Here is a 72,089-nt window from a genome sequence, read left to right on the forward strand (position 1 = left end):
GGCAGATTAAAACTGTGTGCTGGACTGAGACTCGAACTCAGGACTCGATTTGAGTCTCGGTATGGCACACAGTTTTAATCTGCCAGGAAGTTTCATGTCAGTGCACACTCTGCTGCAGAGTGAAAATTTCATTCTGGTCATAATTGTTAATACATTTATTCCACTGTGAAACAGGATGCTCAATGCCTTCTTGCAAAAATGTTTGTGGTTACCTATAGAATCATGAATATATGCTTGTGTGCACCTCTTTGTCCAAAGTAAATTGATGGCCATGAATGTCATTCTTTATGGCTCCAAAAATATGGTAATCACAGTGGGAGAGATCTGGAGTGTATGGAAGATGTCTAAAGGCTTCCCAATGAAACTTTTGCAGCATAGTTGAAACAACCTTGGCAACATGTGGGTGGGCATTATCCTGCAACAGAACCTACATCTATATCTACATCTATACTCAGCAAACCACCGTGAGGTGCGTGGCAGAGGGTATGTCCTATTGTACCAGTTATTAGGGTTTCTTCCTGTTCCATTTACGTATGGATCATGGAAACAATTATTGTTTGAATGCTTCTGTGCATGCAGTAATTATTCTAATCTTATCCTCACGATCCCTATGTGAGCGATATATTGGGGGTTGTAATATATTCGTAGTGTCATCATTTAAAGCCAGTTCCTGAAACTTTGTCAACATAATTTCTCAGGATAGTTTATACCTATCTTCAAGAGTCTTTCAGTTCATTTCCTCCAGCATTTCTGTGACACTTTGCCATGGATCAGACAAGCTGTGACCATTCATGCTGCCCTTCTCTGTATGCGTTCAATATCCCCTGTTAATCCTATTTGGTATGAATTCCACACACTTGAGCAATATTCTAGAACCAGTCACATAAGTGAATTGTAAGTAATCTCCTTTGTAGACTGATTGCACTTCCCCAGTATTTTACCAACTAATGTGAGTCTACCACCTGCTCTACCCATAACTGTGTCTACATGATCATTCCGTTTCATACCCCGACAAAGTGTTGCACCCAGGTATTTGTGTGAGTGGGCCAATTCCAGCTGTGACTCATTGGTATTATAGTCATAGGAAGCTATGTATTTTTTGTGTGTGAAGTGCACAATTTTACATTTCTGAACATTTAAAGCAATCTGACAGTCTTTGACTTCGAAAACTCATCAAGATCTGACTGAATATTTATACAACTTCTCTCAGAGAGTAATTTATTATAGATAACTGCATCATCTGCAAAAACTCTGATATTACTATTTATATCATCTGCAAGGTAATTAATATACAACATGAACAGCAGGGGTTTCAACACACTTCCCTGAGGCACATCTGAAGTTACTTCTACATCTGACTATGACTCTCCATCCCGGGTAATATGCTGCATCTGCCCTACAAAAAAAATCCTCAATCAAAACACAAATTTAGCTTGATATCCCACATGATCATACTTTTGTCAGTAAGCATAGATATTGTACTGAATCAACTGCTTTTTGGAAATCAAGAAATACTGCATCTACCTGATTGCCTTGATCCAAAGGCTCCAAGTACGTCACGTGACAAAAGTGCAAGTTGGATTTCACATGATCAGTGTTTTCAGAATCAATGCTGGCTGGCAAGGAGGTAGTCAATCTCTTCAAGGTATCCCAATATGTTTGAGCTTAGAATATGTTCTAAGGTTCTACAATAAACTGACATCAAGCATAATGGACTGTAATTTTGTAGATCAGTTCTTCTAAACTTCTTGTAAAGAGGTGTGACCTGTGCTTTGTTTCAACCACTGGGCATGGATTTTTGCTTGAGGGATCTATGATAGATTATATCTAGAAGAGGGGTTAACTTAGCCACAGATTCTATATAGAATCTGATAGGGATTCATCAGGCCCTGGAGCTATGTTCAATTTCAATAATTTAACTGTTTCTCAACACCACTCACATTAATGCTTATTTCACTCATCTTTTCAGTGGTATGAGGATTGAATTCAATTTTCTTTCATAAAGGAGCATTTGAAAATAGAGTTAGGAATTCCAGCTTTTGCGTTGCTACCCTCAATTTCTGTTCCTGTCTCATTCACTAGAGACTGGCCACTAACTTTGGTGCCACTAGCAGTGTTTACATATGACCAAAATTTCTTTGGGTTTTGTGAAATATCATTTGACACTATTCTGCTGGGGAAGTCATTGAAGGCATAACGCATTGCTCTCTTGACAGCCAAATGTGTATCATTCAGCATCTTTCTATCTATAGCCCTATACACTGTTTTATACCTATTGTGCAGTAATCTCTGTTTCTTTAGAAGTTTCTTTATACTGACTGCTTACCATGGAGGAAAATGATGCGCTCCATCAATATCCCTGGGCATTTCAACTTGATGGCACCCTGTAATTTTTGCATATTGCTTACATACCACTGTGCTTTAATTCTGGTGCTGTTTTCCAGAAAGTCAAGGAGCAACAGGTCCTTGCAGTCAGAGGAAAAGGATAAGGCTGTTGTTTTGGTTATGCTGCAGTAGTTATACTTGGAAGCCCTTACCCATCCTCCATACAGCCCTGATCTCTGCCCCTGTTATTTCCATGATTTTGAAGACCTGAAGAAAACATGTGTGATTATTGATTTGTTTAATCAAAGATGTGCATGACAGGGTACATTTATGCTTCAATAGACAACCGCAAATATTTTTTCAGGAAGCACTAACCATCTTGTATCACAGTGGGACAAATATACTAACAGCTATGGCAATTAATTTTGAAATAATACACAATTTACTTACTTTTTTCCATCTTTCTCAGTTTCACTTGACTGGCTCTTGAAAAATGTATGTTCATGTATGGAAGGCTTCCAAATTAAACTATGTTTCCATTTTATTGGGTTGGGTTGGGTTGTGTGGGGAAGAGACCAAACAGCGAGGTCATCAGTCTCATTGGATTAGAGAAGGATGGGGAAGGAAGTTGGCCATGCCCTTTCAAAGGTACCGCCCCGGAATTTGCCTGAAGCAATTTAGGGAAATCATGGAAGGCCTAAATCAGAATGGCCAGACGCAGGATTGAAGTGTTATCCTCCTGAATGCAAGTCCAGTGTGCTAATCACTGCACCACCTCACTAGGTTTCCATTTTATTGCACATTCATCTCTGTGGAAATGTATCTGTACATTTTTTAGCTAAAGAAATGACTGTAAAATTATATATTAATGATTATTACAAAATACATAATTTTCCCTGAATGAATCTGCAGTGACAAGTTATATCTGTATATTCACATGGGATTCAAAAACATACTTTTGCCTTCTGTGTGGAATACTCATATGAAATGAGTCATCTCAGAATGCCCAATAACCTGACTCAAAGGTTCAATCTGAGAGCACCTTTTACTACTCTTCCAGACTTTGCAGAAACTCTCCTGTATAAGTTGAAGACCTAATATTTCTGGAAGAAAGGCTGTGGAGGAGAATGGCTTAACTAAGACTAATCAGTTTGTTTCCATAATTTATCTCTTACATTTGTTACAGAATAAAATGCAACAAAATTTCCTGAAAGATTATAACTGTTTCCCAGCTGAGAACTTGTACCAAGAATTTTTGTCTTTTTTGGACAATGTTTCAGCCAGCTGAACCAGCACACAATTCAAATTTTCAGTCTACCAAAAGATGCCTCTTGCACAGACAGTAATAAAGGCAGCTTATTTTGGTTTTTTGTTTGTTTCGGTATCTTATGTAATTATTTTCCAGGGAATTCTTGTCGTCCTCAACCAAAAACTCTAACTCTTTGATAGTAACATAGATGCCCAGATTCATGATGTCATGTATAAGAATGACATTCACTATGAATAAAAATCTATGTTTGGTCCACAGCAATTCCAAGGGTGCTCATTCCATAATGTTCAACTGATGTACAAGGAAATATGTTTAATAATAATCTAGACAAATTCTGGATAAGCTCATTGCTGTAAGGACCTATGGTATAAATTAACAATAAATAAAAGATACAATGAAGAAGTTCTCATACCTGGCTAAACTGGCTGAAATAGCATTCCTCATTAAAAGTTTATGGGGGGTCTTAGCCACAGTCAAATGCTTTTTACTGTGAATATAATACATTACAGTCAACTGAACATTGTTGTGGCACTTTTTGTTCAGGTCATCCTATCAAATATGCAGAAAAACTCTTAGGGAAATAAGAGAGCAGGGGTTGTATATCAGGCAAAGAAGCATGCTTGTATGTCACTATTAGTAAACGTAAAATCAAACAATGAAAAATATCCATGACAATGACAATATTATTAAAAGGGTAGATTTCCACTCACAATATCGTAGAGATGTTCATTCTCAGACAAGCGCAACACAAAGACTGTTAAACAATTAAACTTTCAGTCAAAAGATCTTCTTCTTAAGTATACAACACACACACACACACACACACACACACACACACACACACACACACACACACACACACACACACACACATGATCACTGTCTCTGGCTGATAATACAAGTAAGTATAATATCTAATGTGTGACTCCAGTTGTATGGATGCTATAAAAAATTCTCTCTGAGAAGTTTTGTAACTTGCTTTAAATTCATTATTTGTATGTTGTATTGTTAGGTTGCAGATAATAGATATTAGTAAAAATAGTGTTTGATATTAATAAGTTTTTATCTCAGATTTAAAAAATGAATAAAATAATAACAGGAAATGGAGTGCAAAAAAATTTATTTCAATGTAAATGTAATACTGCATGAAACAATAAGTTACAGAATGGTTCATAAATAGCATTTTACTGGTACCTATTTAAGTAGAGAGTATGTTTTAAGAAAATTCACGTGATTATGGAATAACATCAGTACTCTTCAAGGCCTTCTTCAACTTCAACTGAATCCAATCCTACTTCCTCGTAGTCCTTCTCCAGGGCAGCTAAATCCTCTCGTGCTTCAGCAAATTCACCTTCCTCCATACCTTCTCCTACATACCAATGTACAAAAGCTCTCTTAGCATACATCAAATCAAATTTGTGATCTAGACGTGCCCATGCTTCAGCTATTGCTGTTGTGTTTGACAGCATGCAGACAGCACGCTGGACTTTAGCAAGATCTCCACCTGGGACTACAGTTGGTGGCTGATAATTGATTCCAACTTTAAATCCTGTTGGACACCAGTCAACAAACTGAATGGACCGTTTTGTTTTTATAGTTGCAATAGCAGCATTAACATCTTTGGGAACAACATCACCTCTATAGAGCATACAGCAAGCCATGTATTTTCCATTACGTGGATCACATTTAACCATCTGATTTGCGGGCTCAAAACATGAATTTGTTATTTCTGCAACAGACAATTGTTCATGATAAGCTTTCTCTGCTGATACTACTGGAGCATATGTCACCAAAGGGAAGTGGATTCGAGGATATGGAACTAAATTTGTCTGGAATTCAGTCAGATCCACATTCAAGGCACCATCAAACCTCAGAGAGGCTGTAATTGATGATACAATTTGACCAATAAGCCGATTCAGATTTGTGTATGTTGGTCGCTCTATGTCCAAATTCCGTCGGCAAATATCAAAAATGGCTTCATTGTCACACATAAATGCACAATCAGAATGTTCTAAAGTTGTGTGTGTTGTAAGAATAGAGTTATACGGCTCCACAACAGCTGTTGAAACCTGAAACAAAAAGCATTTTTCACTATAATGCTGCACTACTTAATTATAAACTCAAATATAAAAGGTTTATAATCTGCATTTATTTCATTTTTGTGCCAATGATTCCCTGCATTTCTAGTGAATTCTGGCTTTTAACCACATGTCAGTTTCAGATAGACAACACATGAAAGTTAAGATGTTAAAACACAAAGACTAGATTTTAAACGGTGCATAAGTAGGTGGCAATTGTGGCAGTCCTCTCCAGCCATCCATAAGGGGAAATGATGAATGTGAAGACAAACAGGAAAAAAATCTGAACATACTGTCCACAATGAGGAAATTCCCATAACATGCTTGATCCCGAATACATGTGGGGGGGGGGGGGGGGGGGGCAAAGAAAAGTAGGTATAAGTGTTCTTTTCAACAGTAATATGGCCTAATACAAAACTCCTCAACAGAAAAATATAACAGTATGAAGACTTAGTTTATGACAGAATAAACTGTCTAGCTATGTGTGTAAATTTATAACTTCTCTGCAAATGGTCTCTCACTGAATTAAAAAAAAAAAAAAAAAAAAAAAAAGATCATACAACTCAGTACTGCATAAGGCACAACCATGTCATTAGAAGTAATTCATGAGGGTAAACCAATAAATGAAAAAGAATATTCTAAATTATTTTGTGTTTATGTTTATAATAACCTGAACTGGAAGTCACATGTTATGGTATAGGTCTTAAATGTCTTAGCTCTGCAACTTTTTCATTACATACAACATCAGATTCTGTAGATGAAAATTTAAAAAAGTTAACTTACTTTTTCTGTTTTCATTCAGTAATGTCTTATGGCATCATATTTTACTATAACTCAGAAGTGAGGAAAAATCTTTGTGTTGCATAAAAGCATATTGTAAGGATAATGTGTGGTGTCCAGTCTGGAACCTCTTGTAAACAGTTGAGCACTCTGACAATAGCCTTACAGTAAATTGTGAAGTTTGTTAAACAATTGTAACATTGATACATATAATACTAGAGGAGAAAGGACATACACTATCCATAACACAGCATTGGTGTGGCACAGAAAGAAGTGAAATGAAACTATGGAAAATCCAGGATGGAATAATCATAATATTATGAAAGGAATAGACTGCTAGACACCATGTAATGGAAATGTGTCACAGACAGGCACACTAAAAGTACAGCTAAACAAGGAAGCTTTCAGCCAAAAGGCCTTCTTCAGAGTTAGACAACACACACACACACACACACGCAGGGTGGTCCATTGATAGTGACTGGTGATAAATTACCCGTGTTAAAATGGACCATTTACCAATTGCAGAAAAGGTCAATATCATGTTAATGTATGGCTACTGTGAACAAAATGCCCAAAGGGCGTGTGCTATGTATGCTGTTCGGTATCCTGGACAACATCATCCAAGTGTTCTGACCGTTCGCCGGATAGTTACGTTATTTAAGAAAACAGGAAGTGTTCAGCGACATGTGAAATGTCAACCATGACCTGCAACAAATGATGATGCCCTAGTAGGTGTTTTAGCTGCTGTTGCAGCTAATCCGCACATCAATAGGAGACAAACTGTGCAAGAATCAAGACTCTAAAAACGTCGGTGTTGAGAATGCTACATCAACATCGATTGCACCCATACCATATTTCTATGTTCCAGGAATTGCATGGCGATGACTTTGAACATCATGTACAGTTCTGTCACTGGGCACAAAAGAAATTATGAATGATGACAGATTTTTTGCACGCGTTCTATTTAGCAACAAAGCATCATTCACCAACAGCGGTAACGTAAACCGGCATAATATGGACTATTGAGCAATGGAAAATCCACGATGTCTGTGACAAGTGGAACATCAGCGACCTTTGCGGGTTAATGTATGGTGCGGATTTATGGGAGGAAGGATAATTGGCCCCCATTTTATCTATGGCAATCTAAATGGTGCAATGTATGCTGATTTCCTACGTAATGTTCTACTGATGTTACTACAAGATGTTTCACTGCATGACAGAATGGCAATGTACTTCCAACATGATGGATGTCCGGCACACAGCTTGCGTGTGGTTGAAGAGGTATTGAATAGCATATTTCATGACGGGTGGATTGGTCGTCAAAGCACCATACCATAGCCTGCACGTTCACCATATCTGACATCCCCAGATTTCTTTCTGTGGGGAAAGTTGAAGGATATTTGCTATCGTGATCCACCAACAACACCTGACAACATGCGTCAGCACATCGTCAATGCATGTGCGAACATTACGAAAGGCGAACTTCTCGCTGTTGGGAGGAATGTCGCTACACATATTGCCAAATGCACTGAGGTTGACGGACATCATTTTGAGCATTTATTGCATTAATGTGGTATTTACAGGTAATCATGCTGTAACAGCATGCGTTCTCAGAAATGATAAGTTCACAAAGGTACATGTATCACATTGAAACAACTGAAATAAAATGTTCAAATGTACCTACATTCTGTATTTTAATTTAAAAAACCTACCTGTAGCCAACTGTTCATCTAAAATTGTGAGCCATATGTTTGTGACTATTACAGCGCCATCTATCACAAAGCGAAGAAAGTGGTCCAACTAAAACATTCATATTTTTTTATGTACTACACGAATATATAATAAAAAAGGGGATTCCTATTTAAAAAAACACAGTTGATATCCGTTTGACCTATGGCAGCGCCATCTGGTGGGCCAACCATAGCGCCATCTGGTTCCCCCCTTCAAGCTAGACAAGTTCTTTGTAGTTTTTTCATTTGACACTTATTTCGTGAGTTATTTGGGCCCAGTCACAATCAACTGACCACCCTGTATATATAGACACACATACACACACACACACACACACACACAATTCACATGTGACTACTGTCTCTGGCTGCCAAAGCCAGGCCTGCATGGGGTAGCCATGCGGTCTAAGGTGCCTTGCCACGGTTCGCATGGCTCCCCATGTCAGAGGTTTGAGTCCTCTCTTGTGTATGGGTGTGTGTGTTTTATTTAGCGTAAGTTAGTTTAAGTTACATTAAGTAGTGTGTAAGCCTAGGGACTCATGACCTCAGCGGTTTGGTCCCTTAGGAACTTACCACCAATTTCCAAATTTTGTGTGTTTCTGTGTGTGTAAGACAATGACAATGAAAATGAACATACTTAATCATAGGCCACTGTATGCACACAAAAGAAAGGAATCATGTAAATGGCATGCTGCCATATTTTTTGTTGAGAAGATGTACTGTTATTAAAACTGACTCTTTTTGTATCACAGTAACAGGTAACAATTATGAAGCCTGGAACACACAAGTAACTGGCTGTCAATGACCAGTGACCTGTGACACAAATGGAAACATGTGTATTTCATTGGGATATTGTGGATCCACAATTTATTTGCTAAATAATAATTTGTTGAAAAATATGGTATTTCTGTACCTCAGGCATTGTATTCACTTACAATCATTGTAAGCTTACATCTGTTGAAACAGGTTCATGTGATTAACATTATACAGCACACTTTTACTAAATGGGGACCAATTACAGGAAATGATCCCTGATAACAAGTCATATGTACCATACAGAAGGAAATGTGTTCCAAGGAAAGTACACCCACTTGAAGGTGGATGTAAAAGCTCTTTGATCACACCCTGGTATCAGCAACAGGCAGGTGGCCCATCAGCATGAGGTAAGCCAGATGACCAAGTGGAATGTTCTGTAAGACAACTGCAGTTGTCATTATCACTTATAAAACATGCTGAGCTTGAGTTTCATCACTGGCTCATCCCACAAGCCACCCTTGTGCTGAGATTTCTGTCATCCATTCTAACCATATACAAAGCTGCCTTCATGGGGGCAGTATCATTAACTTTCACAACATGTGCCTGTAGCCTGCAGAGAATCCCCTAGCTATGGTGGCAGAGAACTATAGCACCAGTTTAGCCTTAGTGAGTGATAAGGGTTTATTGGCGACTGACTTGAGGGACCAGTTGCTCTTCTACAATGCCTGTCACATGAGATAGTCCGCCCCAGTAGCTGAGTGGTCAGCGTGACGGTTTGCCGTCCTCTGGGCCCGGGTTCGATTCCCGGCTGGGTCGGAGATTTTCTCCGCTCAGGGACTGGGTGTTGTGTTGTGTTCATCATCATTTCATCCCCATCCGGCGTGCAGGTCGCCCATTGTGGCGCCGACTGTAATAAGACCTGCGATATGGCGGCCGGACCTGCCCCGCGAGGGGCCTCCCGGCCAATGACGCCAAACGCTCATTTCCATTTCCACATGAGATATCTCTGCACTTCCTGTAGGTGACCCTGTCCCCCTGGCTGGAAGATATGCCTTTGGTGGTATGAAGGGTAGTGTGACTATGACATTGTGATGCTCCAGCTCACTGTCCTCTTGAGTGTGTAGCTAAAATGCTAGTACAGATAGACTGTTCCCATTTGTCTGGTGTGGTCTCAAGTGTGCTTTTAATCACTATAACCTACACTGCTGAAAATCTTTTATCTTTTCCTTCAAGTGGGTGTAACTCCCTTGGCTCATGTTTGTATGTCCATATGACTTTTTTGCTCCTTTTCTCTCAGGGATAATTTTTTGTCCCCATTTTAAAAAATTGACATGTATATGTTATCTGTCATTATTGATAATTAGTAACTGAAGAACACAGAAAAAATTATAGCAGCAGCTTAGTACCATTATTATAGTCTTTCATTTGTTTCATGTCTCTGAAGCTTTTCTGCTGACATTTGCATGAAATGATGTGTGAATTAGAAACTAAATAGACAAGTTTGTGTTCGTGTGTATATCCTGTTGGTATCTGAATAATTGCAGATATTAACACCAAGATGTACAGTAGTCTATTGGATGTTATGTGTTCAGTATTATGGTTGTCATGTGATAGTGAAAGTCACATTATCTTACAGCAGTAGCTTTTGTGTTCATAATAATACTGACTCAGTCTCAAAGACACTTTATGAATCAAAGAGTCTTCTATTAGAAAGGAAAAGAAAATGAACTACTTTTCTCTCCCCTCTTGAAACTGCTCCCTCACAATATATACCTGTTCCCCCTACCATCTCACAACCTGTCCCTCTTCCACCAGCCTCCACACACACTGTCACTCTTCCACCTCACAGCCTATCCCCCTTCCACATGCCTCCTCACACTTTCTTCTGTTTCCACCTGAAAGTTACCCCTCTACATCTCCCTTGTGTCTTGTACACCTTCCCCAATTCCCTGTTCTCTCTGTCCATCTACTTCTCCCACTCTCTGTGCTTCTCTCCTCTACCTCCCCCTCTCTGTCTCTCCATACACTCACTTTTCCTCCCTCCCTCTGTCCATCTCCTGCTCGCACTTCTATCTGTCCATCTCATCCTGCCCCCTGTTCACTATCCACCTCCTCTTCCCCCCTCTCTCTGCTTGACCATGCCCATTTCCACGCACACACTCTGAAACACATTCTGATACTATTTGCACAATACACCAGTTGTGTAGGGTAGCCTAGATGTCAGGCATAACCAAATCTCTTAACTCTCAGCCCATACCTATGGGAGCTAGACGGTTTTTACTCCATAGAACTTCTTTCCAGACAATAAGTAATATGTTTGCCAAACTTGGTTGAAATGGATCCAATAGTTTAGGAGGAGATGTGGTATGTACACACACATATAAAATTGTGAATGTCATACCTGAGGGGCAGGGTAAATAGCAAACTCCAGTTTACTCTTCTTCCCATAATCAACAGACAGTCTTTCCATTAAAAGTGATGTAAAACCAGATCCTGTGCCTCCACCAAATGAATGAAAAATGAGAAATCCCTGAAGACCTGTGCACTGATCAGCAAGTTTCCTTACACGGTCTAAAACAATATCAACAAATTCCTTTCCAATTGTATAATGCCCCCTTGCATAGTTGTTTGCTGCATCTTCCTTTCCAGTAATAAGCTGTTCTGGATGAAATAGTTGTCGATATGGACCTGCACGAACCTCATCTGCAAACAAGTTATTTTCATTTTAGAATTTATGCATTTTCCAGCAGTCACATACTTCATATTCATGATTCCTGTCAGAAACTTAGCATACAATAGTGTGACAAAACTTAATTTCAACAATTATAAACATAAATACATTCAGTAAGCTAATGAATTCTATAAAACAAGAGAAACTCTTCACCTTACTAAGCTATTTATGATTATTAGTCAATTACTGAAAACTACAGAAGTTCCACTTTTCATCTGGAAGATTACTGGGTTACAATGTTGTAGATCAAAATTGTTATTGAGTTAATACAGCAATAATCTCAATCCTATCATGAGTAAGCTCTGAAAAAACTATGACATGGAACAGTAATGTATGTTATACTTTCCACAATTATCTTCAAGTGTATGTAAATCCAGTGTTGGTGAACACAAAGATAATTTGTGAACAGGTGGTATATTTATTTCCCAAATGATTAAATTATGATTTGTAGGTAAAATAAGAAACGCAAATAGGCTAGAGATACAAAATGTTTACTTAGAATTTTTTGAAAATTGTACATGTGCATGAAGAAATAACTAACTTTATTACACTTATTTTTACATTTTAAATAATTTTCTGAGGACTGATCTATACACATGAACTTCATTGAAGTTTGCAAAAACTGCAGATATAGATTCCTAAATCTTTCTTCCTTAAATAATAACACAATTTATCACTCGACAGTTTCATTCATAAAAATTAGAATCATAATAAGTTTTCTGTGGGATTTGCTGACATTGAATTCATCTCAGATATATAGGTTTCATTCTTCAATTTTTTTTTTCTATTTACAGAAATAACATTTCCTTTAACAACATAGTCCTCTAAAGTACAAACAGAAAACCTCCTGTTTGTAAATTGTAAAGTAGCATTGTGCTACCTTTTGATATCATGCTGGTTTGGTGGCTTGTGTGATTGTAATTCATGTATATGTGTCTAGCTTACAAAGTTAAGAACTGCAGTTTCATTCGTCACTTATATCCATAAAACAAAAGTATCTGAGTTTTAAGCCATGAATGATGATGTCTGCATCACATGGAGGAGCTTTAGATGTTATTAATGTTATGTCATGTTTTGAGTCAGAACACAATTACTGCATATCTTCTGCTTTGAATAAACAGCTTTCCAAAGATTTCTGATCAACTCGTATGACATAGTCTTTAGAATTACATGTGTATGTGGCATCCAGCATGCAGATATTTGGTATGTATTGAAAGCTGAACCCCTTTTAAATTTACAGTTAGGTTACTGGCATTCTGTACTTCCAATGGCTGAAGTGTCACAATATTAAAGACTGACACATTCTTACTGCTGGTGTATATTAAATTGAAGTGCTTCTGTTCCAGTTTTATCAGTTTGGTTGGTGCTTCTTAACAGTGATTGTATACAATTACTTCAATTACAAAATTTAAAAAAAGGAAAACATTACACATGACAATTTTTCATGCTGAAAAGCTATGCACTATCCTGGTTGTGGAATATTGATGAGGAAGTGGTGCCACAACATGTGAATCAACTGCCATCTCTCAGTTATTTGTTTGGATTAGATTAGATTCAGATTAGTTTCAGTTTTCATTCCATAGACCCAAAAATTAGATGATTGTCATGGGTGTGGAATATGTCAGAATGTATTAGATAAAAAACGTAGAACATTTGAATATAATACTCACATCCCTGATCATTTGCCAGGAGATTGAATTGAATTGGATTGAATGAAATTTTATTGTCGTTTAGCTATTACAGCAACTGACAAAGTCACGTTACATAAATACAAGTTATACAGCATATATACATGAGTTGAAGATCAATATGTCACTATTGGTTAAAATCAAATAATATGAAAAGCATTGCATCATAAATTAATCAGTTAAAGAATTTATGCTGAACTCCCTAAACCAGTACCACTATGATATTTTATAGTCATAAAATTCCTGAAGTGAGTAACAAGGATTTGCAGCTAACCAAGTGAATAATTTGTCTTTAAATAAATCAAATGGAGCTACTACCCATCTAGTGGCAGTTTGTTAAACATCTTCATACCCACTACTTCGTAGCTGTTCAGTGACTTGGATAATCTGTAATAAGGTATGTCAAGATGGCTACTATTTCTGGTGCCATGAGAGCGTACATCTCTTGTATGCTGGTATTCTGATAAGTTTCTCTTTATATGCGGTAGGGCAGTGTAAATATACATGTTTATGACAGTTAATATTTTTGAATTGATAAATAGTGGTTTGCAGTGGGCCAGTTTATCACTGTTTGTTGTAATTCATATTACTGTCTTCTGAAGTACCAAAATGTCCTGAAAGTGTGAGCTATTGCCCCATATTAAAAGCCTATAAGATATAACGCTTTGAAAAAAAGAAAAGAAGGCCGGTCTTACATAGGCCGCAGGTACATGGTTTTTTAAATTCTTTAACAAATACACCACTCTAGACAGCCTTGCACTAATGTATTTAATATGTGGCTCCCAAGTCAATTTACTATATATAGCAATACCTAAGAACTTAACACTATCCATGAAGTCTGCTATGTGAAGACATTACAGTAAACTGGAACTGGTAATATTTACAGAATTAATATACTGTCAGAATGAAACATGGTTATGCACTTTTAATAATCTTATCATATACAAAATACCTGATCTTCACTATTGTGACTAAGTGCTGTCAGAACTGAAATCTAACAGACATTTTTGGTTAAGCTGGTCTAACAGTCCCTGTTAAGACATTCATCTATAGAGTAAAAGGAGTTGCCTACCAAAAAGTCTTTCAAACTCTGTTTAAAATGTGCTTTATCTGAGACCAAGATTTTTCATTGGTGAATAAGCTTTGAGTGCTCCACATCACATTCATACTAAAAATTAATGTATCATTTATAATAAGCTACTTAGCTACTTAGCCAAGTTATTTATAGTGCAATCAGTCTACAAAGGAGACTTGTTACAAAACATGTACACCATCCTAGAATACTGCTCAAGTGTGTAAACAGGATTAAGAGGTTATATTTAACATACACAGAGAAGGGCAGCATAAATGGTCACAAATTTGTTTGACCCATGGTAGAGGGTCATGGAGATGCTGAAGAAGCTGACCTAGCAGATACATGAAGATAGATGCAAACTATACTGAGAAACCTACTTACAAAATTTCAAGAACCAGTTTTAAAAGATGAATCTAGGGACTCACTCCAGTGTCCTACAAATAACTCCAATAGGGATCATTGAGGACAAGATTAAATTAATGGGGCTATGAAACAGTCTTCTTCCTGCACTCCATAAATGAATGGAATGGGAAGCAGCACAGCGGTGTGCACAGTATGGATCTAGATGTCCCCTACTCATAGTACTTTAAATACAGATGTTAGTCATTCTCCCTTGTTTATTTTTTATTTACTCTCCAGTATGTCTATATATCTACACACTCTGTCTCTCTCTCTCTCTCTTTCTCCATTCTGGGAAGATAACTCTGTCAGCAGACTGGAACTTCAAAAATGTGGACAGAGGATGCAAAGCTATCACCCACCACCAATTCTAAAATGTTTTCCTTTTTTTTACCTCCAAGCTGTTACATGGGAATATTGTAGCATTTAGAGAGCATAATTCCTATTGGCAAAGACATTGTGACATCACTGGGCTAACTGTCGTACTCCTCATCTGTTCTAGAAGACTGAAACCAAGAGTTCAGTTCAGTTGGATAAGACTTTTTTTCTTTTGGTAGTAAGGAGACTTTCATGTAGCTCAGGCCTGTGATTTGAAAAGACAAGGGGAAAAGACAGAAATATAGTGGTGGTACAAGTTTATATAATTCCCACTAGGAGACATATGCATCTCTCTTCTCTCTACTACGGACACTCTTGGTACTCTGACACCAGATGGGTCTGGCCACATTGTTTGCAGACTTCACAAATCAGTCACTTTATTGAACCTATATGACTGCAGGAAAACTTTTGCCTTGGCATGTGGTTCTATGCCATTTTGGAATGACCTTCTGCCTTACCATTCAACTAAGTAGACAGATTCATGTTTAGCCTCTGGCTTTGTCTGATTAAAATTTGTCAATAGATATGAAATTTGATGGATGTCTGGTTCAGATTTCTGAAAGTGTAGAGTGCTTAGCATTTTCTGATCCAAATGGGAGAGCTTCACTCTAGGTGCAGGTGCAATATGAGCATCATTTATTTTATTGAACTGGGCCCTTCTGACTTTATTCATATCAAGAGACTATTCAATAACTTTGCAGATTTGGTTGTTTGAAAGTTTAAAGATAGGCTGTACATTGGAATGGATGCCTACCATCATCCTCATTAACATAAATTTGAACAGGGATTTTTCAGTATTTATTTCAGAGTAGGGCAAGATTTTGGACACCAACCAGCAGAAGTGTTTGTACAAATAGATCTGTCATTTAGCACTTAAACTGTGCCAACACACCACCTTTCACAACAATGACAATCTAGCACTTATGCTCATATGGTAAAGTACAGCTCAGCTCAGGCAGTTTAGGGACTCTTGATGCTTCCTTCTTGCTCAGCTCTGGTCATGATTCAGCTGATCTTTAGACTTGCATGGCAACTTTGATTTTATAATGCACATTCATTTTTGATCAGGAAGGGCATATTCTTTTGTGAATGAGCAGTAGGAAAACTGTTACGTCATTCCATTACTTTCCTCTTGCTTTAATAACATTTGTCAGCTAATTGAGTTCATTTTTTTAAAACTGTTGTTTATATTCACCACTCAATCAGCAATGTTACTGAAACGTGTTCAGTGTGCTCTTTTTTTGTTTGTTCAGAAAACAAATGAAATTCATTAAACATACCACCTTTCTTTCAAGTTACTAGTACCAGGCATCACTTTTAATTTGTATATGATTCTTAAGGGTGAGAGGGACCTGACTGAATTTCACACAAGTATTTTCGTCAGATGAGTAATTTTTCATTAAGTTTGTAGAAAGATAGATTACCCATATGTCAAGATTCCCAATCTTGGGCTGCATGTCACAGGGCTAATTTACTTCTCACGTTATCCAACATCTGTTGTGTAATTTTGTTAGGGAAGTAGTGTGGTGTTTTGCATACATGCACACACTTTGGGAAAAAAAGACATGAATAAACAAGCACTCAAAGGATGTATTGCATACTGTATACATAACTTCAAGTTTTTTTTTTTTTTTTTGTTGATAATACTGGACACCATGGTCATTAAAATTACTTATAGAAGATTTCACATCTGATTCATGAAAGACCATTAAAGTTATAAACTAATTGGCAATTGAATACAGTCTTCTATCCTTGTTGAAAATATTACTGTAGGAAATAAGCCAAAATGAGACATCAGCTATTTGGAGTTCATGTAATCATTGCTTTCTGACATAAAATCAATATTTAGATTTCAATGTGCAAGGGTACTGTACCAGTAAGACAATTACTTGTGCAAATTCTTATTAATATTCTCTCCAGCTGTCCGATGAAGAATAAAACAGTCTCCACTGGCAGCTTATACACAGGACTGCAATTTTTTGTGTTGCTTAACCCACTAATATGCCACAGTATCCAAACAGAACAGTACTTATTCACATCTTAATCCTGGGATTGGACAGTGCGTTTTGTGTATACTCTTTACATATTTCCACATTGCTACAGCAATTTTATACCAGAAGATTATGTAGTACAGAGAGCTGTACAGATCTAAAAGCTGACTATTTTTCAAATTTACATCCTGAATGCAGGAGAAGAAAAATTACATGCACAAAAAGGTACGTATTGATGGTGTTGTATTATTTCTCTCATTGATTCAGTCATCAGTCACAATTGTGTTGTTAATGAACTAGAAATGTTCAAAATTACTGTCATTACAAATACATGTCTGCAACTGTAATACATAGTCATGTGATTTCTTTCATAAGTTAAATTATTCTATATCTTAAAATTTTTTGTAGGTATTTACAACTTTTAGGTGTGTTGTGACTAACTTGTAAGTTAGACATCTGAAAAAGATCATTACAGAATTTATGATAATGAGGCCAATTATGAAAGTTATCTTATACTGATATATTACATTACAGTAATTTAGAACTTTTTATAGATGTATATGTATGTCTACAGTATTTACCTATTACAGTTGGTTCTAGATCAACAAAGACAGCTCTTGGTACATGCTTCCCAGCTCCTGTCTCACTGAAGAATGTGTTGAAGCTGTCATCACCTCCCTGCACTTTATCTGATGGCATGTGCCCATCAGGACTGATGCCATGTTCAAGGCAATAAAGTTCCCAACAAGAGTTACCAATTTGAACACCAGCTTGACCAACATGTATTGAGATGCATTCACGCTGAAAATAAGAACATAATATGAATTTTATTTACAACTACACATTACACAACATTCAACTCTGTGTTTCAGAATTGACACAAAAGAGAAACTAATGTGTTTCAACAACTATCCCAACTTACACAGTCCATATTAGACAACCAAATACTGTAAAGATATTGATAAAAGAGAAAGAACAAATTATTGTTCAGTAAATTGCAAACGTTCATAATGTAAATCCATAGCTCATAAGAACAATATATACTTATCAACTGAAACTGATGAAAATGTAACATACATAACAGAAAAGAATGAACCAACATAATCTTGCAGTGTTGTATGATACAACAAAAAAACAGTGCCACACTTGAGTTCACTGGGTAAAAAGTGCTGCACTGCATAAATTTAAAATGTTAAAATTTATACTTTAAATTTGTAGAAAGGAAGATAAAGCTGCATTGCTTAATTAGTTAAGAAAATGTTTATTCCCAGAGGTATTAACTTAATATAGAACTGTAGCTTTGAGTTTTTCTTATACTATAACAATAGCTTTAAATAACTTTAAATGTTTATTACTATAACTTTAAATTCATGGTCAATTGAGAGTGAATTGTATCACCAAATAGTCACAGTATTTATTGATGTACAGTACGTGTCACATGTAAAGTCTACCATGTATTGGAACCTTAATGAAGTACAACTTTTTGACACAATCATTTGCTATTTTTAAAATATTTATTACAACAGTCTCAGATGCAATTAGTCACACTTGATAACTAGATTCCTCATATTTGATGACTATCTTCAGGTCTGATTAAGCATGTGCTGTGAGAAGTGACTGATAATTAAATGTAATCGGATTTAGCCATCAATCATGACTAATGGCAACTAAGAACCTTGTAATAAATATTTAAAAAACATTGATATAGGTGTGGCTTCTCCCTTGAAAATATGTGAGCCATTATTACAATCATTTACAGTTCTGAAACTATAACACATCATTAATAATTGACATTTTAGCAGTGAGACACTTTATCATTAATTTTTTTTATTTTGTTGCTACCTATGTAAAATTTCAGTGAGTATAATGCATTTTGATATCTATACTTTTGGTACATAGATCTGAAGATACGAGAAAGATGCACATGCAGACTAACTCATTAATAACATTGTTTTATTCTGGTAATAGAAAACTTTGTACAGAATGTCCACTGTCAAATCAATGACATTCAAAAATAGTGTCTAATACTTATATGTATGTAGCTTGATAATGCCCTGGTGGAAGTAATTAGTGAAGCGTTAATGATGAATGTTAATTTCAATTTTATTAAGGGGAAGTTAACTCAGAAGAATGCCTTTCAAGAAATTTATAATGGCTATGGACTTTATACAAAAATTTATTATAAGGAGAGCCGTTTACATCAGAATGCTTAGTTGTGATATTATGTGATCAAGATAGATGATATATCACTTGAGACAACTGTTCATAACACTTGACTACTCTGGATTTCATAACTACTTCACAACTATTAAGGTTCACCACTACATTTTATAAACACCATATAACTGATATGCATCCCAAACAACACTACCAACCAGGAGAAAATAGTGTTTTGCTCTTCCCTCTGATGCATGATCTGCACTATGTGATCAAAAGTATCCCGACACCCTCAAAACCATACGTTTTTTGTATTAGGTGCACTGGGCTGCCATGTACCACCAAGTACTCCATATCAGCAACCTCAGTAGTCATTAGACATCATGGAGAGCAGAATGGCGCACTCTGCAGAACTCACCGACTTCAAACGTTGTCAGGTGATTGGATGTCACTCTGTCATATGGCTGTACACGAAATTTCTACACTCCTAAACAGTCCTGACCTGAATTCTATAGAACACCTTTGGGATGTTTGGAATGCTGACTTCGTGCCAGGCCTCACCAACTGACATCGATACCTCTCCTCAGTGGAGTACTCCGTGGAGAGTGGGCTGCTATTCCCCAAGAAACTTTCCAGCACCTGATTGAACATATGCCTGCGAGAGTGGAAGCTGTCATCAAGGCTAAAGGTGGGCCAACACCATACTGAATTCCAGCATTACCAATGGAGGGCACTAGGAAGTTGTAAGTCATTTTCAGCCAGGTGTCCAGGTACTTTTGATGACATAGTGTATATCTATATGGTACTGATAATAAAACTATAAAACTGGCATGTATGTTTGTCTGTTTGAACACGCTAATCTCCAGAACTACTATACCAAGTTCCATAGGGCTTTCACAGTAACTTGAACATAGCTTGTGGCAATGTATAGGCTTTATTTCGTCAAAATCGTATCACACACACAAAAAAAAAAATCGTGACTTAAAGTTTTATCTAAAACTGTGTTTGTTTGAACACGCGTGACAGAGGGTACCCTTAATGACGACTAGTGGTTTCCTTTCCTGTTCCACTCACAGAGAGAGCGAGGGAAAAACATGTGTCTATATGCCTGTGTATGTGCCCTAATTTCTCATACCTTATCTTTATGGTCCCCACACAAAATGAGTGTTTTCGGCAGTAGGATAGTTCTGCACTCAGCTTCAAACGTCAGTTCTCTAAACATTCTCAGTAGATTAGATTAGTACTTGTTCCATAGATCATGAATACGACACTTCGTAATGATGTGGAACGGGTCAGGTTAATAAAAGGTGTCTATACAAGATATTACATTAGACAAAATATAACATTACACTCAATTTTTTTTTTCTTTTTCCTTTTTTTTTTTTTTTTTTTTTTTTTTTTTTTTTTTTTTTTTTTTTTTTTTTGAGGTTGGGAAATTACCCGCTTACTATATCCAAAAATTCATCTAATGAGTAGAAGGAGTTGTCATTAAGAAATTCTTTTAATTTCCTTTTAAATGCTATATGGCAATCTGTCAGACTTTTGATGCTATTAGGTAAGTGTCCAAAGATTTTTGTGGCAGCATAATTTACCTCCTTCTGAGCCAAAGTTAGATTTAACCTTGAGTAGTGAAGATCATCCTTTCTCCTAGTGTTGTAGCCATGTACACTGCTATTACTTTTGAATTCGTTTGGATTGTTAATAACAAGTTTCATAAGTGAATATATATATTGTGAGGCTACAGTGAAGTTTCTAGCTCTCTTCAAATAAGTGTCTGCAGGATGATCTTGGATGAGCTGCAGCAATTATTCTGATTACACGCTTTTGTGCAATGAACACTCTTTTACTCAATGATGAGTTACCCCAGAATATGATGCCAAACAAAAGCAGAGAATGAAAATAGCCGTGGTAAGGTAATTTACTCAGATGTATATCGCCAAAATTTGCAATGACCCTAATAGCATAAGTAGTTGAACTCAATTGTTTCAGCAGATCCTCAGTGTGTTTTTTTCCAGTTCAACCCCTCATCAATGCATACACCTAGAAATTTTGAATATTCTACCTTAGCTACCGATTTCTGATCGAAGTCTATATTTATTAATGGGGTCATTCCATTTACTGTGTGGAACTGTATATACTGTGTTTTGTCAAAGTTTAATGAGAGCCCATTTGCAGAGAACCACTTAATGATTTTCTGAAAAACATCGTTTACAATTTCACCAGTTAATTCTTGTCTGTCGGGTGTGATAGCTATAGTTTTATCATCGGCAAAAAGTACCAGCTTTGCATCTTTGTGAATATAGAATGGCAAGTCATTAATATATATTAAGAACAGCAGAGGACCCAAGACCGAACCTTGCGGCACCCCATTCTTGATTATTCCCCTTTCAGAGAAATCACCAGTTTTTTGCATATTATGTGAACTGTTTATTTCAACTTTCTGCACTCTTCCAGTTAGGTATGATTTAAACCATTTGAGCACTGTCCCATTCATACCACAATACTTGAGCTTATCTAGAAGTATTCCATGATTTACACAATCAAAAGCCTTTGATAGGTCACAAAAAATCCCAACGGGTAACTTACGGTTACTCAGAGCATTTAATATTTCATTAGTGAAAGTATTATAGCATTTTCCGTTGAAAAACCCTTCTGGAAACCAAACTGACTTTTTGTTAAAACTTTATTTTTACAAAGGTGTGAAGCTACTCTACAATACATTACTTTTTTCAAGAATTTTGGATAAGGCAGTCAGAAGAGAGATTGGGCGGTAGTTGTTGACACCAGACGTATCCCCTTTTTTATGCAGTGGTATAACAATGGCATACTTCAGTCTATCTGGGAAAATACCCTGCTTCAGAGAGCTATAACATATGTGGCTAAGAATCCCACTTATTTCTTGGGAACAAGCTTTTATTATCCTGCTGGAAATGCCATCAATCCCATGTGAGCTTTTATTCTTGAGAGAGTTTATTATCTTCCTAATTTCAGGTGGAGAGGTAGGTGGAATTTCAATTGTATCAAATGGTGTGGGTAAGGCCTCTTCCATTAACTGCCTTGCTTCTTTTAATGAACATTTAGATCCTATTTTCTCTACAACATTTAAAAAATGATTATTCAAAAAGTTTTCAACTTCCGGCTTGTTGTTTATCAAGTTTCCATTCGCTTTGATGGTGATGCCGTCATCCTGTACTCTTGGTTCTCCTATCTCCCTTGTAATAATATTCCAAATTGTTTTGATTTTGTTATCAGAGGTATTAATCTCAGACATGATGCACATGCTTCTGGACTTTTTAATAACTTTTCTTAATGTAGCACAGTAGTTTTATAATATTTGGCTGTTTCTGGGTTTTTACTCTTTCTTGTTGTTAGATACAGTTCCCTTTAGTGGTTACAAGATATTTTTATTCCTTTAGTAAGCCAAGATTTTTTGAATAGTTCCTTATAATTAGATTTAACTACTTTCTTGGGGAAACAGTTTCCAAATTCTCTTACAAGTGTATCATGAAATAAGTTATATTTTAAATTATCATCAGGTTCGTTGTACACCTCATCCCAGTCTAACTGCTGAAGATTTTCTCTGAAGTTTCTAATTGTTGAGTCATTAACTGAATGCACAACTTTGAAGGGTAGTTTTGAATTACTGTATGTCAGATACTGTAACTAGCTGAGCATCATGATCAGAAAGCCGATCCTCAACAGGACAAGAATTTATGTTTTTAAACCTATCTTGGTCTATAAAAGTGTTATCTATCAATGTGCTGCTGTCCTTTACTACCCAAGTAGGAAAATTAATGACAGATGTCAAACTGAAAGAACCGAACAAAACTTCCAGGTCATTCTTCCTATTACTCTCTTTCAATGAAGCAACATTAAAGTGACCACAAATAATAATTTTCTTTCCCCTATCTGACAGATAGCACAACAAGGTATCCAAGTTTTCCAGGAATAAATGAAAGTTTCCTGAAGGGGACCTATACACTGTTACAATTATAAAAGAGCCTTCCTTCAGTTTAAGTTGACAGGCACATGCTTCTATATGTTGCTCTAGACAAAACTTTTTTGTATCTAAGCTTTCTACACAGTGATAACTTTTGACATATGTGGCAACTCCTCCTCCAACCTTATTCTCTCTACTCATATGTGCAGCTAGTTTATAACCACTGATATTTACCTTTTCCACATCAGACACAATGTGATGCTCAGACAGGCATAGTATATCTATTACATTATTAGATTCAATGTCATCTAAACAAACCAGGAGCTCATCTACCTTATTCTTCAATCCCAGAATATTTTGGTGAAAAATGGTAACATTATTTTTTACTTTACTTTTCTGAGAATCTACTTTTTTCTTTAATCCACCAATATTTTGGTTAAATATGCTAACATTATTATTTACTTTCCGGTTGTGAAAATTTTGTGAGTTTTGGACCTCTTTAGCACCTGCCTGCCTGAACTTCTCATTGGACACTGATATTAGCCTAAAAAAGAGGTGCATCCATGAGTACTAGTGTCACCCCGTATAGATTTCACTAACAACCCTGCCAGCTTACCCTTCCCTTTCCTATTGAGATGTAGGCCATGCCTTGTGAAAACCCCCCTTTCAGTAGCCTCGACAGGAACCAATCCAATGTCCGACAGAGTGGCCGCCCTACGCAACTGATCCAACTCTATATTTATCCTGACAGAGTGGTTCAACTGGGGCTGATCATGCCGCATGAAAGCAGGCACCAGCCCAACATTGGTATGGGTCGTTGCCGAGGCTATTTTCACCTGGTCACACTCAATGCTGTTGCCCTGATCCCTATCAATACTGTTTCCCACTCCACCCACTACCATCACATGATCATGCTTTGTGAATCCCTTGTACAAGGAACCTATATCCTCTACCACCTGGCTAAGACTTGCACTTGGCTTGAAAAAGTTTGTGACCTGGTACCTGTCACCTAATTTTTCCTGCAAAATCTGGCCCACACCTCTTCCATGGCTGCTACCTAGCAACAGAACTTTCCTCTTACTTTCTACATTTTTTGAAACAGTTGGTTTCCTAGTGAAATTCTGTTGCATCTTAACTACATCTACGTCTACTGGAGCCTCTTTCTTACTTAACTGTGGTAGCAAGGCAAATCTATTGGTTGTGCCAATTGGGAAACTTGGAGACATTGTCCTCTTTCTGTGGCCCCTGTTCCCGGGTACCACTTCCCACTGCTGTTTGCCCTCCTCCCCCCTTAACCTCTTCAGTTCCTCCCTCGCTCTGTCCAAACCAGCCTGAAGGGCTCTAATTTTCTCCTCCTGTTCAGCTATAATCCTATCTCTTGAGCAAACCCTGCAAGAGAATGTTCGAAATGAATATCTTCTTGCCTGCAGGGATTCCCACTTAAGCTCCTGGAGCATAAAAGTAACACTTGCTTGCTGATCGAACCTACCAGTAGCAAATCTAGAAACTCGCCTCTGAATTGCTTCGACGTCGTCTTTCAATCTGACCTAGTGTGGATTCCAAACACTCGGGAAGTACTCAAGAATGGGTCGCACTAGCGCCCTATATACCGTCTCCTTTACAGGTGAACCACATTTTCCTAAGGTTCTCCCAATAAATTGAAGTCAACCATTTACCTTCCCTACCACAATCCTCACATGCTTGTTCCATTTGATATCACTTCGCAACGTTATGCCCAGATATTTAAACAACAGGATAGTGTCAAGGACACTACTAATGCTATTTCTGAACATTAAGGGTTTGTTTTTCCTGCTCATCCGCATTAACTTACATTTTGATACATTAAGAGCCAGCTGCCATTCATCATACCAACTAGAAATTTTGTCTAGGTCATCTTGTATCAACGTACAGTAACTTATCTTCAACTTCTTCCTGTATACTATAGCATCATGAGTGAACAACCACAGATTTCTGCCCACCCTGTGTGCCAGATCATGTATGTGTATAGAAAATAGCAATGATCCTATCACACTTCCCTGGGGCACTCCTGACGTTACCCCTTGTCTCTGATGAACACTCGCCATTGAGGACAACATACTGGGTTCTATTGGTTCTATTACTTAAGAAATCTTCGAGCCAGTCATATGTCTGGGAGCTCATTCCGTATGGACGTACCTTCGTTAACAGTCTACAGTGGAGTACTGTGTCGAATGCTTTCTGGAAATCTAGAAATACGAAATCTGCCTGTTGCCCTGCATCCATAGTTCGCAGTATACAGGGTGTTACTAAAAGGTACGGCCAAACTTTCAGGAAACATTCCTCACACACAAATAAAGAAAAGATGTTATGTGGACATGTGTCCGGAAACGCTTAATTTCCATGTTAGAGCTCATTTTAGTTTCGTCAGTATGTACTGTACTTCCTCGATTCACCGCCATGATTTCATACGGGATACTCTACCTGTGCTGCTAGAACATGTACCTTTACAAGTACGACACAACATGTAGTTCATGCACGATGGAGCTGCTGCACATTTCAGTCGAAGTGTTCGTACGTTTCTCAACAACAGATTCGGTGACCGATGGATTGGTAGAGGCGGACCAATTCCATGGCCTCCACGCTCTCCTGACCTCAACCCTCTTGACTTTCATTTATGGGGGCATTTGAAAGCTCTTGTCTACGCAACCCCGGTACCAAATGTAGAGACTCTTCGTGCTCGTATTGTGGACGGCTGTGATACAATACACCATTCTCCAGGGCTGCATCAGCGCATCAGGGATTCCATGCGACAGAGGGTGGATGCATGTATCCTCGCTAACGGAGGACATTTTGAACATTTCCTGTAACAAAGTGTTTGAAGTCACGCTGATACGTTCTGTTGCTGTGTGTTTCCATTCCATGATTAATGTGATTTGAAGAGAAGTAATAAAATGAGCTCTAACATGGAAAGTAAGCGTTTCCGGACACATGTCAACATAACATAATTTCTTTCTTTGTGTATGAGGAATGTTTCCTGAAAGTTTTGGCGTACCTTTTTGTAACACCCTGTATTATGTGAGAAAAGAGAAAGCTGGATTTCGCAGAAGCGATGCGTTCTAAACCCATGCTGATTCGTGGACATGATCTTTTCGATGTCTAGTAAATTTATTATATTCGAACTCAGAATATGCTCTAGAATTCTGCAGCAAACCGATGTTAAGGATTTGGTCTGTCATTATGCGGGTCCGTTCTTTTACCTACTTATATACCAGAGTCACCTGCGTTTTCTTCCAGTCACTTCGCACTTTGCGCTGGTCGAGAGATTCGCAATAGATGAAAACTGAGTCAGGGGACAATGACGTAGGCTACTTTGTAAAACTGAATTGGGATTCCATCCAGACCTCGCGACTTATTTGTTTTCAGCTCTTTCAGTTGTTTCTCTACGCCAGGGATGCTTATTACTATGTCATCCGTAAGTACTCCGAAAGTACTTGACTCATTTTCATGGAGTTTTTATAGCTAACTTGGGCACAGATTGGGGCAACATACAGGCTTCAGTTCATTCTAATTAGAACACAGAAAAAATATTCATAATTTAACTTGTTATCTAAAATCATCTGTACAGCCTGGTAGTACAGATATTTAATCATCACAGCATAGTACATCAAAGAACCCATCGATGGTGCTGTTAGTTTTTTTAACTTAAAGCCCTGAATAAAGAAAGTACCTTCAATTTGGCGGTGGCCGCCGTTTTGGACGCAAGAACTTACAGTAGCGCTATGGACAGAATTGTTAAACGCTCATTTATGAAGAATTTAACGGGACTATATGTGCATAAAGTAAACAATTAACTACAGTTTTTAATTATTTCCTTGTTTTTACTGATAGTACAAACTGATTAAAATGACTTTCATTAAGTCCATCACTTAAATCATAGCATTTTATTTTCCTCATAATACGATAAAATTCTTTGCAGTTACTTTTGTGATAAGTAATGTAACCTTTAGATATAACAGCAATATATATTATTGCCATTCAGTTTGCTTCAGGGAGATATTCTGAAATTGATGACCATATTGAAACACAAGTTCATACTTCTGATTACATGTTAATGTCTTTGATGTTTCTGTTTCCTTTGCAGATTATAACTCTTTTTACATTAACATAACAATCAACTTATCTTAATAAGTGAAAAATACAAGCCGTAAATTATCTGACTGGTGACTATCTCTTACAATAGCTGTACGCATTTCTCATGTTTACACTTTCACAGCCAGTTTTTACTGTGGCACATATCTCTGCTAGCGGTAATGTGTTAATCTATGAACTCTTTTACATTCATACTGTTGACTTACTAAAAGTCGCATGTAGCCCACATCTTGCAGTGTATATTTCTGTTTAACTTTTTGCTGTTCTCCCAACTAGATAATGCAAAGACTGTCCTTGCTCGCCCAATCTCATCTTTGTCTCTTATGCCTAAACGCATAATTGCATCGCTGTTGCTTTCTGACTCATCACAGATAGGCCTGTCCTTCTGTTCTAGCTAGTCGATGAGGAATTCAGCATTTACTGATGATAATTGCCATGGTTACTGGGATGAAAATATTGCGAATCTGCAATAAGGCACATTATTGTCTTACAACTGGGAAAATATGGCACTGAATTAATCGCTTGGACCATGAAGAAAAGGTTTTACAAGGCATCGTGTGAAATCCTACATAATAAAACATAATGGAAACCGTTTTCGTTCAGAAGATAATTCTTATTGGTACTTGCTGTGGTTGTTGCCATTACTAATACCGTTTCCCTGATACCTCTTTCCCAAATTTTCAAACAGCGTAGACCTAATAACACTCAGGAAGAACTGCCAGCATAATCGAGTTTGCCTTCGACAGCTGTATGCTTTGTAGTTTCTCTGTTTCTCGAGGTCATTAATTTAAACCATCAAAAAACTGCTATAAAATATGCAGCTGACACAACAGAACCTTAACGTATCCTTTGTCCTACTGTATATTTAACAGCTGCCGAAAAACTATGATCTGAAACTGATAAGCAGGGTCAACTTTCATTTTATCATAATGCTCTGCTCCTATTATATTTTCTCGTAGGTTTCAGGCAATGTTTAATTTTATATTTTTTCTGTTTGGAAGAAATCGTACAGTTTTACAACAGAGACAACTGGAAATGGCAAACTATTGTCTTCAACGACTTGTTTGGGAAGAGAAATGTGACCAGAAATTTTTAAACAGTTTCGTGCCGTGAAATACAATTTCTTAATTGCAATTCATCTCAAATTGATTAGGTGTTAAATGGAGCTAAGAAATGAAAGCGCCGGCCGCTGTGGCCGAGCGGTTCTAGGCGCTTCAGTTCGGAACCGCGCGACCGCTACGATCGCAGTTTCGAACCCTGTCTCGGGCATGGATGTGTGTGATGTCCTTAGGTTAGTTAGGTTTAAGAAGGTCTAAGTTCTAAGGGACTGATGACCTCAGATGTTAAGTCCCATAGTGCTCAGAGCCATTTGAACCATTTTTTGAAATGAAAACAGATACCGGTTTTAAAATATAATATCATATGAAATTTTAATCTTGCACGCTATTAAATGTGCTTTAAATGCACATGCAATATTACTATGATATAAAGAAACATAATAAAGTTCATATTTAAGTAAGCATCAATGAAAGGAATGTTTATTTATTTCACATAGTTTACCAGTCTTGTATGGAAATGTATCTTTCTTCGCAGTTTGATGTTGTCATATTTTCCATCTTTCTGCATTCCTTTTGGCTTGCGGAATTTGGAAAAACTTACTACCACGTTCTGCCCATCAATAGTTCACTGCATAACACTGCGGTAGTCTTCGCCACAGAAAAGTAGACCCGTTTTGTTAAGCTCTTAATGTAAATAAAATGAGGCTATATGTTTCATACGCCCCTATACACTAAGATAACCGCTAATTAGATCAATTCGCCCATTTACTCTACTGTGGAGCTTGGGTCCAAAATGGCTGTCTTGCCTACCAAGTGATGTTAAACTGACCAACGACATCGTTCAACTGTAGGAAATCCAGACATAGAAGGTTGTACCTACTACCTTTATTCAGGGCTTATTTTAACTCAGTGACAGATGTATTTTCAGAAGTTTATGGCAGTGACAGAATTCAGCGCCACACTCATACGTTTACAAATACAAACTAACAGCGAATTTACTTGGCTAATATGTATGGATTTACTGATTTCAAGTTTTGTCTTAAAAACTTAGCGGCATTATTTTGCTTCTTCCGATAAATTTTATTTATATTTTTTCGTAGGAAAGACTAATTTATCAGGTTTGCTTTGTGAACTGGGTGCCTACTCATTACATTTTTGTTTCATTTTACTTAAGAATAAAAATGATTAGAGAACAGTCGAGTCTTTCTGAATACACTCGAACAGCTGAAAGACTGATGACTATGCTGCTTCAAGAATTCAATGAAGATCGTGAGGTGAGAATTGCTGTGGCTCGAGAACATCAGGCTTTATTTTTTAATTCACTCTGTGGGAACTCCTTCCGAAAGTGAGGCGTGATGTAACTCTGATCGAGAATGTCATTCATTGTCTCGTTCCTCATAACCCTTCACTCACAGAGGCATAAAGTTACTTCTGACCAAAGTAACATCACAGAAGCAGAAATTTTGACGAGAAGTGGCGCAGGCAAGAGAGATTTTATACCCCCTTATTCCTAACAATTAACCACTTCACTTTAAATGTGTGCACCGGTGAGTTTATCTTATGCCATGACCATGAACAAAGCACAAGGTCAGATGCTGCGTGTTGTGGCCGTGGACCTTACTGTGACTTGCTTTTTGTACTGCCAGCTCTATGTGGCTCTCTCCCATGTTAGTGAATCAAATAAGCTCTGTGTTCAGGTCCCTAAACATATTACTTCAAACATTGTATGCAAAGACGCTTTACAAGTCAAAAATAAATTACATGCATATAAAGTCTGAGGCACAGCTATAAATAAATACTCTGGCAACATCAGGTTTCTCAGTTAGTAGAGAATAATTCTCTGTGATTCTGTCAACAATGCTTAGTGACCACATGGCCAAAAATCTTTTCATAGTTGGCATTAAGATTTATGCTCATTGTAAGAGGTAAAACACGAAAATAGTTTAACAATGATCTCATTGTATTATTAACTTTGCTATTATAATTTTGGTATTAACTGATTCTTATGTTGCTGGAACCTTTCATTCAGCATCTATTAAACAATCATATTGTGGTATTTCTTAGTCTCCTGACTTTTAACTGGTTGCTCTAGCACATTCATAATACACCTAATTTTTTATGTTTAATTGTTCCAGTATACGATACTTGCGTAGTGAATGCTGAGCTGCTTTTCTTTCAGTGCTATTCATCCAACAGTACGAGTAGCAAATATTTATTTACATCCTTTCACTCCCGCAAGGAAAGAATAACTAGACATGATGAGAAGACGTCGATTGTGCTCCGATAACCGTCATATACCTCCATGGGAATAGTGGATGTACTGATAATGGTTTCAGTGTCATCCGCCAACAGATATGAGAGCAATCTGTGTCTACCCTTTAACAGGGAATGCTACCAGTCAGAAGGCTCAGTGTGATGCAAACGTGTGAAGCAAACAGGCACCCATGCCACAGAGATGCACGAACTCGTGCTTCCTACAGCCAACTGAGCGGCTTTGAAAGGTGTCAAATTGTGGGTTTCCGAATGGCAGGGCGATCCTTTAGAAGAACTGACTCACAAGTTGGACGTGTTGCGTCAGTTGTGCAACAGTGCTGGTGTTAGTGGTCACGTGAACATTCCTCATTCGTAGATGAGGTTCTGGATGTCCACGCAGCACAGACACCCGCCAGGATCGTAGTATTGTAAGGACAGCAGTGACAGATCGAACAGCTACTACAGCGGAGATGAGAGGGCTTGTGAGCCCAAACGTGTCAACACGAAAAGTTGCGAAACAGTTGTTAACAACGGGACTACGGGTGTGCATACCTCTGGCCCGTCTTCCGCTCATGCTACAGCATCATCGTGCACGGCTCGACTGGTGCCATTAGAGGATCACTTGGAAGATGAAATAGCACACTACGGTCTTCAGCGACGAAAGCAGGTTATGCCTCCGCACAAGTGATGGTCGTTTGCATGTACAACATAGAACTGGTGAGCACTGTCTCGTAGAGTGTATTCGTCCAAGACACACTGTCCTCACCCCAGAATTCGTGGCCTGGTGTGTGTTTAGCTAAAACTCTTGTTCACCTTTGGTGTTACTGGAGTGGACACCAACCAGCGTTCAGTACCTGCAGAATGTTGCTAAACAATTTCTTTTGCCATTCTTGCAACAGGAAGGTGATGTGTTGTTCCAGCAGGATAACTCACGTCCACATACTCCCCTAAAACTGAACATGATTTACAAGACCTGCAGTAACTTCCCTGGCCAGCACGATCACCAGACGTGTCTCCAATCAAGCATGTGTTGGATGTGATGGTATGAGAAGTGACCTCTGTGACTTGTCGGAGAATAACTCTTACAGAAACACGTTAACAGGTCGAGCGTGTGGTATAACGTATCCCTGGACAGTATTCGCCACCTGCGTGATCGACTAGTTGCCAGTCAGCACCTGTATCCACTGTGGAGGCTACGTCACATACTAATATGGGTGTTTCAGCAAGGGTCGATGCCTGATGCCTCTTTATTTAATGGCAAAATATTTCAAATATCTACTTGAAGGAATAACATTTTCTACCTGCACCGATAGAGTCCCATAAACTAATGCATTCAAATAAAAGAATGCGAAGGCTTCACCATTACCACTCCTTTACCTCCACTGTAGTTCTTAGTTAACACCTGATTTGTGTTCTGTGTCCGGCACAGAAAATGAAGTGGCTGATCATCTGTCTAGACTGGAAGAGTTACAGATGATGGACTACGATGAAATAGCTATCTCAAAAGAGAAAGGTTAACCTCAAGCTCTTAAGTCAAGTTGCAACACTTCACTGAAATCGAAGCAGTTTACTACTCCTAATGGATTAAGACTGTAGTGTGATATATCTGTTGAAACCGTTTGTCTATATATTCCTAAACAATTTAGGACCAGAGTTTTAAGCATTACCACAACACGGCTCATTCAAGAGAGTGATCTTCAGTCAAGCTCATAACATACAAATTTGTCTGGCCAAACTTAAAGAAGGACGAGTGACAACTGACTAAGGCATTTACAGCCTGCGAGGAGAGCAAAATTATAGCACATACTACATCGCCTATTCCACACTGTTGGTGAATATTTTCACGTGTACTTATTCATGTAGTGGGTCCTCTACCACACTCCAAAAGGTTAGTGTACTGTTTACCATCTCTCTGACGAAAAAAGTGTGCTAAAATGGTTTAATGCATTTTTTTTCCTTACAAATTAAGCACAGCATATATAGATTTACCAGCTGGATACAAGTTGTACTCCTTCGAAACATTTAACCAGTTACAGTAGCACCAACATAATTTGATTCATGTATTATCAGATTTGGAACCCGACAACAGATAATACCAAATCAAACAATACAGTTTCAGTCTAGCGTATCCCAAATCTTAGCAAAGTAAATAGACTAGGATTCTGATACCATCAACAAGTTAATGGAAAAATTGAAAGGTTTCATTGCAGACTGAAGAGTGCCATACAAGCTTATGAAACAGCTAAATCAGCTAATATATATTATATTACCCATAACATTAGGGACACGCATTTAGTCGAAAACTCTCTCTGAACCAATGAAGTGTAAAATACCCTTGTTTTTAGACACTCTGTCTTTCCATCTTTTGGCTGGCAAGTTTTTTTCGAGTGATCGCTGTTGTAGTATTTTCTCATTGAGTTTTAATAAAGTGTGCGGTTTCATCATCATCGAATACTTATTGTATTTCCTGTGGATCGATGTCCTCAGACGAGTTGATTCCAAAGAAACCCACGGATCGTGAGAAACACATTAAGTGTGGGGATACTACGTTTGCTGCAACAGATGCTGTCTTGTCAGAACAGTTACCGTGCAATTCGGAAAAAAAAACAGTAATCCTTGCCCTTCCAGTACTTCCAAATGATGGAGAAATGCCTGACAATTTGCACGATATAAGCCTATAGACAATTTATGGTTAGCTGCATCACGTCTTAAGTGCCACAAAACAAAATCGTTTCTCCGCTGTACATGCCACAACACCTGGACCTACGGTACAAACAACAGGAACTTTCGTTTGTGGCCTATGGTGTATGTGATGACAGTCTATACTTCATCCCGACTGTCAGTGCTTTAGACACTCAAACTCTTTTATTTTTGTCAAACATCGTTCATAACACAACCTTCCTTACAAGTATGAACAGCTTAAAGACGATATGCTCCGCTACGTTGGCAAATCAAGAGACCTACGCATTCAAGAATTTCTGAAAAGTAAAGTTACTGGTGATAAATCTCCGTCTGCATTCTGATATAACATAAGAACATCAGTGAATGAAGCTGAAGTGTCTGATGCAACATTAAAACAAGTATGCTGCAGTCATTTGGCTTTCGCTATCAAAAGTGCTGTAGTTTCAGATGATACTGCGGACTTGTATTATTAGTTACTGGTAACTGAGCGCATACGTAGGATTTTATTACATAACAAGTCGTGCGGAGACCCACAAAGTAGTAATAGCGTCACACATTTAAATGCTTTGGACGTCTCTAGAGGGCAGCAACTCCCACAATCTGACAGAAACAGCACAAATTCACAAAAGCCCACAGCACAGCAGCCGGCGAAGTTCTCACCGCCGGCCGCTGTGTTCGAGCGGTTCTAGGCACTTCAGTCCGGAACCACGGGGCTGCTACGGTCGCAGATTCGAATCCTGCCTCGGGCATGGATGTGTGTGATGTCCTTAGGTTAGTTAGGTTTAACTAGTTCTAATTCTAGGGGACTGAAGACCTCAGATGTTAAATCCCATAGTGCTTAGAGCCATTTGAACCATTTGAGCTCTCGCCGCAATGTCAACAACCAGTTACACAACTGGTATTGGTATTATTTCCGATTCGGCCAAGAGGAGAGAAAATGCAAAACTCCTCGCAGCTACCCAAAGAACAATAGCGACCGGAAATAAGCACGACCAGTCGCTCTGAACTGAAGAGTCTAACCAACAACATCACAACTGAACAAGAACGTCAATTTAAGTTTACTTGGTTCCACGAACTGGTACACTTACATGACTTTAAACTCCGGTCAGTAACGGGATGATGGAACGATAGCATCGCACTTTAAAGTCTTCCCTAGTCTGTCATGGCTCTTTGTGGCTATCTGCTCTACCGCTAGTGTTACTGAGACTATGTGCTGCAATTAAATCCGATATTCGAGCTTCTGCAGGAGAGTTAATGCATGGTGAACCATTCAGACATCCTTCGAAAGTTTTAGAACAGCTATACGACTACATGCTGCGAGACCCTCCATTCATCTTGCAACAAGTCAATAACTGTATTTCCAAATTTCGCCATCTCCAGCACATTGGCACGCGGATCTTGATATCTTCGTACATTAAGATTTACGTACATGCTCTCACGTTATATACGTACTAGCATGTTATACTGTGTCCTGACTCTGTCAAAATTCCGTTGAAAACACACTCAGTTCCTTATCTCGTATTGTCACGGTATGAACACATTGTGACGATGTTGGTTTCTGGCAAGCCTACTACGGTGTCCTTGGAACGTGTCAGACTGGCCTACCTGTTGCAAGAAGACAATGCTTTGGGCCGCTCCCCCTATATTCGCCCCGACGCCTAAATACGGCTGTTGTCAAGTGTACGTCATCATCAGACCATTCTTCATCAGACAATCGGCTTCTCCGATTTTACCGCCAACCCCCACTGGGGCTGATAGAACTGTACGCCACGAATCTCCCTTCATTCCAGATGCTCCACTCTGTAAGGGGTGGGGGGAACCTATGTGACGACGCAATTAGACGAGAACTATCTCTGTATAGTTAAGTGTAAAATATCTTTGATTTTAGACTCTCTGCCTTCCCGCCTTTAGACCAGTATGTTTCGTTCAATTGGTTGCTGTAGTAGTGTTTTATGTATCTCGCACTGAGTTTTAATGAAATATGGGGCTTCAGTACCAGCTAGTACGTGTTGGTACTACACTTTTTGTGGATTGATGTCCCCACATGTTTTAAGGTACTGCGCTGAAATTACTTGGAAACTTCTTCCAGGAATGTCAAACGACAACCAGCGCTGACCCTCCTACTTTCTTCACAGAACTGAAGAAAAGGATGATTCACGTACAACCTACAGTGAACTCCCACGGTTTCAAATGAACACTTTTCATGGATGCGGTGTGCTACTGTATTAAGGATTATATAAATTGAGTTCTCTTGTCCATTTCCTGTTTTCGACTTCGTGTAAAGGGAGATGCAATGTCATGTATGTGTCCACACAGATGCTGTATTTGAAAATTTCGTTGTGCCTGTTGATGAGATCTTCATAGCAGCTGACGGAGGTGTGAAAAACGATTTGCAAGCTGTGGGGCACCAAGAGCTGAAAACATTTCAAATTATTCTACGTTTCATACGTTTTCTTAATTCGACACAGTAACATTATTACGAACCGGCGCCGTACCGAAGTGATCCCGTACCCTTTGCAGAACTGTTAATTCTGCTCCCCCTCCTTCCCCCTCGAATCGTAAAACTACATTTCTGCATTTTTTCTACGTAGTTTCACCTAGTTTTTGAGTAGGTTTGAGTAGGTTTAAGAAAAATTAAGCAGTATTGAAAATGTTACTTAACTGAACTATATTTATAGAAAACATCGCACACAACGAACTAAATGTATAATTGCAGCAAAAAAATCGCAAGTAGTATAAAAGTAAAACGGTATTGTATTGATGTATTGTTTATGGAGCTACTGTACATTATGATGTATAATAAAGAACAGGCGTAAGAATCTTACAAGGCAATTCCATAGCACAACTTGGCAGAGAAAAAGTACACCAACAAACGATTGGCAATTTCTCAGCACAGAAATTCACAAACAAGAATGGGCCGTTTCATTGCGTTGTGCCAACAAAAAAATTTGAAAATCATGATGTACAAATCCACAGAGCTTCAGACGTCGACTCGGATCGATCGTGTTCGCACCAAAGTTAAATTTACTCCAAAAGATCACACTGCAACAGTATACACCTTCAGAAAATTGACACAAAAAGGATCCAAAAAACTCCTGCAATATAAAATAGGAATGGGAGAAACAAATGGCAGACACTGGGAAGAGTTCCAAACCAAGACCATACAGAAAGCCATAAAGCTAACCCACTGGAAACAATCTTACTGGGACAAAGCATGGTACCACACTTTGGAAGAACGAAAGAGAGCCTTACAGAAATACAACAGCAAAAAATCACCGTGAACTGAACAACACTTTTTCGAGATTAAAAATCAGGTGGTAATATTAATCAGGCAGAGATGGAGGAGACACATCAATAACAATACTAATTTTTTTAAATTAGCTTTACGAAGTACAACAAGCGTGACTAATGCAGGTCGTTCAGTGGAGGGATCAGTGGATACATAACGCGGAAAGGGTGTTTTAGAAAGCAGGACGGTAAACTCGCTCTGATAATTCACAACTGCAGGGAGCAATTTCGGTCCTTCTCTGACCTACACAACTGTCCAGAACCATCTACAAGATTTCCCAGGTAGACGACGACGACTACTACTACTACTACTACTATTACTATGACACACACACACACACACACACACACACACACACACAGAATCATATTCATCCACCAGAGATGAAATCTACAAACATACTCTTAGACTAAAATGCAGCAGCACATCTGGGTAAAATGGAATAATCGCAGAGTTATTGAAGTACATAGGGAAAAACTCACTTTCAGAACTTACACTTAAATCATCACGGATATTTGGCACACAGAAAAACTGCCAGAAGATTTGAAGTACGCATTCATCCATCCACCCCTCAACAAGGGTGACAGGACAGGCGTCAGTAACTGCAGGAAGACCCCCCTCCTTCGAATCACATAGAAGATATTCTCAGTATGTTTACTTCAAAGGAACACAAACACAGGGTGAACTTAAGATGGGCGAATACCAAGCGATCTTTCTACCGTGGTGATGATGCGTAGAACAGAGCTTCAATCTAAAAAGACATTAAAAATATATGACAACTCGAACCAGCTCTATCATCTACCCTTTTGTCGACTTCAAGAAGAATGACTTGGAAGACCGACATTCTCTGTTTCATATCCTAGAAGGGCAGGGACTAGACTGAAAAACAGCAAGTATCATTAATGAAACACTGACAGACACAACGTCCAAAGTAAAAATTGATTGGGAAAAATTGAACCTAAAACAAGAATTCGCGAAGCAGATGGGCTATCACTATTCAACTTCAATCTCATTTTAGGTGAATTCTTTAGGAAATGAGAAAAATAATTAAAAAATCAAATAGGGAAAAGAATTTAAAAAATCGAAATCTCTGGAAATATATTCTGCTTGAAAGAACAAAGATAACGTTAATAACTCTTGCTTAACTTTCGGAGATTCAGCGATATCAGCGGACAGTAAAGTTACAGCGATGACAGAAGTCTTTAAAGAATGCGATGACAAAGCTGGCCAACTAATCCCCGTCTTTTTATTTTATTTTATTATTTTTTGACTGATTTGATTTGTACTAAATTTAACGTTCAGAAATTAGACACGAAGTATGGCAAACGAAAATGGTCATAGAACAAACGAGACCAGTAAAGGAAGCAAAAACTCTAGACAGCATGCAGGAGAACTCATGGCATTTACAACCAAAAGTGCTTAACCACACTTACAAAAGTTAGACGTTAAAACACCTAAAGCTCTGTACGTGAGCGTAAGTTTTAATTCTCAACAGAAAAGGCGATCTGGAATACGTACTGGGAAAGCACAAAGAACTGTGAGGAAAATTCTTGGCCCAGACAAAACGGAAGACCTGAGACTAAAATACCGTAAAGCAACAGAGAAATTGTCAAACCTGGCTGCAAACATTAGAAAACGAGGATATAAATTTTATGGACATGTTCAAAGACTCCCAACAACAAGGCTTTGACACAAGATTATGGGATACGTTGGACAGTTAAGGAATATGTCATGGACCAAAAAAGTTAAAAAGGAAGTCCAGAAAAGCAATGGAAGTGGTAGACAGGAATCTGTTGAATCGAAAGATTAAAAAGAAAAAGGAATCAATTGAACTAAAGAAAGAAAAATGGCCTACGCAGAGAGAAGAAGAACCATATGGAAGATCGGGAACACTAATCTGAAACTACTGCGTGATGCAACAGGATCCATATGCAAATAATAACAACAATAACAAAGAACAGGTTTTATTTGTTCTTTATAAATTGTCAATTGTGAATACATTACTAACCAGAAATAGAAGAAAAAGGGTTTTAATTAAGAGCTGAGAAAACATCCCTTTCAATAATTATGTTTGTATTATAATTTTAACTTGCGTTTCTTTGTTTTGAGCGAAAAAACAAACTGATATCCTCACTGAAGTCAAGTTTAACAGCTGTGTCACATCCTATGGACATTATTTTAGAGTTAACAGCCTGCTTTCACTCAAAATACTGCAGTCGCTCGCAAATCTATTTCGACGTTTGGATAAGCATCACTTACTTACACCAGTGCTTCGCAAAACCTTCGAAATATCCAAACGGAAATCCGTTTCAATGCTTTTGATCTGTTCTGAAAACCTGGAATTTGAAAGCAGCTATTACTTTAACTAGCTACGCTGCATCAACATCTCTGCTATATTTGACAACAAAATCAGCTGCACATATTTCAATATAAGACACAGAGCTTTCGTTTAAGGCGTTTCCTGACAGGAAGTTAGTCAGATGAAATGTTTTGGTACTTGTGAGATCTGTTATCTAGTGCACTTATGATTGTGTTAAATACTTTAAAGCACTCTTGTTCAAACAGTGTCGCTCCAGTCCTCATACGGTAAAAACCGGATGCCCTCAGTAAAATACCATATTCGTTCAGCAACGGCTTACCGACCTCCGAGGTCATACAACACCGTAGCAAAGCTGCAGAAATAGCCCCATTGTTGAGCAGGAGCAAGTTGTGTACACGACAAACTGTGTGAACTAAGCCCACTGTTACCACGTAAACCATGTTATCGATAGACGTCTGTTTGATCGTAGTAGTGTCTTCATCATATTGCAAGGACGAAATGACACTTTAGAAAGGACACAGCGTGCTTTTACAATCACCGGCCGAGGGAAGTACTTCTTCTCATGGGCGGAAGGTAGGAATACGAGGGGTAGGAGAATTCACGTGCTTCTTCGGGTTAACTTGTAAACCACATTTTCTTAATTGGTCAGATTCTGTGCCCTCTGTGTGCCTGCACCCTTGGCGTGGGCCTATCTCGTCATGCACTTCGAACGGCCCTCTTTGGAACATGTTTAAGCCAAATGTCTTGGAAGAAAGAAGAAGGAAGGAAATGTGAATACGGACAGAAATGCCTATAATACGTTGAACTGAAATGAATACAAACGAAGAGAGAATAATGATAAATGAAGAAAGGACTTAGGGTTGCCAAATGTCCCGGTTTTCCGGACGGCAGTTTGATCCGGATTTCGGATTTCTCCAAATTCTTGCCTTAATCTGTATTTCAACTCCAGCTGTTATCTAAATAACTAAGGTTTTATTATCGCAGCTAACTGAGTCCGTTAAGGAATCTTATTGTGTGGTAATGCTGCTAAGTTTCCATTGTTGCCCCTTATCTCAATTTAGGTTAAGCTTTCCACCAATGTGCTTCTATGTTGCTCTAAGTCACATAGCAGTTAATTTGTTATTAAAGTATTTGATTCTTTCAAGTGAACTCACAGTGCCAAAGGGGAAGTGTTCATTCCAAGAGGTTTTTCATAAAATGAGGGAGAAGTCACTATGAAGTGGAAGTTATAATTTGTAAGTGTTGCGTTTCCATTGCACATGCAGGCAGAGTAGATATTACGGATCATTTAACCGCCGTAAAACGTAAATCAAACGTGTACTCTGCAAGAACAAAAAATGGACAGTTATTTTATTCCAAATTCATTTAAACAAGGCAAATTAGTAACAGCAGAGGAATCAGCAATGTGCTTTCATACTATTAAACATCATATGTCTTTGAAATCAGTGGACTGTACTTCTAGGCTAAGTTCCAAGAATTTTAATGATTGCGAGTAGTAAAAAATGTGACGCTGGGCGGAATAAAATCAACAGCAATTGTGAGATCAGTGTTAGCACGCGATACCCCCCCCCCCCCCTCCCCACAAAAAATAAAATAAAAATAGCGATGATCTTTCAAAGGCTAGTTATTGTGGTACAGCTACAGACAGTGGTAATCACAAAGCCGATAAAATATTTTTATTAATTATGTCATTTTTTAAGCTTAACAGAAATGTCCTCGAGATTTCTCCTGGTTTCTGCTTCCGAAATTTCGTCCATTTTTAGTCAGTTTAAGAGAAATTTCTCGGTCAGTTACACATAAATTATGGGAACCCTATTAAGGTACATGGTGAAAACTGTCAACAACAGAAAAATACATTTCATACTCTCCATAATTCAACACAATAACTAAACTTGAAACATTTTGAAGTCAGCATATTGAGGATATATACAGAACGGTGAGCATCCAAATCTGCTAAGTCAAGAACTCAATAGCTCTTAGCAGAACAGTGTAATCACAATGATGAGGCATAGCATTTGGACCTTCATGTTGATACATAACTGACTGCTTATTCTACAAACTGCAGAACCTTTTACACAATGGCCCTGTCTTCCATTTGCGCCCTGATACACAACTGGATAAATAATAGAACTGGATAGTAATATCAGGATACGGTTTTACGAATTCAGTTCATATTCTGAGATTCCATGAATTTGCAGTTGAACATCTTCTTCTTCAGAGCTTCAAGAACGTGACGCGAGTAGTCTGAGTTTATTAGCCAGTAAATATAGCGTCATTGTCACTTTCTGTGAAGATGGAAGAGAATTACAACATGCATTTAAATTACTGTAAGTATTGTTGTATGTAGGAGGTAACTCAGTTAAATACTTCGAAGGAGAAAGACATACTTCTCGTACACCAAAAGTAAAACAGTGTTTCGTGACTTTTCTTCATAATGGAGCACGTTCGCTGACAAGTATTTGCAATATTTAAGTTTTACGTCATTTTGCTATGTATATAAACACATTACGCTTATATTCGCTATTTACAGTATTCCTGACTATTGTCAAACAAGGGAGAAAACACTGTGTTGTAAACCTGTGACCTAATGAAAATTAACAGAGCATGACAGATGGAAATGAAATGGTCGTATAGCACTGCTGGCCGGGATGTCCCATTTGGGTTCGGCCGCCAAGTGCAAGTCTTATTTCAGTCGGCGCCACTTTTGGGTGACTTGCGACCGATGATAAGGATGAAATATTGATAACACAAGAACCAGTCCCCACGCGGAGAAAAATCTCCGAACCAGCCCGGAATCGAACCCAGGCCCAGTACATGGGAGGCAAGTATGTTATCGCTCAGTTAAACAGGCGGACAGCATGAAAGATCACTGAACTGAAAGTATATATTCTGGCCAGATGATTGACTTATGTACGGATGCTGCCTCTTACCTCTCATTAGACGAAATCTGAGCTTAAAACGTAGGTTTCTTTGATTTTATTTCACGTATCAACAGTTTACCTTGTTTTTAAATTATCACTGCTTACTTGTAGCTACAATTCTTGTCAGTATTTGAGATAGGTTAACATTGTGGGTCACATCGTGGCTCGAATCCAAACAACTGAATTTGATACAGTTTCTGTGTATGTTATATATTTCTACTCTGGCAAATGTGTCGCTAATCTGTTCTAAAACAAATCATCTTGCAATGAATTTTCCACTGAGCAACCTTGGCACTATTGATATTAATACATGGAACTGATCATCAAAATAGTCTGTCATTTTTGTGAGTTAATCCTCTCTTAGGATCTGCCTAACAATCTTCATACACTAAAAAGCACAAGAACATTTAAAGAGGCATTATTTTGTAAATATATTCCTTGTCCGGAAGAAGAAGCAAAATTTATTTCTAATGCACACCTTTTATATCATTGTATGTACTTATGGAATGGTACCACTATCAATGCAATTAACGAAACAAAGGCGCTTGCAAAAGTTGGCATCCATATTCTAAGATTTCATGAATTTTCAGTTGGACATCATCTTCAAAGCTTCAAGAATCTGACGCTCGTTGCGCGGCATTATTAGTCAGTAAATATAGAATCATTGTCACTTTCTATGAAGATGCCAAAGAGTTGTAACATATTGGCAAGTGTGCACATGTTGCAGATTACATCATCTCATGAATTTATATTAACAAGTACTCACAGTCTTCAACGATAAAAGGAGAAGGAAATGAATAGTAATAAATTATATGATCACGTCTCAGTACTTATACTTATTAAATCCGAATTTATCCTGCTCACTCAGGCGTAATGTAGTCGGGCAGTTTCCTTTGTTCCTTTACACAGCTTAGTTTTTAAGTGTTCAGATAGTATTCTGAAATAACTACAATCAGATGGCCTTCACACACTTCATTCAGGAAAGTATAGATACATACCCCCACAGGTTTCATGCACGTGGTCATACTTATCCTTAGCTTTGAACTTACAACAACAGCTTTCGAACACGAGGAAAGATAAAAGATACGTAAAACTATAACTACGTTCAAAAGAAATGAATAAGGTACATAAACCAACCATTTTTGTCCAATTTACGTAAGATCTCTCGCTGCAACAGGTATTCGAGACACTCGCTTCTTCGCTACTAAAGACTCTGCTGGCAGACGGCCGGAGAAGGTTTATTTTTGGGGCGCCACGCAAGAAATGGCCCTCAGGGTGGAGCTTCCTACACTGTGACAACACGCGGCTCGTTTCGGAAGAATGAGAGGACCGGGATTTCAGCGATGTGTCGGGGAGAGATGGAACAAGTATAAGTCGAAGCAACTGCAGCGGATACGGACGCCGATACAGAAAACTGCCCTGTATTCTCACAAAGAGGTCACTGAGGTACTGGAGAGTCACACAAACAGACTTCTTTCCTGAAATTACAGTTCTTTTCTTGGCGTGTTACTATGGGGTATTTCACCGGCAGAAGTATCTGCAGTACACTTACAAACCTGTCACACCCAAATGTATTAACGAACGAACAATTTTGAGCAGGATACAAATTACTACAGGTCTCACAAACATAAGATGAGCTTGTCTTACAGTTGGCAGTTTCGTTAAGAACTTGCGTACGTCAGGACAATTTCCACACTTCTTTGTTACCCTTTATACTGCACGCGGTCCAAAATATTGTTTACAGCAATTCAAATATTTCTATTTGTTTTCTTTGTGTTTTAACCAGTGAAGCACGTATTTTTTTATATTAATATCAATTTTATCATTTCAGTGTCAAGATGTTACTAGCGCAGTTTGACGTCGCCTCAGCTTTTGAATTTGTGGTTTTCGTGTGAAACTTACTTTTTCATTGGATTCTGTGATCATCCAGCTTCTTTTTTTATTTGCTTAAACGGCTGGACATTTAATGTATTGTGCTTTACCTAATGGGTTGTCACGCCAAGCTAAAAAAATCGATAGTAAACATTTTTATCAGGTAAGAGACCTTTTCTCTTTAATTTACATAATTTCAGATCACCAATCTCTGTTAGTTCTCAGAATAGGTTTAAAATGCCTGTGTCATAAAACCAAATTTACAATGCACTTAGAAGCAAAGTTTGATCACTAAATACTCATTCTTATTCTAAACAGGTCTTTAGCAGGGTGAAAAACATTTTATTATTTCCCCATGATCGAATGACGCTAAGGATATTTGTCATTACATTTCAAACGTTCATTAGATATCTTTCTTGAATTTAAAAATCATCTAATAAATTCAGCTGAGAATGAATGAGTGTTGCAATAGGTTCTGGTCGTTCACGAGAATTCTGTACACTTCGAAGAAGGGAGGAAGGTTAGAATACAGCTATCTGTCGGACTTCGAGGTATTAGAGATTCTTCAAGGATATGAGAGGAAATGGCTCATGGCGTGTCCAGGATCTACGGGGTATTTACCTCAGTGATCTAGAAATACAATAGAAATTCTAAATCTTAATTGTCAGAGCGTTAATGCTGTATTGAAGAGAGGACCACCTCGTTCCGACCAAATCGAAGAGACAGTCGAAGATATTGTATCTTCTGAAGGGAAATGAATTACGTCATTAATCAGCACAGAAAGACAAATACTTTGTGTATTTCCAGTCTAGTGCTTTAAACTCTGAAACTTAGAGAGAGACTTGAGACTGCCTCCCGATATTCGTGCCCGATCTTCTCATTTTGAATTTCCGCCATGTGCAGTCCCATTTTTCTCATCACCTGCGCAATTTTTTAGATGATGGGAAGCTTCGGATTTACACAAACTTTACGAATAAAACTTGACCTGTCCCTACTTTCTTGAAACATGTTGAGATAAAAGATGTGAAAGGATTATTTGTGGAATATTTGTAAACGCTCCAGCTCCACAAAAGAAACTTGAAAGTCATGGAAAATGTAAATCAGAGTAGATAGTGGTCGTGGTTAGATATCATTATTAAATACATGTGCATGGCTTATGCAGGGCCGTCCAAACGCTCTTTTGGAAAATACAGATAGAGTCAGTAACGTGTTACGGTCAGTGTGAAAAATTATTCGGACACTTAGCTACTTTGGCTTTAGTTTCTATCTGTAAATGAATAAGAGTGGTTATAAATACACATGCCCACAAAATACAGTTATTGTTCTTTAACTAAAGTACAAAAGATTCAAAAGATAACACTCATTTAATTATAGAGAAATTCATAAATAAACAAAAAAGCTGGAGTTTTCTTCACTAAATACGTATTCTCTCACTCGCAAAGAACGTTCTCAAGATTTGAATTGTAAAGAATGTGTAGCGACGAAACACTGAACTAGATTAAATGCGCAAGAAAGGCTGAAAATCTTAGTTCAATAATGTTTGTTCATTACCGAAAATTATAAATAGCATATCCGCTTTATCAAGGACAGCTGAATTGTCGACCGTTTCGTATGAAATATTTCACAAATGGATTTGGTACTACATATCACGCCGATATATGCGCCATAACCACACGTTTTCACCAGTTTTACTTCTTACGAATACACGCTCCGCCCCCTTTCTGTGACCAAGCGGGTAATCTGCTATATAGACTAAAAATAGATAAAATTGCAAGCAGATGGTACGTGTACGGTGACAACTGGAGTAAAGCAATAATTTATTATTGCGAATATGACGTTTTCTCTGCTATTTTCAAGGTATCGCTTGAGGATCACACGACACACGAAAATAACCAAGTCTGTCGACGACTATCGCTTCTCAGAGACAGTGACACCAGTACCTTCTAAAGCTCATAAAACAGAATTCTCACCGTGCTCACGCTACATGTGCTCTCAGAATCCTGCCAAATAGCTAACAGCTCAGGGATCGCAGTCATCTACGACTGAGTTCGGGTTTGCCGAACCGGTGATGCCCCAACTGGAGACTGTTTGGTGCCTCCAATCCCCTGTAGCGATAAGCTCTGGGAACTCTTCAGCAACCACATATTGTCAAGACAGTGGAGTATTATGTCAGAGAGAACAGGGAAGTTGTCGTTAACACTCAGACAGCAAGGAAGGTGCAAACTCTAGAACAGAAACCATCTCATGCTCAACTTTAGCTGCGAGTCCATGGACTGGGTAGGTGATGTGAAACAGTTGCTAGCCAGCAGCCTTTGCGACGACTGATGCATCCAGTTGTATTTGGTTTTATTGTGTATACTAGGATCTGCCTGTGGCGAAACGCACATCCTTAGCTGCTGGCGAGAATAAATTCATGGAACAGAACGACCAACACTTTAATAATCCTAGCGGGTTGGATGGACTAACGGAGAGTATTAACACGAAACAGAATAACAGAGTGTTTTGAAAGGGGAGTTTTCTTGATCAACCTTCAAATAAAATGAAACCAAAGCACAATAAGTAAGTACCAATGAATCAAAATCAGTTCGTCGTTGTTAGGAAAGGAGATGGCTCTGAGCACTATGGGACTTAACTTCTGAAGTTAGAACTACTTAAACCTAACTAACCTAATGACATCACAAACCTCCATGCCCGAGGCAGGATTCTAACCTGCGACCGCAGCGGTCGCGCGGTTCCAGACTGTAGCGCCTAGAACCGTTCGGCCACCCAGGCCGGCAGGAAAGGTGAAGTAATTATGATATTTCCCTTTTTTGCACCAAGAAAGAATTAGCTGGATTAATAGGTATCTTGAATACTGAGCAAATGGCACGTATTGGCAATCTGATGGGCGCTGTCACAGTACAACAGGGAGGAAAAGTGGTAGGAATAAAAAAATTGGATAACTATCTTAATAATCGAGAACTTCATAACATACTCAGATTTTGTAATGATACGATGATGTGCCGCAACATCGGGAACATAAACGTGCAGTTGCAGGTAAAGTAGTCACAGACGTTATTATAATGAAGGAGAAAAACGGTACACTGGACAAAACGACAGCATTTATACTAACATGCGACGGCTTCAGATACAAATTTCTACATCTAACAGTGACGTTTTTCAAACGCCTGTGCACTGAGTACAGCACATTTGCACGCAAAAGTGAAGCACTTTGCGAAACATTTTATATCTCCCCACGCCGTAACACCTGTACCACCAAAACGATGATGCTCGACAATGTTGCTGGGTGCATTAGTGCACCCACCTCTCGCCATATGAAGGTGCATTGAGCATTGTCGAACATGATCGTTTTGGTGGTCGAGGTGTTGTGGTGTGGGGAGGCATAACGTTGCGTGGGCGCATTGGCGTTAAAATCTTTGAAGGCGGTACACTCACTGGTCAAGGTTATTGTGACACAGTACTTCTTCCCCACCTGCGTGTTTTCAGGGGTGTATTCGGCCCCTACTTCATTTTTTATGAATCATCATGCGCAGCGGCATCAACAGCACAGGCGGAAGAGCTCTTGCAACGAGAGCATATTCGGCGAATGGACTGGCCTCTCCACTCCCCATAGAGCACGTGTGGGATGTGTTGAACATACGTATTGCAGCACTTCCACAGGCACCAACGACCATCCAGCAGTTGCCTATCGCGCTGGTGGAGGAATGGAACGCACCACCACATTAACTTCTTACCTACCTTGCGGCCAGCATGGAAGCGCGTTTCAGAGCATGCACTGCCGTCCGTGGTGGTCACATAGCGTATTACGAGGGGCGTTTGAAAGGTCCGTGCAAAAATAAAAACTACTTACGTGTTTGGAGTAAACCTTCTGTATTTTTCGACAAAGTCTCCTTTTAGACTTATACACTTCGTCCAACGCTGTTCTATTTTGTTGATCCCTTCTGAATAATAGGAATTGTCCAAGTCTGCAAAATAGCTACTAGTTGCTGCAGTCACCTCCTCGTTTGAATAAAATCTTTGTCCCGCCAGCCATTTCTCCAAATTCGGGAACAAATAGTAGTCCGAGGGAGCCAAGTCTGGAGAACATGGGGGATGTGAAACGATTTGGAATCCTATTTCCATTAATTTTGCGACCACAACTGCTGGGGTGTGTGCTGGTGTATTGTCGTGACCGAAAAGGACTATTTTGGGGTCCAATCGCCGGCGTTTTCTTGCACCTTGGTTTTCAGTCGGTCCAATAACGATGAATAATATGCACCTGTAATAGTTTTAACCGTTTTCAGATAGTCGATGAGGATTATCACTTGTGAATCACAAAAGACAGTCGCCATAAGCTTTCCGGCCGAAGGAATGGTCTTCGCCTTGTTTGGTGCAGATTCTCCATTGGCAACCCATTGTTTAGATTGTTCTTTGGTCTCAGGAGTATAGTAATTTATCCATGTTTCATCCACAGTGACGTAACGACGCTTAAAGTCCTGCGGATTCTTCCTGAACAGCTGCAAACCATCGTTGCAACACTTCACACAATTCCATTTTTGGTCAAGCGTGAGCAATCGTGGAACCTATCTTGCGGACAGCTTTCTCATTTTCAAATGTTTATGCAAAATATTATGTACCCGTTCATTCGAGATGCCTACAGCACTAGCAATCTCACGCACCTCAACTCTTCTGTCATCCATCACCATAGCCCGGATTTTATCAGTTATTTCTGGATTCGTAACATCCACAGGGCGTCCAGAACGTTCAGCAACCCTTGTGCCCTTATGGACACTCCGAAAATTTTGAAATCACTTATAAACATTCTAATCGAAGGTGCAGAGTGACCGTAATGTTTATCAAGCTTCTCTTTAGTCTCCTGAGGCGTTTTGCCTTTCATAAAGTAATGTTTAATCACCACACGAAATTCTTTTTCGTCCATTTTTTGACAATCATTCAACTTCCTTGATTCACATGAATGCCAAACACAAAGAAATACACCAATATGGATGAAACTTGGTGTGCATTCTTTCCAAAGATGCTAATAACTAAACATGACCTCGATACGAGCCGGTGGTGCCATCTCTCGGACTTTGCACGGACTTTTCAAATGCCCCTCGTAAGATCCATGCCCCGCCTTTTGGAATCTCCAGGGGCCCATCATGAATCGCGGTCACTTAAGCTTAATAAATAAATAAGTGAATAAAAGAGTCTATCATGCTCGTCTCACAGCGTATTTCTTTCAGTTACCTTCTGTACTCTATCGTGGCAGTTCGTTCTACGCATGGTCCAAGTTCCATCGAGCCATGTTACGTGGCAGTTACTTTCGCCCTTAATTTTGCACACCGGTGTATATGGATACTACAGGAAGCGTTTCACAGTTCATGTTGGATAAATGGCTGTCGTAATGGTGCAAGTGGATGTATCAGTGGTTACAATTGCCAAAAGGCCGGCCAGGGTGGCCGAGCGGTTCTAGGCGCTACAGTCTGGAACCGCGAGACCGCTACAGTCGCAGGTTCGAATCCTGCATCGGGCGTGGATGTGTGTGATGTCCTTAGGTTAGTTAGGTTTAAGTAGTTCTAAGTTCTATGGGACTGATGACCTCAGAAGTTAAGTCCCATAGTGCTCAGAGCTATGTTTTTTTTTTTTTTTTTTTTTTTTTGAGCCAATTGCCAAAAACACCGGCGCCTGCCTCGTAGTGCTGCATGCTGCAGTTACTGTAGACATGCTGGAAAATTTATTTTTCTCTTCCATATAAGTAAGTAAATCATCAGAAAATAGCAGAACAAAGCTCATTAATTCCCTTCGGTAGGCTGAGAAAGGTAAACATAAGAATATAATACAACATACAAAGGAAACAACTACTCCCCTCCTGTTCCACTCACCAACACAAAAATTGGAAAAAAGACAGACCTGGAAGGAAAAGATCAAAACAGCGACAGTAAAGCTATCGAACCACGCGTCATTTGCTCTATCTGAAGAGTCAAAAGCTGATCCAGCTACGTAAAATATACAAATTGGCGTTTTCCCTAAGATATCTTTAGAACATATACGCTCACGATGATATTATTGTACAGTTACAGAACGCAGTGCCCGTTTGTGAGACTAAATGAATGTAACAGCTAAGAAGTACGAACACCGCCTGCGCTCATTTTCGAGCTATCGCAAGCACAAACCTTCAGCCACTTTCGTTCTTTGCAGAGAGAATATCTGAAGCAGTTCAAGAGTGGACACAGCTCAGCTGGATGCGATCAACGAATTGCACTCTAAGGACCCTTTCCAATCTAGATGCAACCGATAGATCTAATAGTGTCTGAAAGAAAGTCGTCCAGATGTACGTTCAACAACGCTGACTTGAATCTGCGTAGCATACTAGCCTACGGAACCATAACTGTACCTAGGCGTGCACCTCGACGTCCGAAGCAAATCGACGAATATGAGTGTGTTTCTTCCGGTCTCCAAGAAAAAGCGGAAATCGCATGGGCAGAGATAGGGACTGTATGGAGAATGTGCAAGGGTTTTCCACCGAAACTTCTGCAATATATGGGACCACCCACATATTGCCAACGTTGTCTCGAGTACGCTGCAGCAGTTTCGCTGGTAAGCCCTTACATATCCTCCATACAGTCCAGATTTCTCCCCATGTGATTTCCCCATTTTTGGAGCCCTGAAGAGAGACATTCGTGACCACCGATTTCCTTTGAACAAAGAAGTGCGCGTAGAGATACAACCATAGTTCCGTAGGCAACAACAAACGTTTTTCCATAATAGATTGATCGTCTTTTCTCACAGTGGGATAAATGTATTAACAGTTATGCCGATTACTTTTGACGTAATAAACAGTTTATTTAATCATTTCCATCTGTCTTCTTTTCATTGACTGCTCCTTTATGTTTGAAAACCAAAGATGGAAAGATCAATACTTAACATGCCGTCGACGGCGGAGTCGTCAGAGACAGAGTGCAGTTCGGATAGGTCAAAGATGGAAAACGAAATTGACCATGTTCCCTTCGAGAAAACCCTCTTGGCACTTGCCGTAAGTACGTTAGAGAAACCACAGAAAGCCTTAATCTGGATTGCTTAATGGGAATTTTGAGTCCTTCTCCACCATATTACACGTTTGGTGATTTAACTGGCGCCTTTTATGCCACACCCTGATGCCTTTTGGTGTTGGTACAGAGACGTGGTGTGTCTGAAATGTTGTCCTCGGCCACACATAAGAAAACCGCGTGATTTCTACGCTGGGCGTCGCCGCTCTGACCTCCATCACACAGTCGTCGAAAAAAGGGGTGAAATGTGGGTAAGAAGGGGTATAATGACCTTCCCATCGTCTGACGCGACCACGGTAGCGTTGGGTAAAATTGTGGTAAATTTTAGTGCCACTCTGGCAATTGATGTCATTAACCAATCTTACACCTTAAATGAACTTCTTCAGCTCTGGCAGTTCTTCGCTTGTGTCGACAGTTCCCAATTTGAAGCGTTGTCTAATCCGTGGGTAACATTGCAGGGCGCCGTTCTTTTGCGCCATAACAGAAGAAGATTATAAGCAGCTTACAATAGAATTTCAATCTTCTGCGTCGCAATGGGAGACAATTACAGGGTTTCGAAAATGATGTTGTGTTACGCAGTGCATTTACGAATAGTTTATTGAGCAAAGGTACAAAACCAGTTTAACAGGGATCTTAAATACAAGCATAATAGCAGAAACAAATTCTACGACTGGAGAATCTTCTTAAATGACTTCAAGAATCTTCTCCATTCTATTGTTATAGTTGGTTGGGACTTCAGCCTTCAACCTTCCCTCGACTTGTTGGCAAAAATACTTGTTCAAAACCGGTGGTAGGCAGAAAACATCTTCCGAGATTGTCCTAAATGCTTTCTCAGAAAATTATTTCGAGCAGTTAGTCTACGAACCCACGCGAATTGTAAATGGTTGCGAAAACACACTTGACCTCTTAGCCACAAACAATCCAGAGCTGATAGAGAGCATCATGACTGATACAGGGATTAGTGATCACAAGGTCGTTGTAGCTAGGCTCAATACCGCTTCTTCCAAATCCACCAGAAACAAACGCAAAATAATTTTATTTAAAAAAGCGGATAAAGTCTCACTAGAAGCCTTCCTAAGAGACAATCTCCATTCCTTCCGAACTGACTATGCAAATGTCGACGAGATGCGGCTCAAATTCAAAGATATAGTAGCAACAGCAATTGAGAGATTCATACCTCATAAACTGGTAAGAGATGGAACTGATCCCCCGTGGTACACAAAACAGGTCCGAACGCTGTTGCAGAGCCAACGGAAAAAGCATGCGAAGTTCAGAAGAAAGCGAAATCCCGAAGATTGGCTAAAATTTACAGACGCGCGAAATTTGGCACGGACTTCAATGCGAGATGCCTTTAATAGGTTCCACAACGAAACATTGTCTCGAAATTTGGTAGAAAATCCGAAGAAATTCTGGTCGTATGTAAAGTACACAAGCGGCAAGACGCAGTCAATACCTTCGCTGCGCAGTGCCGATGGTACTGTTACCGACGACTGTGCCGCTAAAGCGGAGTTATTGAACGCAGTTTTCCGAAATTCCTTCACCAGGGAAGACGAATGGAATATTCCAGAATTTGAAACACGAACAGCTGCTAGCATGAGGTTCTTAGAAGTAAATACCTTAGGGATTGCGAAGCAACTCAAATCGCTTGATACGGGCAAGTCTACAGGTCCAGATTGTATACCGATTAGGTTCCTTTCAGATTACGCTGATACAATAGCTCCCTACTTAGCAATCATATACAACCGCTCGCTCACCGATAGATCTGTACCTATAGATTGGAAAATTGCGCAGGTCGCACCAGTGTTTAAGAAGGGTAGTAGGAGTAATCCATCGAACTACAGACCTATATCATTGACGTCGGTTTGCAGTAGGGTTTTGGAGCATATACTGTATTCAAACATTATGAATCACCTCGAAGGGAACGATCTATTGATACGTAATCAGCACGGTTTCAGAAAACATAGTTCTTGTGCAACGCAGCTAGCTCTTTATTCGCACGAAGTAATGGCCGCTATCGACAGGGGATCTCAAGTTGATTCCGTATTTCTAGATTTCCGGAAAGCTTTTGACACCGTTCCTCACAAGCGACTTCTAATCAAGTTGCGGGCCTATGGGGTATCGTCTCAGTTGTGCGACTGGATTCGTGATTTCCTGTCAGGAAGGTCGCAGTTCGTAGTAATAGACGGCAAATCATCGAGTAAAACTTAAGTGATATCAGGTGTTCCCCAGGGAAGCGTCCTGGGACCTCTGCTGTTCCTGATCTATATAAATGACCTGGGTGACAATCTGAGCAGCTCTCTTAGGTTGTTCGCAGATGATGCTGTAATTTACCGTCTAGTAAGGTCATCCGAAGACCAGTATCAGTTGCAAAGCAATTTAGAAAAGATTGCTGTATGGTGTGGCAGGTGGCAGTTCACGCTAAATAACGAAAAGTGTGAGGTGATCCACATGAGTTCCAAAAGAAAACCGTTGGAATTCGATTACTCGATAAATAGTACCATTCTCAAGGCTGTCAATTCAACTAAGTACCTGGGTGTAAAAATTACGAACAACTTCAGTTGGAAAGACCACATAGATAATATTGTGGGGAAGGCGAGCCAAAGGTTGCGTTTCATTGGCAGGACACTTAGAAGATGCAACAAGTCCACTAAACAGACAGCTTACACTACACTCGTTCGTCCTCTGTTAGAATACTGCTGCGCGGTGTGGGATCCTTAACAGGTGGGATTGACCGAGGACATCGAAAGGGTGCAAAAAAGGGCAGCTCGTTTTGTATTATCACGTAATAGGGGAGAGAGTGTGGCAGATATGATGCGCGAATTGGGATGGAAGTCATTAAAGCAAAAACGTTTTTTTGTCGCGGCGAGATCTATTTACGAAATTTTAGTCACCAACTTTCTGTTCCGAATGCGAAAATATTTTGTTGAGCCCAACCTACATAGGTAGAAATGATCATCAAAATAAAATAAGAGAAATCAGAGCTCGAACAGAAAGGTTTAGGTATTCGTTTTTCCCTCGCGCTGCTCGGGAGTGGAATGGTAGAGATATAGTATGATCGTGGTTCGGTGAACCCTCTGCCAAGCACTTAATGTGAATTGCAGAGTAGTCATGTAGATGTAGATTCCGCAAGAATATGTGACATATAAGGTTTTCACTTGGAGGGGGGGGGGGGGGGGGAGGGAGGTGGGACAACAATTTAAACAGTCAGTCTGTCAGTCAACGATTATTACATCACATGCTTTTCATTTATTTTTCTCTACCACTAACAATTATTGAAAAACAACTGACTTTTCTTCACTTTACTCCTGGTACACAACGAGGAACTTCTTCGGCTTTAGGAGCGTAACGAGAACAGGATAAGGATGTCGTCAGAGCAGTAGATGATTTTCCACTGCAGGCAACAGCTGCTGCCTTCCCTCAATAGCAGCGGAGAACTAACATGCGTTTCCTGTTTCAGATGTAAATTAACGCTTCGCTTCTGGTTAGAGAGTAGTTATGCCAAGGCCACGCGTCGCTTAGTCACCGCTGTTACTTCCTTCAAGATTATTTCCTAGCGAGGAGATACTATTGTAAACGAACTGGCATAGTATGCAGGAGGAACAAAGTTCAAATCCCTTTCCAGTCATCCCGATTTAGGTTTCCGAGAGTTTTCATAAATCTCCTCAGGCAAATGTCAGCATGTTCCATTTGAATTTCCTTCACTATCCTCGTCCAATCCGAACTTGGGCTCCATCGTCAGTGACCTCAACGGTGGGGTGACGCTTAATCGTCTAAATCTTCCCATGTTGCAATGTGTGACTTCTTTCCCTTCCCATTACTATGCGCTTTAATCATGGTTCAAGAAGTTCATGTTATAGCGCCTAATACGAGGATAGGCATTAAGTTTCAGTTGTATTTTCGAAAAGGTAAAGTTATGCAATTAATTTCGTCTATTTGTTCGTAGGTCTATGTCTGTACTCCTGGTGCACATTGAAATTACCATGCCACAGTACCGTAGTATACCGCTAAAGGAGGCAAAACAAAGTGGTGCAGACCAGGGTAAAGTGGAGTATCGCGTGATAATTCGTTTTCTAAATCTGAAGGGGGAAAACGGTGCCACAATACATGCTGAGTTGGTGAAAGCGTATGGTAGCAATGTGTCATGATATGACACCGTGGTTTGTATCGTATACGCTTCCATTGTGCTCGGACAAGCCTGAATGATGAAGAACAAAGTGACAGGTCAAATCTCTGGAAAGAACCGGAAATCGCAAGAGAAGCTGAAGCCCTAGTTCTCGAAATAGGCACATCGTAATCGAGGAGATAGTATAAAAAGTGAAAATAGTTTTGGATCAGTTGTCAATATCTTGTACGACATTTTGAACTTGAAAAACGTCGTCACTGGCTGGATACCACGATTCCTCACACTCATTCAAAGAGAGCCCCCCGAACTGAGGCATCAGCGAAAATGTTGCAGCGTGTCAGGCCAATCCAGATGACTTATTTAGCTTCCTAATCACCAATGGGCTACTGCTGGGTATATCAGTACGACCCCGTAACAAAGGAGCAAAGCAAGCAGTGGAAACACGTGGATTCATCACCACCGAAAAAAAGATGGGAGATTAGAGTTTAACGTCCCCTCGACAGCGAGGTCATTAGGGATGGAGAACATGCTCGTATTATGAAAGGATGAAGAAGGAAATCTGTCGTGCCCTTTGCAAAGTAACCATCGTGGCATTTTCCTAGAGTGATCAAGGGAAATCAAGGGAAACGTAAATCACGCTGGCCGGATGCAGATTTGAACCGTCGTGCTCCTGAAACCACCAAAAAAGACAAAGACCCGACCACCAAGAGGCATGGTGAATCTGAGTGGCGGTAGTATAGTTACGGAGCTTCCAGACCACTTTCTTCACAAGCTAAAAGTTTTAATTTGTTCACATTTGTGACGTCAAAAGCGCGCCTCATTATCTATGACGCCATCAGCATTACGTCACAAATCAGACCTTTCTTTCGATGACGCCACGTTGGTGAGAAATTTAAAAATATCAAGATGGCGCTGGCGAGAAATTTTTCAATTATTCAGTCACTCACAGCACTTCAAAAAATGTAAGAAGGGGAAATTTTTTAGCATCCATTAAAATTGAAACGTACAATTAAGGTGCTTAAAAACGCAAGATGACGGTGTCAGAGAAAAAATTTATGACATTCATTAAAGGGAAACAGCCAATAATAGTACAGTACATTTTAGCAATCACAGTGTATAGCCCCACCATGATAAAGGTACCTGAATTTTAACTCGAAATGAATTAGCTGAGTGCGAATATCTAGGCATAGGCTGTTTTAGGTATAGAAGCACTGCCTATTAGTGACATATGCAAATTTGTGGCCAGTGGCGGCTCGTGAGCATACATTTTGGGTGTTCACAAACTTTTGGACTCAGATCAACCTGAATGTGTGAAACAGCATTTGCTGTATTACAGTTGTGATTATAAACCAATTTGTACAACTGAGTTCAGTGTCAATAATAATAATATGCATAACTTGTCTGACTAAAGAAAGACTCGCCTTTGTGAAACTTTGTTGTTGGGTTGGGTTGTTTTTGAGAGAGGAGACCAAACTGCGAGGTCATCGGTCTCGTCGGATTAGGGAAGGACGGGGAAGGAGGTCGACCTTGCCCTTTCAAAGTAACTGTCCCTGCATTAGCCTGGAACGATTTAGAGAAATCACGGAAAGCCTAAATCAGGATAGCCGGAAGCGGGATTGAACCGTCGTCCTCCCGAATGCGAGTCCAATGTGCTATCCACTTCACCACGTCATTCGGTCTTTTTTGTTTTCTGCATAATTAAGTGGAGTTTAACGAAATAATGTATAAGCTTTCACTACTGTCTTTCTCGTCAGTCAAATATTAATATCACTGAAGTTTTATCACTCACCAAGTCTCTGTTTCTGAAGCAGGAAAAAGGCATAATCTCTTCTTCTGAAATGTCCTGTTCCTCCGGATAGTCCACACAAAAGTTAATAATGATACTCTGCACTATAGGTACACATAAAATAGAGAAAATTATACGGTAAAATGACTGACATTGCCTATTGTCTGTTTTCAATCAGCCGGCCGCGGTGGACGAGCGGTTGTAGGCGCTTCAGTCCGGAACCGCGTGACTGCTACGGTCGCAGGTTCGAATCCTGCCTCGGGCATGGATGTGTGTGATATCCTTAGGTTAGTTAGGTTTAAGTAGTTCTAAGTTCTAGGGGACTGATGACCACAGATGTTAAGTCCCATAGTGCTCAGAGCCATTTGAACCATTAAACAGAGTAAATTTTGGGAAAAAGAAAATGATAGCTATCTTCATTATGGTAAAACCATTTGCGATTTAGCTAGATATTTTCTAGCTGTAGCAAAATTACATATACAAATTATATATATATATATATATATATATATATATATATATATATATATATATATATATATATAGGGTGAGTCACCTAACATTACCGCTGGATATACTTCGTAAACCACATCAAATACTGACGAATCGATTCCACACACCGAACGTGAGGAGAGGGGCTGTGTAATTGGTAAATACAAACCATAAAAAAATGCAGGGAAGTATGTTTTTTAACACAAACCTACGTTTTTTTTAATGGAACCCCGTTAGTTTTGTTAGCACATCTGAACATATAAACAAATACGTAATCAGTGCCGTTTGTTACACTGTAAAATGTTAATTACATCCGGAGATATTGTAACCTAAAGTTGACGCTTGAGTACCACTCCTCCGCTGTCGATCGTGTGTATTGGAGAGCACCGAATTACGTAGGGATCCAAAGGGAACGGTGATGGACCTTAGGTACAGAAGAGACTGGAACAGCACATTACGTCCACATGCTAACACCTTTTTACTGGTCTTTTTCACTGACGCACATGTGAGGTACACTTACACACGTGGTTTCCGTTTTCAATTACGGAGTGGCATAGAGTGTGTCCCGACATGTCAGGCCAATAGATGTTCAATGTGGTGGCCATCATTTGCTGCACACAATTGCAATCTCTGGCGTAATGAATGTCGTACACGCCGCAGTACATTTGGTACAATACTGCCACAATACGTTGTTTCATATCCTCTGGGGTTGTAGGCACATCACGGTACACATTCTCCTTTAACGTACCCCACAGAGAGAAGTCCAGAGGTGTAAGATCAGGAGAACGGGCTGGCCAATTTATGCGTCCTCCACGTCCTATGAAACGCCCGTCGAACATCCTGTCAAGGGTCAGCCTAGTGTTAATTGCGGAATGTGCAGGTGCACCATCATGCTGATACCACATACGTCGACGCGTTTCCAGTGGGACATTTTCGAGCAACGCTGGCAGATCATTCTGTAGAAACACGATGTATGTTGCAGCTGTTTGGGCCCCTGCAGTGAAGTGAGGACCAATGAGGTGGTCGCCAATGATTCCGCACCATACATTTACAGTCCACGGTCGCTGTCGCTCTACCTGTCTTAGCCAGCGAGGATTGTCCACGGACCAGTAATGCATGTTCCGTAGATTCACTGCCCCGTGGCTTGTGAAACCCGCTTCATCGATAAACAGGTAGAACTGCAACATATTCTCTGTTAATGCCCATTGACAGAATTGCACTCAATGATTAAAGTCATCACCATGTAATTGCTGATGTAGTGACACATGAAACGGGTGAAGGCGGTGACGATGCAGTATGCGCATGACACTACTTTGACTCAGTCCACCCGCTCTCGCAATGTCCCGTGTACTCATGTGTGGGTTCATGGCAACAGCAGCTAACACACTAACTGCACCCGCTTCTCCTGTGACGGGCCTGTTACGGACCCGTTTGCGTGCTACGACCATACCTGTTGCATACAGTTAGCGGTACATGTTTTGCAATGTGCGGCACGTTGGATGCTCTCTGTCCGGGTACCGTTCTGCATACACCCTGCAGGCTTCAGCTGCATTTCGTCGACACTCGCCATAGATGAGTATCATCTCCGCCTTTTCAGAGTTCGAATACACCATGGTCACAGTTCCTACAACACTACACTATCACAGACGTCTAGTAACACGGTGTACTGCAGTTGGTCTGCGTGCGGAGACGAATGCAGAATAACAATAGCAGCAAGCGCTACATGCGGACACTACGACAGCTAGACCAAACCACAACAGTGCACTACAGCCACACTCGTAAACGCGGTCGTCATCGTAAACATGTCCCTGCAGATGCTGCTCGCCGACCGTGGCCCGTGTTTGTTACAACACGCAACTGAACGTCGGAGGTTTCAAGCGTCAACTTTAGGTTACAATATCTCCGGATGAAATTAACATTTTACAATGCAACAAACGGCACTGATTACGTATTTGTGTATATGTTCAGATGTGCTAACAAAACTAACGTGGTTCCATTTAAAAAAACGTAGGTCTGTGTTAAAAAACATAATTCCGTACATTTTTGTATGGTTTGTATTAAACAATTACACTAGCCCCTCTCCTCATGTTCGGTCTGTGGAATCGGTTCGTCAGTATTTGATGTGGTTTACGAAATATATCCATCGGTAACGTTAGGTAACTCACCCTGTATAGACAGAGAGAGAGAGAGTAATATAAATAGAGTGTATCACAGCTTCAGATAATTTTAGTTCATTACATTTTGTTAACATTGTACTATTTTAATTTACCTTCATTCGTTCATTATAATAGATTTCAGTAAAAATATGAAATAAATTTTATTTCTGTCAGGACATCCGCCAGGGTAGCCAAGAGCGCTTGTGCTCTGCTTCCTGGACTTGGGTAGGCGCGACGGCCCCATATCGAATCTGCCCAGCAAATTAACGACGAGGACCAGTATGCCGGCTTGCCTGGATGTGGTTTTTAGGCAGTTTTCCACATCCTGTTAGGTGAATACTAGGCTGGTCCCCACCTTCTTCCTTAGTTACACGACTTGTAGGCATTTGAAAACGTTCACACTATTACATGGCTTACACTAGATGCACACAGCTGGGGCACACTAATTCCATCCAGGGGGGTTCGGGGTAGCGTTAGGAGGGGCATCTGGCCAGTTTCTGCAACTAACACTGCCAAATCAATAGTAATACGGCCGACCCAACGTCGAAGTGGGACAAAGGCCCCAAGAAAGAAAGAAAAATATATGAAATAAGCAAATAATGAATAGTAGTGATAACAGATACATCAACAATACAAAATTTTCTCAATGCATGAATCAACCTAGCAACAGAAACTCAGTTATTATATTTAAATTTTTATTAAGATAAAGAATGTTCTAAATATAAATTGCGTCAAGCATACATCTCATCAACAAGAAGCTTACATACAAAGGTAAACATGTATTTATGGTATCTGATGAAAAGAATAATGTATGGTTTAAAGCAAACGATTTTGCAGATGTCCTTGAGTACAAGGATGCCAGGGAAGCTATCAGAAAAATGTTGATGTGGTCGATACAAAAATATTAGAAAATTTATAGGTGGACTGCCGGTCTCCCCTTATATTAATGGAAAAACACTATATTCATGAATGAAACAAGTTCATATTCATTTTTAAGTCAAAAAAGGAAGAAGAAAAACAGTTCAGAAAATAGATTATACATAAAGTATTGTCATCAATTCGTAAACATGCAAAATACAAGATTAAAAATGAAATGAAAGAAATCTTCAAGGCTAAATACTCACATAGCAAATTTTTTAAAAAAGTCGAGAAGATGACATACAAAACAAATATGGAATAGTTGATAATTCTAGACAAATAATAACTGAAAGAAACACAGAAATAAATGTGTTACCACATGTGCTTGAAACAGCTGATCAAAATTTAAGACCAGCTTTTGTTCATTTAAGATTTTTCGATGATATCATTAGGGTACAAAGAAGAAATTTGCAAAAACAATTGAACAATACCAGAGGTTGTCATCCAAACTGTGAAGAAATGCAAAGACTAGGTTGTGATCCTAATTCGATACATTTGTATCAAAGAATGAGAGAATGACTGATCATTAATTGTTGATGCAATTATTTAAATTGTGTGGATAACTACACACAAAAATAATTTATTAATGATATATTGAATCTTCATCAGATTGAGTTAATATATAAGATATTATTTCTCAATAATAGGGAAAAGCCAGTTACTTTTTTCACACTGAAATTTAATATAACATTCATAACAATTTTTACATACGTCTAACAAGGTAAACATCTTAAATCAATCTGATTCATTCAACTTAAATTCAAAACTCTCAAATGGTTCTGACCTTAACTAACTTTTATTGTAATATTAAAACATATGCTAGCTTCTTTAATAACACAATCAGAAAAAGTAATGATAAGACCTATTCCAGATGGTTTTAAATTGTCAGTAACACCTTCCATTTATGTACATAAAATTTTATGGAGTAATTTTTTCTTTATTTATTGTTATGTGAATATCAAATCCTAACAACTTAATATGCACTTTATCTCCTTTCTTTCTCAAAAGCTTCTCAGTAAGATATGCATCAGGATAACTCCTTTTTTGTAGTTCTTCCTCATAAAAATTTCCTTTTGCTTCTCCTCTCTCTAAATATCTTAATTTGTGTGTGAGTGTATTAGAAATAATAACACTTTCAATTTCGAAAATTTCTGTTGACCAATTAGCAGTATAACTTTTATCAAAAATTACTTTCAACTTACTGATTCTTATTTTATCTCCCACTTCATTTTTGTGCTTGACATCTTCAACATTTGCTGCATAAACAGTTTGCGAGAAGTCGTATTCATTTTATTTGGTTACAACCTTAGGATCATTTTTATTGTTGAATGCTTTGTGTTATTGTATTCATCAATTAAATTTTCAAGATCATTCAATTTATAATTACCTAGTAGATCAAATCTCTTGCACATTTTTTCCTTCAATGTTCTGTTAAATCCTTGTGCAACATATGCTTTTAATTCAGTAAAAGCTGAATGAAGATTCATATTATATTTTTTTATATATTCTTAAGAATTTTTATTGTCTAATTCTCTACAATAATCTGTCTGTAGATTTCTTTCAGTTTTCTCTCTAAATATTTTTTTCAAAAGCATCAGATACGTTTTTGCCTGTTTTATCTTTAATTGGAGCAGCCCTAGAAAATTCTGAAAAAAAGCCAATACCAGTGAATAAATATTTATAAAATATATTTATTTTTTGAAATGTCTTTCAAGTTTCCTGACACCATTTCTATTGGATCAGTTTGCCATAAATCATGTGCCAAATGTGCTGTCTGTTTCTTTTTTTAAATTTTTCTCTTTGGTTTATGTAATTCATTAATAATTTCGTCTATAATATTAGGCTGTGTTCTAGCACCCACAAATTTTTTAATAAACTTACTCTTTTTTAGTCTTGAATATTGTGCAAAGACCTCTACTTTTAGTTGTTCTCTGTGAGGTGTTTCAGTAAATCTTCTGCACTTCAGGCACCAAATACGATTATCCATTTATCTGGATTAAGAACATATTAATTATTGTTCCAATCTAACAGGTTTTAAAAAGAATTCACCGAAGTTGAGTAATTCACTTAAAACTGATGCAGTTTTGACAGACTGCTTTCGAGATATAAAAATCTCATCTTTCATTTTCATTTCATGTGATGGGTTATTTAGTTAAGTGGGATGTAAAATTTGTAGTTCATCAACATGATATCCTTTTATCTCTATTTTAAAATCAGTCAGTGGGAGGTCACAATTTACATTCATCTCAAAAGTAAAAATTCTCTTTATTTTTACATCACACTCAAAAGCATATATTTTAATACTTCATCACCAGAAACAAAATAAAGTTTCACTTTAAGTGTGTGAAACACTCTTTTTTGAAAATGGCCTACTTGCCTCATGTTTGTAATTAAATCTGGGACTCGCCAGGCTAGCCGAGACCGCTTATGCGGTGCTTCCTGGACTACAGCATTAATCTGTTTTTTAGTTAAACCTTCATCAGTCTATCTAGAGCATCATATGTTTTTTCACTAGTAGTTAATTTACCTCCACTGAATTCAACTGGCAAAGAACCAACATATTTAAAATATCCAACAGATCTAAATCCAAAAACTTTATCTGCAAAATGGTCGATATACTCCCACAACCTTTCGCCTTTATTTATTTTGTAATGTTTTGTTCTTTACCTTCTATTTTTATTCTATTTTTCTCTTCTTCATATTTATTCAATGCACCCTGTATTTCAGTTTGACTTATTGTGTAGTCATATTGTTTAATTTGTGATATATCATTGAAGTCTTCTAGTAATGGTGATAACGAACCATTTGTTTTTCTACTACTATATTTTCTTAAGTGGGTTTCAAAACATTACCACACAATCTTTCAGTTCCTTCTGTATTTTCTAGATTGCATTAATATTCTTTTTTTAAAATATTTCTTATATTCTGTCGGTGGTTTTTTCTCAATTTTTAATTTTTGTAATTCCTCCATTTTCTTTTTATTTCATTTAACTTTTTTATAACTTCTGGGTCATATTTTGCAGACACTTATTATAGACAAAAACATTAACAAATTATTTTTAATGTGTGATAATGCTGTAAAAAATCTTTAATTGGATACCTGTATTTGCCTTCATTACGTTTCCTAGTCTAATCTGTTGTAAAAAGTCTAAAGTGATCATTATAATTTTTACTACAATATTCTTTAAAACCAATCTATTTTTATGTCAGTCTGTCTTATATATCTGCCTCTTGTAAAATATTCTTTAACCACTTCCTGATTCTCAAGAATGAAATCGTCGAATACTGCAGGTAAATTATCTTGACTTTCATCCAGTGGTGTGATTTCATCATTATTTTCAATAAAAGTAGTAAACTTCTCATCATTGTCCTCTTTCAGCTGTTTGCAAATTTTTATGAATTCTTGATATTTTGGCTAATGTACACTTTTAGAGTAAACAGAGAGATGGCTGATTTTATTCCAGTTCAAGCATCTCAGAACTAGAATATAACTGTCTATCATTAATGATATTTCTCCACATCCATTTGGGCATATTAGTCAACATTGAATAGAATTAGGCAAGAGTTTCCTATGCTTATTTTTTATTTCTGCTCAGTGGTTCTGGAGTTCCTATTTTTGGTTCCCAATCAGTATTCGTTTAATTAATAATAGTATTAAATAACTAATATTGATAAAAATTATAATTTTATTGACTTAAAAGGTGCTACTGTAACAATCTTTTAGAAATTAGTTAATAAAAGTTTTACCCTTTATAAATTAGTGGTACTGAGAGCTATCGATTTTACTCATCCCAGTGAAGGGGAAGACTGAAAATAACCTAAATTATCCCAAAAAGGATACAGAGATTAATACAAGTATGGGAAATTGTTGGGTTCATCCTAATCACGCTCGACTGTGTACGAGCTTCGTATCATTGGAGCTGATGATACAGATTACACAACATATTATGGAAAGTCCAACAAAAAACTGTTTGATAACTATATGGCAAAAAGCTGTTCGTGATTATCACCATAAAGAAGGGAATCTAGAATGGAACATCTGTTTATGTCTTCATCTCTTGTTATGCAATTGACCGCAATGCTAGCCAATGAAGAACCGTAGAAGGTCATATCCTCAATAATGGAAAGAAAAGAAGTAAGAAAAATGAAGTACGTTTTCCACTAGACTTGCTTGGTGGGTTCTTTAAAGATTATAAGGGAGCGATTTGGGAAGGGCATATTACTGTAATTTTTACTTGGAGTTCTAGTGTAAAGGATGTCATTCCTTGATGTGCTGACCATAATCAAGCTAGTGTTGAAGATGTGACCACTCTTCCTAACGAAGGCAAAATTGTGGAATCATTGGAAGTCTGTGTTCCTGTGGCTAGATATGAACCAGAATATTCACACAAGCTAGAGCAAGAAATACTAAAAAAAATTCGAAGATTGTCATATCATTCTCTGAACCACAAATGATAGAGATTGCTGGATTGAATGGAAAGAGATATGTTGAGCAAGATGCCACAAGTTACTATACTTCAGCAGAATTTTATGTGTCATATTTTATTTTTGTTGTGTTTCAGAGTAATAGAAAAATAATCCTAGGATTGACTCTTCCTTGCTCAATCACATGAAACTACAGAATATCAATGTAAAGAAAAGAAGAAATAAAATTTTGTCCTCAAAAAATGTGGAATCTAGATCCAACGAACAGTTATCTGAAGACACATGATCCTATCTGAGATTTTAAGTTAGTTACACAACCGAATAGTGGTGAATGTAAAGCCATAAAATTTCAGAGCAAATTATCCCATGTATGCCATAAATGTGTCAAGAAGAATTAATGTATTGGCCACACAGGAAACAATAGTGAAACTGTGAGCCATAGTCAACGATTAAAACTGGAATGAAACTATTGCTTAAATAATCGTAATCATCAGTCTATAAGCAGAAGAAGATGGGACAGTAGCAGTGTCACAGAAAAAACAGTGGTACATCACCATCACCAGAAAAGAACCCAGAGGGTGAAAATAAGAGCATCAAGAAGAAAAACTCTGTGTGTTTCTCCGATATAGCCTATAGTTTCATTATTTTATATTAAATTTAAATTTTATTAATAAAACTTTGTTCTATATGAATTGATCCCCTACTCAAGAAGCTCAATACTGCAATCATTTCTATTTTATTTAAAAATTAATGAGCTATGAGTAAATGTTTCACATAACATTACTGGATATGAATATTTGAATACTAGATATAGAAAAAAATTTACATGGATCTTAATAAGGAGTCTAAGATTCTTTTACCAGACTGATATTTGAAATTAATAAGTAATTGAGATTTTCGATTTCTTGAAGATGGACATGTTAAATTGAGATACAATGGAATGAAGAAAATGAAAAATACTTATAATGAATTTCATGACGTAGGATTTTTGGTGTGAATTCCTTTAAAGCATTCACATTAGTTTATTTGAATTGAAAAATGTATTATTTACTAATGATATGTTATGCTTTTTATATGGACTTCCTGAAGGAGACTTCTCACTGGAATTATAAAAAATATAAAAAATAAAAATTAACAAAATAAAAAACACAAAATAAAATATGTTACACCTAAAATTTGTCATTTCTCTTCTCACAAAAACAACGTTCACAGATAAGCTCCCAAGTGTGCTCAATGTGCCCCTTGCTACTGCTGTACCATGTCTGTATGTCTTACGATTGAGTGTGTGAAGATTTTCAGACTCATTGGCCAAATGTGAGACATCAGTTTTCAAATGTAAGTCAAAGTAATCTCCTAATGTCTTGCATTCAGATAAACTCCGCACTTTACATGCTGTTTGGTAATCTAATTACACTACGTGATCAAAAGTATCCGGGCACCTCCAGAAACATACGTTTTTCATATTATGGGCATTGTGCTACCACCTACTGCCAGGTACTCCATATCAGCTACCTCAGTAGTCATTAGACATCGTGAGAGAGCAGAATGGGGGGCACTGCGGAATTCACGGACTTCGAACGTGGTCAGGTGTTCGGGTGTCACTTGTGTCATCCATCTGTACGCGAGATTTACACACTCCTAAACATCCCTAGGTCCACTGTTTCCCTTGTGAAAGTGAAGTGGAATCTTGAAGAGACACGTACAGCACAAAAGCTTACAGGCCGACCTCGTCTGTTGACTGACAAAGACTGCCGACAGTTGAAGAGGGTCATAATGTGTAATAGGCAGACATCTATCCAGACCACCACACAGGAATAGGAATTCCTAACTGCATCAGGATCCACCTCAAGTACTATGACAGTTACGAGGGAGGTGAGATCAGATGGCAGGGTATGGGTATAGCGAATGCCCGTGAACTTCATCTGCCAGCGTGTGAAGCGCTAACAGCAAAATTCCGAGGTGGTTGTGTTATAGTATGGTCGTGTTTTTCATGGAGCGGACTTGCACCCCTTGTTGTTTTGCGTGGCACTATCACAGCAAAGGCCTACATTGATGTTTTAAGCACCTTCTTGCTTCCCACTGTAGAAGTGCAATTCGGGGAAGGCGATTGCATCTTTCAACACCCGGCGGAGTGGTTACACGACAATAACATCCCTGTAATGGACTGGCCTGCACAGAGTCCTGACCTGAATCCTATAGAACAACTTTGGGGTGTTCTGAAAATGCGACTTCGTGCCAAGCCTCACCGGCCGACATCGATACCTTTTCTCAGTGCAGCACTCCGTGAAGAATTGACTGCCATTCCCCAAGAAAACTTCCAGCACATGATTGATCGTATGCCTGCGAGAGTGGAAGTTGTCATCAAGGCTGGGCCAACACCATACTGAATTCCAGCATTACCGATGGAGGGCGCCACGAACTTGTAAGTCATTTTCAGCCAGATGTCCGGATACTTCTTATCACATAGTGTATCTGAGTGATGTTTCACAGGTCAGCAAGATCTTGATTGTCTCAACTGGCAGCAACTGTTCTTCAAACAAAATGGATTCGTTAGTTCAAATGGTTCAAATGGCTCTAAGCACTACGAGACTTAACATCTGAGGTCATCAGTCCCGTAGACTTAGAACCACTTAAACCTAACTAACCTAAGGACATCACACACATCCATGCCCAAGACAGGATTGGAACCTGCGACCGTAGCAGCAGCGCGGTTCCTGACTGAAGCGCCTAGAACCGCTCGGTCACAACGGCCGGCGATTCATTAGTTACATGCTCTTAAAGAAGGCTGCTTTTCGTATTGATCAAACTCAACTGCCCGTCGTCAAACGATATATTATTTTGTTATTTTCAACTCGTCAGGTTTTAAATACGAGACACATTTTTTTCTGGATAGCGTGCCATAAAGTTGAAGGAATCTATAAACGAAAATTTTATCTAGCGAGAGAAAGCATGGTCTGAAGGGGAAACAGCGACTGTTCAGATTGAATTTTTCAGGATAGTCACAAGTCGCACTCATTATGTTATATTGATCGGATTCGCTGTTTAATTTAGCAAGAGTGTCATCAGAAACTCTTGAGTCAGCCGACTATTGTACTTTGAACTGTAAATTCCAGAGTTTCTGGCGATGTTCTTGTTAAATTAAAGAGCGATACCGATCAATAAGACATACTGAGTGCGACTTCCGACTGTCTTGAAAAACTTACAACGAAATTTTATGTCTCAACGATAGCTCTCTGCAACAGATTTGGTAAATGTTTTCTATTTTTCTATCACAGAAACGTTGTCTGGATTTATTTTAGTCTTTTTTTCCACTCGTTCACATACGTCCATAATTATAAAGTACGCAACATAATTCGTTAGGTTGTGAAATAGAACAAGCACCGCAAAATTGGGCCTGTAATTTAAATTACATATTTTATGTGCAGCTCCACGAAATCTGCATGTAAAGCGGCAATGATCTCGCTGTTTTACATTCGTCGGACTGAAGCATTCCTTGCAGATGAGGCCAATTTCCGACACCTCTTTCTCTTCGGGAATAATAATCCTTTGCTTGCTTTGCACCGAATAACTTTTTTTTTTTTTTTTTTTTTTTTTTCAATGTCCCCGGGCCATGATGGACCAACAGAGAAAGAAATAATTTTTTATATGCTCTGGAATCAGACACAGCTGTATGCTAAACCATTCCACTCAGTCTGAACCTCGGTACAATGGGAATCCTGAATATTCGTCACAGTAACTACAGTCCACATTTCTGCGATACTGTGCGGTTTGTGCGCATAGTTTAAGTTACTGAAGCCCGGTTGCAGACAGCATTTGATGTCTGCATAGATGACAAATGGTGGCTTTAATTGTGCCTTACGTAACTAGAATGTTATCTACTGTATCTCCGACAGATACAACACTACACCTGCAAATAATGAGGAAGATGGATTAATGAAAGGCGAGTTGAATGGTGGATGTAACACTGAATTTGTTGGTGTGAACTCAAGACTGAGGCAAGACGTGCAATGCGTAGAGCAAAGGGTGTGAAACTGTCTTCTATTAATGTATTAACCATTGATGATCATTGATCTATCATTGTGACTGACGGTCTGCCCGACTTCGGGCCTTTTCTTACGTAATAAAATGAAACACCCGCATCCGTAGTTTTGATGCAGATGGTGGTAGTACCGTCTACTCAAGGTATAAAAGGGATGTGCATTGGTGGAGCTGTCATTTGTACTCAGGTGATCCATGTGAACAGGTTTTCGACGTGATTAGGGCCGCACGTCGGGAATTAACAGACTGAACGCGGAGTGGTAGTTGGAGCTAGATGCGTGGGACTTGCCATTTCGGTAATGGGTATGGAGTTCAATATTCCGAGATCGACAGTGCCAAGAGTGTGCCGAGAATACCTAATTTCAGGCATTACCTCTCACCACGGACAACGTAGTGGCCGACGGCCTTGGCTTAACGACCGAGAGCATTGGCTTTCGCGTAGAAGTATCACTGCTAACAGATAAGAAACACTGCACGAAATGACAGCAGAAAACAATATGGGACGTACGACGAACGTATCCGTTAGGACAATACGGCGAAATTTGGTGTTCATGGGCTGTGGCAGCAGAGGACCGGCACGAGTGCCTTTGCTAACAGCACGACATCGCCAGCAGCGCCTTTCCTGGGCTCGTGGCCGTATCGATTGGACCCTAGACGAATGGAAAACCGTAGCCTGGTCAGCTTAGTCCCGGTTTCAGTTGGTAAGAGCTGATGGTAGGGTTCGAGTGTGGCACAGACCCCACGAAACTATGGACCCAAGTTATCGACAAGGCACTTTCCAAAATGGTGGTGGCTCAATAATGGTGTGGGATGTGTCTGCATGGAATGGACTGGGTCCCCTGGCCCAGCTGAACTCATTATTCACTGGAAATGGTTATGTTCGGTTACTTGGAGACCATCTGCAGTCATACATAGATTTCATGTTCCCAAACAACGGTGTCATGTCACTGGGCCACAATTAATCGCGATTGGTTTGAAGAACATTCAGGACAGTATGAGCGAATGATAATACCACCCAGACCACCCGAAACGAATCACATCGAACATTTAGGTTACATAATCGTGAGATCAATTCGTGCACATCCTGCACCGGCAACAATTTCGAAATTATAGACGGCTACAGAGGCAGCATCGTCAGTATTTCTGTAGGGGACTTCCAACGACTTGTTGAGTCCATGCCACGTCACGTTGCTGCACTACGCCAGGCAAAAGTAGGTCAGACACTACATTAGGAGCTATCCGATGACTTCTGTCGCCTGAATTTATTACAACCAGTCACCGAAACTGGTTGCAACATAATAAAATAACATCAAAACGACAGCTGCAAATGTTTCTTTTATCACATACAGCATGTTACTCAGACTCATCGCCATGTGATTTCTACTGTTAAACAGCACAAACTAGGTCTAACAGCACAAGATGATAAACGTTTTATATTTCCAGATAAAGTGAATACCTTTACTTGGGGTCACTACCAACTGAAGGGTGATGATGATGGCTGATTTTTTGTGCATGTATGAAAATGTAAAATGTGATGTATATGGCATGAGAAAATTAAATTTGATTTTTTTGTGCGTGTGAAAGTATCCAGTCGGATAGCTGTGCATATTAAGGCGCCACTTCTGGGACGGGGAGGTGATCCGGCTCTGCATTGAATCCACAAGGCGGTGCGCCGGCCAACCTGGATGTGGTTTTTAGGCGGCTTCCCACATCCTACTAGGCGAATACGAAGCTGGTTCCCAAGTACCGCCTAACTTAAATGATCCTTAAACATTTAGAAAACTTTCTGTTGCTTTCACATGAATAACGCTGAACGCAGACAGTTGGGGTTCATAAATCATTCAGGTAACGTGGAATGTGCTTAGAGAATGACACCATTTCAGGACGTTGGCTTGAAGGAGGAGGAGCAGAAGATGAAGTTCATCGCCGATGGCCTCCCATGTCTCCAGATCTCACACCCCGTAACTTTCATCTGTGGGGTTACATAAAGATAGCGTTTTTATCCCCTCCGTGCCTGACACTCTTGACAGTCAGCGGCATCGCATTGTTGAAGCTGTAAATTCGGTAGCGAGAGATCAAGTGCTTCGTGTGTGGCAGGAAATAAGCTACCGTTTTGATATTTGTCGTATAGTACATGGTGCACACATTGAATGCATAAAAATGTGAACTTTTCACTTTCCAGGAATGTTGGAATTGTGTTTCTATCTTTTGTAGTTTTGAAGCAATAAATGTTTGAAATCCGTTCCTTCTTTTCGAATAGCCTTCTTTTTGAATAGCCCTGTATATCAATTTTATTTATTTCATCTGGAAGTCCCTGCAGTTTAATAGGAGGTTGACCAATAATCTGACGCATTATTGTGTTGATCATCGTGAAACACTTGAGATAACCTGTGTGAAAAGATACTATGCACACTTAAAGATTCTCACTGGACGAGTAAAGTATAAAAAGACTGAAATTAACTGACGAGGCTGCAGTATTTTAAATTAGCATTTCCGTGTGTGTGGTTGTGTGTGTGTGTTTACGTAATTTTGATAAATAATCGGATTCTTCTGAACAAGGCATCAATTCAGTTGAAGAATATTGTGTGATTTTTTGTGTGAAAATACTGTAGTGTAAAAAGGGATACTTTTAATATGGAGCAAAAACTAAATTCAGATACTTTTCAACATGGCGCGGCTGTACATACTGATTTTTAAATGATACTGGTCTGTCACAGGCAGTTTCATATTCCATTTTCAAACAATATGATTGACTGAAAAGTTCATGAATTTCCAAGCAACGTGATGTCATTAAAAAAAGGCATGTGGCTTCCGACGTAATGATCTTGATGTCATACATAAGGAGGTGTGGCTTTTAACCACAAAAATGTAAACAAATTAAAACTTTTTGACTTGTGGACAAAAAAGTCTGGAGGATCCATACTGTAACCATAGTGTAGGGCTAACAGAGTATTCTCATAAGGTTCAGACCGTCACGGGAGCATACTACCGAAATCTCCTGATGAGGTTACATGTGGCTGTCAATATGAAGTGTTGCGGGAAGTCGTCCAGGGGTGTGTATTTACTCCACGACAACGATCCAGCTCATTCTGCACAGGAAACAGTCACACGTGCTGCCTCTTTGGGCTATCAAGTTCTGCTTCACCTCTTCTGTATTTACCTCACATGGAGTCCGGTGACTTCCTCTTTCCTCGAAAGGAGATACGGTTGCGCAGCAGCCGTTTCCAGAATAACGAAGGGTAAAACTTTGTGGCTATCTCTTATAGTACCACCATTTACAGTCATGGAAAAAAAAATCCCATCAC

General features: G+C 38.9%; 1 protein-coding gene across 1 annotated transcript; it reads right to left on the reverse strand.

The window, feature by feature from the left end:
• Positions 1 to 4,698: 4,698 nt before the first annotated feature.
• Positions 4,699 to 43,240, reverse strand: LOC126470194 (tubulin alpha-1 chain-like). The gene is made up of 4 exons (XM_050097854.1): positions 43,087 to 43,240; positions 17,783 to 18,002; positions 11,341 to 11,642; positions 4,699 to 5,664 (listed from the first exon to the last, which is right to left on the reverse strand). The coding sequence occupies exons 1-4, from the start codon at positions 43,087 to 43,089 to the stop codon at positions 4,843 to 4,845; spliced, it is 1,347 nt and encodes a 448-aa protein (XP_049953811.1). The 5' UTR covers positions 43,090 to 43,240; the 3' UTR covers positions 4,699 to 4,842.
• Positions 43,241 to 72,089: the final 28,849 nt, after the last annotated feature.

The sequence above is a fragment of the Schistocerca serialis genome, chromosome 3, assembly GCF_023864345.2.
Source record: "Schistocerca serialis cubense isolate TAMUIC-IGC-003099 chromosome 3, iqSchSeri2.2, whole genome shotgun sequence".
Taxonomy (NCBI): Eukaryota; Metazoa; Arthropoda; class Insecta; order Orthoptera; family Acrididae; genus Schistocerca; species Schistocerca serialis.

Coding starts and splice junctions, on each gene's coding strand:
- LOC126470194 (XM_050097854.1), bottom strand. Junction 11,643..17,782: donor TCTAGAACCAACTGTAATAG/GTAAATACTGTA, acceptor ACTTGTTTGCAG/ATGAGGTTCGTGCAGGTCCA. Junction 5,665..11,340: donor CTATTTACCCTGCCCCTCAG/GTATGACATTCA, acceptor TTTTTGTTTCAG/GTTTCAACAGCTGTTGTGGA.